The 72,089-nt window shown below is 34.0% G+C and overlaps 2 protein-coding genes across 2 annotated transcripts; both read right to left on the bottom strand.

Annotated features, from left to right (window-relative positions):
* Positions 1-43,737: 43,737 nt before the first annotated feature.
* LOC132799404 (receptor-like protein 9DC3) lies at positions 43,738-44,502 on the bottom strand. The gene has a single exon (XM_060811212.1). The coding sequence runs from the start codon at positions 44,500-44,502 to the stop codon at positions 43,738-43,740; it is 765 nt and encodes a 254-aa protein (XP_060667195.1).
* A 48-nt stretch (positions 44,503-44,550) lies between these two features.
* LOC132799403 (receptor-like protein 43) lies at positions 44,551-46,502 on the bottom strand. Its single transcript, XM_060811211.1, has 3 exons — positions 45,805-46,502; positions 45,469-45,710; positions 44,551-45,005 (listed from the first exon to the last, which is right to left on the bottom strand). The coding sequence occupies exons 1-3, from the start codon at positions 46,500-46,502 to the stop codon at positions 44,551-44,553; spliced, it is 1,395 nt and encodes a 464-aa protein (XP_060667194.1).
* Between the last annotated feature and the right edge of the window lie 25,587 nt (positions 46,503-72,089).

Raw genomic sequence — 72,089 nt, 5'->3', positions numbered from 1 at the left:
AAAGGTCACCATTAGCTTCATATGATCCAAATTAAGGGAAAGGGACCGAGAGAACACGGTCGGAAATGGCGGGAATCCGATGACCGGACGGGCTGTTGCCACCGACTTCCATGGCGGTTTCCCGGCGCGTCAATGGCTTCCCCAGTGACCAGAGCACACTTCGACGAAGCTCACATGATGGGCTGTCAGTTGGTGTGGTCGGTGCAGCTTGGGTGCGGCGGAACATGGCGGATTCGGTCGGAGAGAGAGAGACGGCTGCTGCCGCTTCCATCGCCCGATCTGGGCGCTTCGCCACCTGACCGGCCACCAAATTTGGCAACCAAGCTCGCCGGCGACTGGGCTATGTCTATGGCCGGCGCGTCTAAGCAATGGGTGGCCGGAAATGGTGAGGTCGATGTACTCGAGAGAGAGAAGAAAGAAAAGAGAAGAAAGAAGAAGAAGGAAGAAGAAGAAGGTTCGGGGGGGTCTCCCTTTTTCCCCACGTGGGGAGAAGAGAAAAAGAAAAAAGAAAAAGAAATAAAAAGAAACAAAATAAAATAATTAAATAATATCAAAATAATATTATTGTACAGAATAATAATAAAATAATATGGTATTTAACCATAGTTGACATGTGGCATCTCACAGTTGTGACACATGGCACCTTTTATTAAGTCACACGTGGCATACTGTTCACATATTTAAAAATAATATTAAAATAGTATTGTATTTGAAAAACTCTACAAGTCCATAACTTTCAAACCATATGTCCAAATCAGAGGTGCCGCTAGTCTATGAACTTGTATCGATGAGTACTTCACAACCATGCATGAGTCAAAGCTCAACTTTGCATGAACAAAAAGTCAACTCCAATACCCCTTGGACAGTTTGGACCTCAAATTGTTTTGCTCATAACTTTCAAACCGTAGCTTCGTTTTCAACGTGCTACTAGTCTATGAACTCATGACAATGTGTACTTTTTAACGGTACCTTGGTCAATATAAAATTTCATTAGGAGAAAAAAGTTAACATTTGACCCCTTCTCGGTCAATAACGGTCAAACCCAGTCAACCTTGATCAAATTTGAGAAATTTCCGGTGTACTTCGAGACGGGGTGTTACAATCTTTCCCCCTTACAAAAATTTTGTCCTCAAAATTTTATATGTCACAGAAACGCATAAGAATATTGATTGCGGATTTGTGCCTCGAGCTTCCATGTCGCTTTCTCGATTAGATTAAATCATCACAAGACTTTTGACTCGAGAAAATAGTCTTATTGACCCATACGCATTCTTCATGATTCAAACTCTGCACTAGTCGCTCCTTACATAACAGGTCTTCGATGTCCTTTTGTAGCTCCGACGTGCTAAATACATCACATACCTGTGTTAACTCTTCCAAAAATGCTAACTCGTACGTTACAACACCAATTCTTTCGCTAACCTCATAGAAACCAAGATAATGAGAACTTAGCTCTCTCTGCCAACCAAAGCGTATGACTCTCTTCTACGGAGATGATTTCAAAAAAACTCAATCTCGGACTTCAAGTTCAAGGTCTCCTTCCATGCACATCAGCTTAACTAATTGGTCGATCTTGAGCAGCTTTCAACTTCCTTGGATGGCCTTTTCGTTATTCATAGTCATCCGTAGGTGTTTGCATCCAATTCATGTTGGTCATCATATGGTGCTTCTCCCCACTTGCTTCACTCCAATATAGTGGGGTTCAACACTGCCTTCCATATAGAATCTCACATGAAGACACCTCGATGCTCGCTTGGTAGCTAATATTACAACGAACCTCGTCAACAACAATTGCTTATTCCTACTTCATTCCGACATTACATAATGCACGGTCTCACCATAACTTCCAATGTATGAACTTTTGCACTCTGCTTGTCCATTGGCATGGGGTGGAAGACAATGCAGTAGTCGAGCCTCGCTCCAGTTTATTTGTTAACTCTGGTGAGAACCACTCTCACATAGATATGAAGTACTCTGACTTAGTTGGTTGATTATTATCCAAATGTCATTATACCTTTTCGTTGTGGGGAAAAGCTTGTATACGAAATCCATATTGGGTCGCTCCCACTTCCACACACGGGGATAGACAAGGGTTGAAGCTACCCTGAAAGTTTCTACTTCCCGTTTTCACTTGTTGGCAACTTAAACTTGAGCACCTTGATTCAAATTCTGTACTTCCTTTATCGTGCCAAACCACCAATATTACTTAGTGAGCGTCCGATACATCCTCACACTTTCAGGGTGTACCGCATACATTGAATCTCGTGCTTCCTTTAAGATCTCCCTTTCAAACTCAACGATATCTGACCCTTAAATTCTTGATTGACAAAACTTGGACCTTAAGTCGATCTTAAAAATACCTTAACACCTTGGGGTTGATCGACACACATCCACACTCAGCAACAAATATCAATTACGGGTGCTCACCTTGTTAAGTCATCGGTAGCTGATGTCCAAAGCTAGCTTGATGGCGAAATCGGTAACTTCTTTGGAAACATCTTCAAACGATTCCCACTATAAGCATGTCTTCCAACACTCACCATCCACTCGGACATTAACCACAGGGGCTAGATACCCTTAACAACCACTCTTCGAGAGCTCCCTAGCCACGAGGGTAAAAAGTAACCTCGGTAAGGACCTCCTAATTCCTTCATGAAGCAACACTTCAAGTACGTCGAATCGCCTAAACGTTACTTCCTCATGGTAGCCATCCATAATTATAAGATCCGCGGCTACCCAATTCGCAACTAGGATTACTTAAAAGCCCAAACGATCCAACTTAATCAGGTTTGCTTCTCTCACTTGATCTTCAAAGAGTATGATTACTTAAATTCAGACAACTAATTTGTTTCGAGACATGAAAAATAACGTTCCAAGATGGTTAAAACAAAGGAATAGACGCGGATGGGACAAACAACAATGCACAGTCCCTTAGGAATACTAGAACCTAGAGCTCTGATACCAACTGTCAGGACCCGTCTAAAATTCCTCACCGGAACCCTAGATAAGCCCTGATCCCAGGGGAAACCCTACCGGACTTTCCAATGGAAAATCCGGCAGAACCTCCCCTAAGGGTTGGACTTACCACAAATTTCCTGCACTGAAAACATACTTCTATATACATCCCCTTATTCCTCCTACATTACTCCAATTTAATTCCACAAATGGTAGCACTTCCAAAACAAATTATATAAAGGCATATAATGGAATTAATTTAGTAAATACCCAATTAAAATATACCATCATAGATTCTCATCCGTCCACACCACCCACTTAGTGCTACACATGTCAAATACATTTTAAATATCGTTTTACAAATATGCCAATGCGTAACATAGAAAGAAAGGTAAACAACATCACATTAACAATAAAAAAAACTATAACAAACGTTTCAATGATGATGGTATTGATGTAACTTGCCTGAAGGGTATTATATTCCCACACATGTATTAATGTAACTTGCCTGAGGGCTATCTCACATACCTAGAGGCTACCACTTGGCAGCCAAGCTCGCTGGCGGCTAGGTTATGTCTATGGCCGGCGCGTCTGAGCAATGGGTGGCTGGAAATGGTGAAGGCCGATGGACCCGGGAGAGAGAAGAAAGAAAAGAGAAGAAAGAAGAAGAAGGAAGAAGAAGAAGGTTCGCGGCGGGGGGGGGGGGGGGTCTCCCTTTTTCCCCATGTGGGGAGAAGAAAAAAAGAAAAAAGAAATAAAATAAAATAATTAAATAATATTAAAATAATATTATTGTATAGAATAATAATAAAATAATATGGTATTTAACCATAGTTGACATGTGGCATCTCACCGTTGTGACACATGGCACCTTTTATTAAGTCACACGTGGCACACTGTTCACATATTTAAAAATAATATTAAAATAGTACCGTAGTTGAAAAAATCTATAGGTCCATAACTTTCAAACCACATATCCAAATCAGACGTGCCGCTAGTCTATGAACTCATATCGACGAGTACTTCACAACCATGCATGAGTCAAAGCTCAACTTTACATGAACAAAAAGTCAACTCCGACACCCCTTGGACAGTTTGGACCTCAAATTGTTTTGCTCATAACTTTCAAACCGTAGCTCCGTTTTCAACGTGCTACTAGTTTATAAACTCGTGACAATGTGTACTTTTTAACGGTACCTTTATCATGTAAAATTTCATCAGGAGTAAAAAGTCAACATTTGATCCCTTCTCGGTCAACGACGGTCAAACCCAGTCAACCTTGGTCAAATTTGAGAAATTTCCGGTGGACTTCGGGAGGGGGTGTTACATATATATACATATATATCATTTTTTTATTATATGTATTTAATTTTTCATTAATTTATAGTTGGCCTTTTAGAGTTACATTTTTCCACTCCTTATATGATTAACAATTACTCTATATTATCAGTCAATTATCTTTTCATTAATTAATTTTAAACTTTATTGATATTTTACAATATATGTTATTAATTCTTTAATGTGAGTTTTAAGCAAATAAATTCATGTATATACATAAATAAAATAACTATTAGGACTTGGGATTTTGTATTAACTAAAAAATTAAATTCTACAATTTTAACATAATATTTTCAACTGTAAATATCCATAAATCTCACATTATCATAATAATAAAACTACTAATTTTTATATGTTACTAACATAGTTAAGCCACACGTTTAGATCTTTTTGATACTGTTTAAGAGAAAAGGTAACAACAAAAATAAACAATAAAAAGGAAAATAAATAAATACAATGGGAGATAAGGGGAACAAAATGGAGATAAGGAAGGAAAGAAAAAAGGAATAACTTATACAAAAACAATGAAAAAGAAAAGGGAAAAATTGAAAAATTAGAGAAAAAAATATCTAATAGAAATGGAAAATAAGAAAAAAATAATGGAATAAAGGAAAAATGGAAAATTAGGAAAAAAAAAAACAAAATAAAAAAGAGAAAGAGAGAGAGAGAGAGAGAATATTTGATAAGGTAAAAAGAACAAAATAGCAAAATAAATAATAGATATAAGAAATCTTTGCCAAAAAAAAAAATGATCAAAAAGGAAAGCTAAAAAATAAAAAAATATAAAATAAAATAAAAAACTAGTAAGAATATAACAAAAGAAAGGAAAATAAAAAATAATAAAAAAAAATAATTGATGTAACTCGTAAAAGATTGAAAAAAAAAAAGAATAGCTATTTTTTTAAATTGTTCTATTTAAAAAAAATTAAAAAGAGGAAAAAAAAAAAGAGAATAATAAAATTTAATTGGATATATTCAATAAGACATAACTTTTTTTTCTTTTGGTGGTATTGACTTTTTAATTATTTTATCTAAATTTCGCAAAAAGAAAACAATTTTCTATGGAAAAAAGTAACAACTTTTACTTTTATCTTTTCACAAAGTCTCATTAACCTTTTTTTTTTTTTGGTAAAGATTCTCATTAACACTTTAATTAGAAAATTACATCTATAATATATATATATATATATATGTATATAATTACATCAAGAAAATAAAATAAAAAAAATCATAAATTTACATTTCCTAAATTAAAAATAGATGATTTCTCATTAAAAATAAATTGGAATTACAAATTTTTTAAATTTTTTTTTTTTTTTTTGGTTTTTGGATCATGGAATTACGTACTTCAACAGGGTCATTTTTAAGTTATATCATATACATGGTTTTGATATTAGGGAGACATATACAAAGTTTGTTTACACCAAAAATGGAATTAGATTGTTTAATAACATTTTCAGTAGAACCCTTAGGCATACACTCTGTGTAATACTTCAATTGGTCTATTGGACTGAAGGATCTATTCTTTCTAGAAGCCCAATTAACTTATTCCATGTTTTATTATTATTATATTATTATTTATTATACATATTATATTATTATTACTATTATTATTATTTTTTAATTATTTTGTATATATATAGATAAAATTTAAGGAATAAGTCACTAGTGAAATATACGAAACATAAATTAAGATTAGAGTTTTGATGCATCTATTATGCCTATTAGGTGAAAATATGAAGGAGACAAATTATAGAGCAGTGTATCCATTAGATATTTTTGTCATTCACGTGTTTTATTTTGCAAGTAGATTTAAAAGATCTGATAAATCAATAGCTGCGTTTAAAAAATTAATATATCATATTCTAAATACAATTCTATAATTATATATAGATTATGGATTTATAGTGCTGGAATTATATATATATATATATATATATATATATATTTAATTATTCATATTTGGTAGCACTAACAGTTGCAACATGCAGATAAGATCCCAAAAAAAGAAAAAAAAAAAAAATCCCGACCAGCTTTTGGACAATGACAACTTCTCTGGGCCTTGGCCCCTCGGATCCGAGTATGGTTCGTCCATTAGTTTATTATATATATATATATATATAAATGCATGCGCCCCATGAATGTTAAAAAGTATGGGGCAAAAAAATTAAGGAAACAAAATGCAAAAAAAAAAACAAGTTAGCGATAAAAAGAAAATTTAGGGATCCAAAATAATAATAATAATAGAAAGCAGAAGGACTCATGAAAACCAAAATATCTATAAAAGAAAAATAAACAAAAAGGAAACACTGACCTAATTTCCTTTTTTCGGTGAAAAGAAGAATCTGAGGCGAGCTATTTGTGATAAAAAAGAAGCAGCCTGCCTTTTTTGATTTCCATGTCTCGCTGATATAAATAGAGAAAGAAAAGAGAGACTGCTCCAGTACAAAAACAAAGAGACTAGAGAGAGAGATAGGAGACCAGACCAGGGCATGGAGAGCCAGACTGGTGTTGGTGGGCATAATACCCAAAAATATAAGGAAAAGAAGACTAGGGTTTGGCAGCTCGCAAAAGACTTCACGTCTCGATATTACTATAGCTGGGGGCTTGGAGTGGCGGCGGTCTCCGGAGGGCTCTTCAACCATGGTTTGGTCAACACCCCCAGCGATACTGTTACTAAGATCGTCGGTGGCGGCATTGAGGTCGTGAGAAAGGGCGCACCTAGTTTGGCTAAACATGCCGTGAAATGCATCTGGTTTGACAACATGGCCGATTCTTTCATACGCACCCTGGATCAGACTCGCGGAGTGAAGGATGATTGGAACATCGCCGGAGCCATCGCAGCCGCGACTGTCGTCCAAAATTGCCATAAGGGCCTCCGAACATCTCTTTCGTCGGGTTTATGTTATGGTGCTGCTGCGGCCGTGTTCCTAAGCTTATATCCGACCCCCCGCTGTTGTCGAAAATTGCCATAAGGGCTTCCGAGCATCTCTTTTGTCGGGTTTATCTCATGGTGCTGCAGCCGCCGTGTTCCTAAGTTTATTCTCATGATTATTTGTTTTAGTTTTATTTGTTTTAGTTTTAGTTGTTAGGTTCGTTGTTAGGACTATTAGGACCTACTTATTAGGTATATAGTTGTTTTTAAATTCTTTAGGCTTTTTATCATATATGGGCTTTATTAGTTTATTTTTCTTTCTTTTTCAATTTGAAAGACATATATATATATATATATATATATTTTTTTTTGTTTTTTTTGGATCTTTTCTAATTTTCCAATTTTACTGGGTGTTCCCATGCATTTTATTTTTTCACCATATTGTTTGTATAAGCTTATCTTTTATTATTCTACTTGAATAATTAGTAATAATGCTACATAATTTCTAATATTTGTTACGTTGACACTTTTTTTTTAAAAAAAAAAATTGTTTTTTTAATTTTTTGCTCAAATATATTGTAATTTGTTGAAAAATTAAATTTGCGAAAACATAAAAAATAAATAAAAGTTGAGGATTTTGAAATTAATTCCAAAAAAGAAATTTCAAAATAGAGGTGGTGAACAATTCTGGCAATTAAACTGTCTCACTCTTTAAACCCAAAGTATACAATGTACACGTGTCTAACATTGATTATGAGAATTAGGGGTAATCAGATCAAAAAGGTCCTTCGCTTTTCCTCTAAGGAAATAAACAAACAATCTTGCCCACTTTTGCGGTCGGGGAAAATATATAATTACTGTTATAGTCTCCTTTCTTTGGGACCAAGTAAAATAAAAACAAAGGAACCAAGTAAAATAAAAACTTAAAAAAGGATTATAACCCTTTTTTTGAGACCAAGCAAAAAAATAAAAAATAAAAAAAAGGGGCACAAACGTGAGCCATTGCCACCTTGGACCAATAAATGTTCATAATATGGTTCTATTGAGTTAGTCATACCGTTGAAAAGCCTTCACTTCTCAATAAAGTGGAAAAAATGAGGATGTTATGTTTGCGTGCAATTCATGAAACATGTCTACTCATCTTATATTCTTTCTTTTTCAAACTTTGATTCAGCTTTTCATAATTACATATAAGAAAATAGTATTATTATTATTATTTTGCGAAGTTGTTGCTTAATTAAATTTTCTTATAAAAACGATAAAAATATTGGGATTTTGGTACCAATATCCTTTATTATATTAACATTTTAACATTTTGATCTTCTTTAAAATAGAATTAGCATTAGCATTCTTTTGAAGTACGCAAAAGGTTAAAAAAATGCATGTTTACACGGTATGTGAGGGATTCCCCTTCTCTAATAAAAGATATAGTCAAGATGAAAATTTTGTTTTGATTATTACAATTTAGAAGTTAAAAGTCAATGTGTAAAGGTTTTATACTATGATGCACTGTTATAAATCTTATAAAGGATGTTGGTGTCAGTTTAATACTACATGGATAAATTGCAAAAATATATAACTCCATAGAACATTGGTAACAAAAGCCCAAAAGTTAAAGTTATTTATATTTCATATATATAATTGTATATCTAAGGGTAATTTTTTTTATTCAGTAAAAAAAGAATAGTAATAAACGTAGTATTATCACGTGAAATGTTTGGAAAATTTGATCCTTTTTACCTTCCCAATATTTTTTTTATACCTTTTAGACCTTTTTTTATTACCAGACAAAAAATGAAATTGCATGCGAACTGTCAAGTTTAATTATCCTTTAGTTTGTAGAGGATAATTTAATGGTAAGTCATTTTTTTAGATAATAATTTTAATTCTTACACTAAATATATATATATATATATATGTATACAAAAGGTTTGACTCTCTCATCTTTAGTATATAAAAAAAAAATCAAATCTATAATTAGTTAGATAATTAGTGAGATAATAGTATTTTCATTGTTGTATATGCAATATGGAAATACACTAAAAGTACTAAAAGCCATAAACAATCATAGCATTTTTTAGAACAAAATAGACATAAGAGATCCAAAAGTTTTTTTTTTTTTTTTAAGATATTATATATCCAAAAGTTTAAGAAATTAAGACACACACGCGATGTATATATATAGGTAATACCAAATATATATAACAATTAAGGCCCATCTCCTGGCAAAACCTGACCTGAGCACTCAAACCAACTTGGGCCGTAAATGCACGGCTACCCTTGTTGGGCCAAAGGAAACCCAAAAATTCCTTAAAATCCTTCCAGGACTGTCTATTAGGGATTCATCTGATATTCCATAGGCTATTAAACCCAATCCTCTTAAGTTTTCTTATAAACCAGGTATCACTGATATTGGTTCATCCCAGGCCCTGACTTCATCTTCTACCCGACACTCAAAGTCAACCAAATTCAATTTGAAAGAACATGCAAGAAAGCGGCAAAGGGGTGAGACTCTTTCTTCAAAGGTTAGTATCATCCAAACTGAAAGCTCTTCTGTAGATTCATTGGCCGAGGAGGCGGGCTTTATCAAGTCCCTTCCTCCCCAGTGAAGCTTTTGTCAAGGAACTACAGAGGGCTAGGAAGACGCTCTACAGTGAGAAGCCTTCGTGGCTTGGTTAACAGATCTTCCCCACAAGGTCTCTTTCTTATAGAGACCAAAGCCAACCTAGGAAGACTGGAAAGCATAGCTAGGACTCTTAAGTTTCAACACACGTTTATTGTGGAAGCTTGTAACAATGGTAGGGGACTGGCACTTCTGTGGAAAGATGATTGTGGTTGGGATGTTATTTTTAGTTTCAGATGGATAATCGGTGTTCATGTTCTTTCACAACAAGGTTTTTGTTGGAACATCTGGTTCTGTTATTGCCATGCTGAATGGGTTCTTAGGGAAAGCTTTTGGAGTGAATTGGCCATGTGCTTACAGTTGGGTCTGAAAGCTTGGGTGTGCACTAAGGATTTCAATGACGTAAATGATCAGGAGGAAAAAAGGGGAGGAAGACGAGTTTCGAAGAAGTCTAATTTTTTCTTAATGCTGTAGGGGCCATTGATTTGGGTTTCATTGGGCACCCCTTCACATGGTGTAACAAGAGTGGGGGGCAAGCCAACATCAAGGAACATTTGGATCCCGCATTGGTAAGCCTAGAATAGCGTTGTTTCTTTGGTCGTGCAGGCCTAATTCACCTCACAGCTACACGGTTAGATCACGTTCCTATTCTATTATGCCTGGTGTTAGATCATGAAAAAGCCCCTCGACCTTTCAGGTTTTTGGAAGCCTGGATTCATGACCCCACTTGTGAACAAGTCATTAATACCGCTTGGATGTTCGATGCATGGACTAGAAGACGGATCTTTCTTGCCGCAAAAATTCAGCATACAACTAATGCTTTTAAAGTGTGGAATAAGGAAAATTTTGGTTTTTACCGGTTTAAAATTCAAGACCTTGAGAAACATTCAGCTTACCTTCAGAGCTTGGACCCTTTGGAAACAAACTTTCTTCTTGAAGCCGAAGTTCAAAAGGAGTTTTCTGAGTGGCAATTGAGACTGGAACTTTTATGGCGACAAAAATTAAGAGAGCTGTGGTTAAAAGCTGGTGATAGAAACTCTAAGTTTTCTCATGCCTCTGCCTTGTTGAATAGACGAAGGACCTTTATAGCGACTTTGAAGAATGATGAAGGTACCTAGCTCGACAACAGAAAAGCCATGGGAGGCTACCTATTGCAGAAGTTCTCTAAACTTTACAAGGATGAAGGGGTGGTTCACTATCCGTGCTTAGAAGAGTTTATCCAACCCTCGATTTCAAGTTTTGAAATAATAGTTTAGTTGCTCTACCTTCAGACCTCAAAATCCTTGCAGTTATCAAGAGCATGAACCCCACGCAAACCTCTGGTCCAGATGGTATGCCAATGATCTTCTTTTAGCGTTATTGGGATATTGTGGGGACTGATGTGGTTAGAACAATACAAAATGCATCTATCTCTGGTATTGTCCCCTCAGCTTTGAATTGGACCCTTATAACTCTTATCCCCAAGATCAATCCCATCTTTCAATTTAATCACATTCTCCCAATTAGCCTCTGCAACACGGTGTACAAGGTGATACCAAAGCTTCTTGCCAACCGCATTCGACTGCTGCTGCACAAATTAGCTTTGCCTGATCAAACAGCCTTTATCCCCCGACGATGGATTGGCAAAAAATCAATCCTAATAAATGAGATTGTTCACTCCATGAAGAAGAAAAAAGGTGTTAATGGACTCCTCGGAATAAAAGTAGATCTGAATAAGGCTTATGATCGCATCAATTGGGAGACTTTCAATGAGATCCTTATCAGTTTCAGGTTCTCGCTAGAGTAATGGGGCTATTGGGTCAATTCTACTTTACAGAAAGTGCCTCAATTTTATTAAATGGGAGTATCTATGGTTAAGTCAAAATGGAATGAGATTTACGTCAAGGAGACCCAATCTCCCCCTATTTATTCATCTTGTTCATCGAGCTGCTCTCTCGAATGCTCAACAAGCTCAAGGGGAAATTCATGGTTTTAAATTGGGAGGAAGCGGCCCTTCTATTTCTCACATTTTCTTTGTGGATGATTTACTCATTCTCTACAAAGCCACCAAAACCAAAGCCTTAGCAGTGTCTAAGTGCCTGCATCAGTTTCGCAGTTGGACAGGACAATCAATAAAATTTTCTAGAAATGTTGTAGGGACGACCAAAGATGTTGTGAAAGGTGTTCTCAATCTTAAAGAGTTGCCAAAGGATGCTAAGTATCTAGGGAATCCTTTATCTCTGGGAATCAACAAGTCTAAGAATTATGAAGATTTGAAAAAAAGGGTTGAATCAAAACTGTAAGGATGGAAAGCCAACCTTCTTTCTCAATCAGGCAGATGCGTTTTGGTTAAGTCGGTGATCACCACTGCCCCTGTTTATGCTCTTTCTAGATGCAAACTCCTTCTAACCTTGTGCAGGGACATTGATAAATTAGCAAGAAGTTTCCTTTGGAGGGGCAAGGCACAGAATCCTAACAATTTCATCCCAATAGCTTGGAATACGATTTGTAAATCTAAGCTAAGTGGTGGTCTAGGCATCCGTAAGATGGAAGAAGTCAATTTAGCCTTGTTGTGCAAGCTGGGATGGTCCATGGAGAATGTCCGGGATCAGCTTTGGGTAAAATCTCTCAAAACTAAGTATTTCCCTTCCACTTCTTCCATGAAAAGCACTCGAAAAAAGACTTTCTCTTGGCAGTGGAAAGGATTATTGAGTATTAGACCCATCTTAGCTAAGGATATTTTTTTTTGGGTTGGTAAAGGAAACAATATAAATTTTTGGGAGGATCCTTAGATCCCCAACAATCCCAACTTTAAGCCCACCCTTAACCCGAATGCAAATCTTCATTCTTTTGGAATGGTAGACTTGCTGCATTTAGAGAATGGCAACTGGAATGTTCAATGGTTAAACCTCCTCTTCGATTGTAACACAATGAGTAATATTCAGAACTAATATGGCTTGGACGCTCTTCGAGCAACTTCCAAGTGAAGACAGTATACAAGTTTCTTCATCCAGAAGAAACTCAGCAAGGGAATTGATGGCACCATCTATGGAAGAGTGGAATCCATGAAATACTCAAATTCTTCATGTGGAAACTTTCCTCTCGAAGCTTACCAGTTAGATCAAATCTACTGAAATGGAATTGGGAGATCGAAAATTCTAATTGCCCTCACGGTTGTGAGTCCGAGGAGGACGAATTACACTTGTTTTTCCAGTGTTCTGTTGCAACAGCATTATAGCTAGGAACCCCATGGAGCATCAGATGGGAAGGCTTCCAATTGACAAGCTTAGAGGCTCACTTCGACTGGCTAGCTAAGCCTAGAGGGAACCTGCCCATTCACCCTGATGATGGTAAAAAAATTTTCCTTTTTGCAGTGCTAGTTCTTAAAGCTTTACGGAATTTTCGGAATAGATTTTTGTTTGAAGGGAAAAGGACTTTGCTAGATGTAGAAGTCAAATCTATTTATGTAGATTTAACAATTTCCACAGTGCTATGATTGAGCAAAACACCTTCTCGAGCCCCTCCTTGACCACCCCAAGATTTTGGCCCCCTCCTCCGATTGGTGTCGTCAAACTTAATTCTGATGCTTCTATGGGAAATGGTTTTGCTAGTCTAGGGGTGGTGGCCAGAAATAAGGATGGTAATATTGTCAAAATCGACGTTACCAGGGAACTTATTGACTCCCCTGAAGAAGCTAAAGTCACTGCAATTCATCGTGCACTGTTGTCGGCCTTAGAAGATGGTTTGTCAATCGTCTGCTATGAAAGTAACATTGAAATCCCATAAGAGGAAAGGGGCAAAAAAGTTAGAAAATTAAGCTGCCACATGCATTATTCAAGAAGGTCATGCCACCAAATGCCCAAAGACTAGGTAATATTTTTAAGTTTTTAACCATGGGTGAAATTATCAAAAGAATTAAATAAATAAAACCATGGTGTGCAAGGCAATAAGCAAGAAAAAGTTTGCAAATGCATTAGAAATAAATAAGAATAAAGCTTGCAGGTTTAGATGTGAGAAATCAAATCATATAAGAAGCTGAAGTAAAATATTATGGGAAATATAGAAAAACACCCAGAGGGTGAACAATGGAGAAAACCGGTAGTGAGAGAATTCAAGAGCCTGCTTGGTCATATTTTCTATTTTCTGTTTTCGATACATTGCTTTTAAAATAGAGAATAAAAAATTATTTTCTGCTGTTTAATGAAAACAATGATCGTTTGACCATTAATACTTGAAAATAATTTTCAAATTTTTTTTTTAAAAAAGTTTTCATTTTTTTCTACCCTTTTTTTTTTTTTTTTACATAAAAGGAACTTTTTTTTTCACTTCTTTTATGACTAACAGTTGTTCCACATTATCAGTCAATTATCTTTTCATTAATTAATTTTTAAAACTTATTGATTTTCAAGCAAATAAATTTATGTGTATACATAAATAAAATAACTATTAGGACTTGGGATTTTGTATTAATTAAAAAATTAAATTCTACAAGTCTAATATAATATTTCCAACTATAAACATCCATAAAATCTCATACTAGCATAATAATAAAACTACTAACTTTTATATGTTACCAACATAGTCAAGCTACATGTTTAGATCTTTTTGACATTGTTGTAGAGGAAAGATAAAAACAAAAATAAACAATAAAAAGGAAAAACATAAATAGAATGGGAGATAAGGGGGAAAAAATGGAGATAAGGAAAAAAAAAAAAAGGACTAACTTATAGAAAAACGGAAAAACAATGAAAAGGAAAAAGTAAAAATTTTAAAATTAAAAAAAAATCTAATAGAAATGGAAAATAAGAAAAAAAATAATGGAATAAAGGAAAAATGGAAAATTAGAAAAAAGAACAAAATAGAAAAGAGAGAGAGAGAGAGAGAGAGAGAGAGAGAGAGAGAGAGAGAGAAAGAGAATATTTGATAAGGAAAAAATGGAAAAATAAAGAAAAAGAACAAAATAGCAAAATAAATAATTGATATAAGAAATCTTTGACCCAAAAAAATCATAAAAGAAGTAAGATAAAAAAATAAAAAATAAAATAATAAACTAGTAGGTATATAACGAAGGAAAGGAAAATAAAAAAATAATAAAAAACTAATTGATGTAACTTACAAAGGATTGAAAAAAAAAAAAAAGGAATAGCTATTTTTTTAAGTTGTTCTTTTTGAAAAAAAAAATTTAAAAAGGAAGATAAAATAAGAGAATAGGAAAATTTAATTGAATACATATATCAAGGCATAATATTCTACCTTTCTCTCTCTATAACTTTCTCCCTCTAAAATATTCTAAAGAATTGAAGTAATGTTTTCTCTCTATAAGATAGAGAAACGCATATTAACGAAAAATGATGAAGAAAATAAATTAAGATAATATGTGTTTTATTATTTTCAAAACAAGTGAAAACATCATTTTATTGTTTTCCAAATTTTATTTTTTAGAATTGTTTTTGAAAGCTAATGGCCAAACAGGTAATATTTTATTTTGAAAACAAATTTCTTTTTTATAAAATAGAAAACTGTTTTAAAAATAGGTTGCCTAGGCGTGTCTAGCCATGTTTTCTGTTTTTTGTTTTTAAAATATTATTTTCAAAATAGAGAATGGAAAACTGTTTTCTGCTGTTTAATGAAAATAAAAAGCGTTTAACCATTTATGCTTGAAAATAATTTTCAAAACCAAAAAACAGAAAAAATGTTTGGCTAAACAATTTTCAATTTTTTTAAAATAGTTCTCATTTTTTTCTTTCTTTCTTTCTTTTTTTTTCTTACATAAAAGGAACCTTTTTTTTTTTTTTTTACATACAAGGAACCTTATATATAATATATATAGCCATAATATATATATATATAAAGTACCAGTAAAACCTATAACTAATAATTCAACAATTTCAGGTTGGGGAAGGTTTTAATTAGTGAAATAACTATTAGCAACCATGGACATGTGATGTAATTTGTTTAATATTTCTTGTTCTTTTAATCCATCTATATTCCATTTGCATAATTTATTAGAACTGACAGAGAATGGATTTTTAGGATTTGATTCTTGAAATTCTGGAGGTAAGGGTTTATTATTCCATTGTTTAAAGGTATTAAATCGAGGTTTTTGATTTTTAAGTCTATTAAGATGATTATCTAATTAAGATTGATTCGATTTTGTTTCAGATGAATTTTGATCTTTAATAGTAGCGAGATTGGAAGAGGAGGCTTCATTTTTGGAAGTTGATGTTTTTAATTGTAATTTTTTTAAGAGTTGACTGAGTTGATTTGTTTTATTTGGAAGGGTTGGAATTCTTGTAATATCTGCAAATTTATAAGTGGTTGTGGTTTAATTTCTTCTTTAGAGGAATTATCAATTTTGGTTTCTATTTTATCTAGTTGTTTGCCTACTGTAATAATACTTTGATTTGTGTAATTATTTTGTTCAATTACTTCTCTAATTTCAATAATTAAATCTTTGCTTTCATGAGTGAAAGTTTATAATGGTGAGGCTATGACTTGATTATTTAAATGGGAAATGATTATTTTTTTCAACTGGAAGGTGACTAGACAGAACTATTGATTGATCCGATTTAATCCATTTTTCTTTTGTTAAAGTTTTTTGATCTTTTAATGGATAATAATATTTTTCGAGAAAATCAAAAAATTGTATATCAAATTTAAGCTGTAACATTAACTGTTTCCAGCTTTGCCAAATATGTTCTTTTTGTTCTTTAGTGTGTGACTGTCTATAGTTTATTAATTTTTCATGATTTTTATCTGATATCATTTCATGATTTAATTGTTTCCAATGGGGTTTGAAGGGTGTACTTAGTGTGTTTAATTGGGGATCTATGAAATCTGAAACTATTGGGCGATTGAATTGATTGTTGGCAGGTTTCATGATCTTTGTTGATTGTATAAACTTGTTCAACGGTTTTAATATGTGATTCACTTTTAAATGAAGATAAAGACCAAATTTTATGATGATAAATTTCACTAGATGAAACTAGAGGAATATTCCAGTCGGGATTGATTGATTCATTAGAAGAAAAACTATAATGTTCTTCGTTGATTATGTCTGGTATTTGGTTTCCATTAGGTGATGATCTAGAACTAGTACTTAATCTAGAACTAATAGAAGAATCAGATCTAAATAATCTATCCATTTTCAAAATTTAATTTCTAAAGCTTTAAACACTTAAATTTACTTTTACTGATATTTTTCCATCCTATTCCTAGACCTCTCAGACCGACATCCTCTCATGCCTCTCCTGGGACGTATTGTTCACACTCAGAACGATTATTGTTCAGCAAGGTTTAGAAAGGAACAATATAACAAAAGTAAATCGAAGGGAGTAAAGGTAAAGAAAGTAAACAAGAAATTGAATTGATTAAGCAGATATAACACTCTATGATTGTTGGTAGGTTTCATGATCTTTGTTGATTGTATAAACTTGTTCAACTGTTTTAACATGTGATTCACTTTTAAATACAGCTAAAGACCAAGTTTTATGATGATAAATTTCATTAGGTTAGAGAGCAATGTATCTATTAGGTACTTCGATCATTCGCTTGTTTTATTTTGCAAGTAGAAATAAAGGATCTGATAAATCAATAGCTGCGTTTAAAAAATTAATACATCATATTCTAAATACATTCTATAATTACATATAGATTATGGATTTATAGTGCTGGAATTATATATATATATATATATATATTTTAATTATTCATATTTGGTAGCACTAACAGTTGCAACATGCACATAAGATCCAGAAAAAAGAAGAAAAAAAAAATCCCGACCAGCTTTTGGACAATCACAACTTCTCTGGGCCTTGGCCTCTCAGACCCGAGTATGGTTCGTCCATTAGTTTATTATATATATATATATATATATATATAAATGCATGTGCCTTATGAATGTTAAAAAGTATGGGGCAAAAAAATTAAGGAAACAAAATGCAAAAAAAAAAAAAAAAAAAAAAAAACAAGTTAGCGATAAAAAGGAAATTTAGGGATCCAAAATAATAATAATAATAGAAAGCAGAAGGACTCATGAAAACCAAAATATCTATAAGAGCAAAATAAACAAAAAGGAAACACTGACCTAATTTCCTTTTTTCGATGAAAAGAAGAATCTGAGGTGAGCTATTTGTGATAAAAAAGAAGCAGCCTGCCTTTTTTGATTTCCATGTCTCGCTGATATAAATAGAGAAAGAAAAGAGAGACTACTCCAGTACAAAAACAAAGAGACTAGAGAGAGAGAGAGAGGAGACCAGACCAGGGCATGAAGAGCCAGACTGGTGTTGGTGGGCATAATACCCAAAAAAATAAGGAAAAGAAGACTAGGGTTTGGCAGCTCCCAAAAGACTTCACGTCTCGATATTACTATAGCTGGGGCTTGGAGTGGCGGTGGTCTCCGGAGGGCTCTTCAACCATGGTTTGGTCAACACCCCCGGCGATACTGTTACTAAGATCGTCGGTGGCGGCATTGAGGCCGTGAGAAAGGGCGCACCTAGTTTGGCTAAACATGCCGTGAAATGCATCTGGTTTGACAATATGGCCGATTCTTTCATACGCACCCTGGATCAGACTCGCGGAGTGAAGGATGATTGGAACATCGCCGGAGCCATCGCAGCCGCCACTATAGTCCAAAAATGCCATAAGGGCCTCCGAACATCTCTTTCGTCGGGTTTATGTTATGGTGCTGCTGCGGCCGTGTTCCTAAGTTTATATCCAACCCCCCGATGTCGTCGAAAATTGCCATAAGGGCCTCCGAGCATCTCTTTTGTCGGGTTTATGTCATGGTGCTGCAGCCGCCGTGTTCCTAAGTTTATTCTCATGATTATTTGTTTTAGTTTTATTTGTTTTAGTTTTAGTTGTTAAGTTCGTTGTTAGGACTATTAGGACCTACTTATTAGGTATATAGTTGTTTTTAAATTCTTTAGGCTTTTTATCATATATGGGCTTTATTAGTTTATTTTTCTTTCTTTTTCAATTTAAAAGACATATTTCTAGATATATATATATATATATATATATTTTTTTTTTTTTGGATCTTTTCTAATTTTCCAATTTTACTGGGTGTTCTCATGCATTTAATTTTTTTACCATATTGTTTGTATAAACTTATCTTTTATTATTCTACTTGAATAATTAGTAATAATGCTACATAATTTCTAATATTTGTTACGTTGACACTTTTTTTTAAAAAAAATTGTTTTTTTATTTTTTGTTTTAATATATTGTAATCTGTTGAAAAATTAAATTTGCAAAAAAATAAAAAATAAATAAAAGTTGAGGATTTTGAAATTAATTCCAAAAAAGAAATTTCAAAATAGAGGTGGTGAACAATTCTGGCAATTAAACAGTCTCACTCTTTAAACCCATAAGTATACAATGTACACGTGTCTAACATTGATTATGAGAATTAGGGGTAACCAGATCAAAAAGGTCCTTCGCTTTTCCTCTAAGGAAATAAACAAACAATCTTGCCCACTTTTGCGGTCAGGAACATATAAAATTACTATTATAGTCTCCTTTCTTTGGGACCAAGTAAAATAAAAACTAAAAAGAGGATTATGACCCTTTCTTTTGAGACCAAGTAAAATAAAAAAAAGAAAAAAAAGGGGCACAAACGTCAGCCATTGCCACCTTGGACCAATAAATGTACATAATATGGTTCTATTGAGTTAGTCATACCGTTCTTCACTTCTCAATAAAGTGGAAAAAATGAGGATGTTATGTTTGTGTGCAATTCATGAAACATGTCTACTCATCTTATATTCTTTCTTTTTCAAACTTTGATTCAGCTTTTCATAACTACATATAAGAAAATAGTATTATTATTATTATTATTATTATTATTATTATTTTGCGAAGTTCTTGCTTAATTAAATTTTCTTATAAAAACGATAAAAGGATTGGGATTTTGGTACCGATATCCTTTATTATATTAACATTTTAATATTTTTATCTTCTTTAAAATAGAATTAGCATTAGCATTCTTTTGAAGTTCGCAAAAGGTTAAAAAAATGCATGTTTACACGGTATGTGAGGGATTCCCCTTCTCTAATCAAAGATATAGAAAAGATGAAAATTTTGTTTTGATTATTACAATTTAGAAGTTAAAAGTTAATGGGTAACAGTTTTATACCACGATGCACGGTTCTAAATCTTATAAAGGATGTTGCTGTCAATTTAATACTACATGGATAAATTGCAAAAATATATAAACTACATAGAACACTGGTAACTGTAACACTCCGTCCCATAGTACAATGTAAATTTTCCAATTTTGACCGAGGCTGACCGTTGACCGTTGACCGTTGACCGAAGGGGTCAAAAGTTGACTTTTTGATTTGGATGGAATTCTAGGTTGACTGAGGTACTATTACGAAGTACACATTGGCACGAGTTCGTAGACTAGTAGCACGTCGAAAACGGAGCTACAGTTTGAAAGATATGAGCAAAACAAGTTGAGATCCAAACTGTCCAAGGGATGCCCGAGTGGACTTTTTATTCATGCAAAGTTGAGCTTTGACTCATGCATGGTTGTGAAGTACTCGTCGATACGAGTTCATAGATCAGCGGTACGTCCGATTTAGACATGTGGTTTGAAAGTTATGAACCTGTAGAGTTTTTCAAATACTGTATCATTTTAATATTATTTTTAAATGTGTAACAATGTGCCACGTGTGACTTAATAAATGTGACCATGTGTCACCATGTTGAGATGCCACATGTCAACCATGCTTAATACCATATTATTTTATTACTGTTATTTTATATAATAATATTATTTTTAATATTATTTAATTATTTTTAATTTATTTTCTTTTTATTTCTTTTTCTTTTCTTTTTTCCTTTTTTTTCTTTTCTCCCACATGAGAAACCACCCAGCCCCACCCGAAGCCTCCTTCTTCTTCCTTTCCTTTCCTTCTTCCTCTCGGGCCCTCGCTGTTTCTTCGTTTCCGACCACACGCGCCGGCCACCAGTGAAGCCCAGTTCCCGGCAACCCTGACCTCCAAGTTTCCCAGCCGGACGCCGCCGGACGCTCCCAGCCGGTGAAGTTGGCGGCAGCGGGTTGATTGCCCAGCTCGACCCATACCTCTATCCCACCATTTTCGACCCCACTGAGTCCATTTCCTGAGTTAGATTGCCCAAAATCCCCACCGTTTGAGAGATCCCTAAGGTTTAAACTCGGCCGAAGCTTTCCGGCCAAATTCCGGCCACCGCCGGTTGAATTGAGCTCAATGGAGGTCGGTAATGTGATCCTCATCTCACAAACTTTCCATAAACAAATAATTTGTCAATTTTGGTTAACGTTTGTGTTAGACCCCCCGAGTACCGGGTATTATTTACCCGAATAAAATATTATTTTATTTGACTGTGTGTGAATTGTTGTTCTAGGAGCACGTGTGCATCGTGGAATTGATCCCATGGAGGATCTTAGATTAATTGCGTGTTCCAGGTGAGTGACCCACCTTGAAAACTAGTTTGGGCATTTAATTATATTATGTTGTGTTAATTTGATATCTAGAATTTAATATAATTGGGAAAAAGGTATTATTTTATATATATACACCCATTGATGCTAAACCAAATTTTGGATTGTTAAGAAATTCCCGATTATTATTTTATTGTGAATTAATTTATTTATTACGCATGAGCAAGGTATTTTCAGTAATAAATCGTATCTGGATTTTAATATTATTTTTGGGCATAATTGGTTTAAATATTTTAAGGAAATTATTTGTTTAAATTGGTGGTTTTAAATTTGATAATTATGCCCGTGGAATATTATTTGTTGAACCTCGCGTTACGAGAAAAATTATTTGTATATTGTGATCGATGGTTTCGTACAGGAAATGTTAAAGGAAAATGTGGGATGGTGAGTTTGAAAATTGGTATAATTCCCACGGTGATTTTTGGAAAATCGGTACGGTAATAATTAATTAAATAATTGGTTTTAGACACACTCATACAGTATTGGTGTTCTGGTTGTATATGTGGATTAGCGCGCAAGTTATTATGTCTCCCGTGAGTTGCCATTGGATCGAGGGCAGGCAAGTTTGATATTGGCCATAGCCGCCCCCCTCCGTGGCCGGGATGACGGTTTCAGCAGCGGTACTGTCGGGACGCCGAAGTACCGTATGCAAGTTTCTCTCTTTAACCTCCCCGCCAGTCGGTGCTCAGGACGCTAGGTATCGGAGGGCATCACTGGTATATGGTGTGGTGCGTCAAGTATAAATTTTCGGATAGAAATTACAAAACCCCAAAGTGTTCAAAAATTATTTATTATGTTTTATTACATTTTATTTATATTGGGATTATCTAATTATTATTTATTAGATTAATTGATTCCTTGGTTTTCGAGAAATGCGAACAATCGGGTTTTGTGAAAATGTTTTAAAAGGGGAACATTTCCAACGGAGTGAATAGTGAGGGTTTTGAGAGAAAATATTACTTCCAAATGATTATTATTTAATTGTTTGGTATTGAGTAATTAAATTCCTTTTATTGTTATATTATTAATATTAAAAAGTATACAGTAGATAGGGTCACTCACTGAGATGATTAGCATCTCACGTTTTTAAATTCCGTTCCCCTAGGTCCAGGTTGGGAGACGTTGATCGTTCGGGACGAGCCCGACATCTCAGTTCATTACCGAAAGTCCAAGAAGTATTTCCTCCCTTTTTCCTCTCCATCTTGTATTGTTTCCTTATCTGACATTGTATTAATTCCACATTTATTTGTATAACGCTCTGTATACTATATTGTACATTTAGTTGTTAATTATGCACTGGATTGCTGTTATTCATTTGTAGTGCTGTAAATTTGTGGAATTATATTGTAGTAACGTGGGAGGAATAAGGGGATGTTTATAGAAGTGTGTTTTCAGTGCAGGAAATTTATGGTAAGTCCAACCCTTAGGGGAGGTTCTGCCGGATTTTCCATTGAAGAGTCCGGTAGGGTTTCCCTGGGATCAGGGCTTGTTTAGGGTTCCGGTGAGGAATTTTGGATGGGTCCTGATAGTAACAAAAGCCCAAAAGTTAAAGTTATTTATATCTCATATTTATAATTGTATATCTGAGGGTAATTTTTTTTATTCAGTAAAAAAAGAATAGTAATAAACAAAGTATTGTCAAAGCCGAGGAGGCGGGCCTTATCAAGCCCCTTCCTCCCCAATGAAGCTATTGTCGTGGAACTTCGGAGGGCTAGGAAGACCCTCTACAGTTAGAAGCCTTCGTGGCTTGGTTAACAGATCTTCTCCACAAGGTCTCTTTCTTATAGAGACCAAACACAACATAGGAAGAATGGAAAGCATAGCTAGGACTCTTAAGTTTCAACACAAGTTTATTGTGGAAGCTTGTAACGGTGGTGGGGGACTGGCACTTCTGTGGAAAGATGATTGTGATTGGGATGTTATTTTTAGTTCCAGATGGATAATCGGTGTTCGTGTTCTTTCACAACAAGGTTTTTGTTGGAACATCTAGTTCTGTTATTGCCATGCTGAATGGGTTATTAGGCAAAACTTTTGAGTGAATTGGACATGTGCTTACAGTTAGGACTGATAGCTTGGGTGTCCATTGGGGATTTCAATGACATAATTGATCAGAACGAAAAAAGGGGAGGAAGACGAGTTTCGAAGAAGTCCAATTTTTTCTTAATGCTGTAGGGCCCATTGACTTGGGTTTCATTGGGGACCCCTTCACATCGTGTAACAAGAGAGGGGGGCAAGCCAACATCAAGGAACATTTGGATCTCGCATTGGTAAGCCCAGAATGGCATTGTTTCTTTGATCTTGCAGGCCTAATTCACCTCACAGCTATACGGTCGGATCACGTTCCTATTCTATTATGCCTGGTATTAGATCATGAAAAAGCCCCCCGACCTTTCAGGTTTTTGGAAGCCTGGATTCATGACCCCACTTGTGAACAAGTCATTAATACTGCTTGGATGTTCCATGTAGGGACTAGAAGACGGATCTCTTTTACTGTAAAAATTCAGCATACAGTTAATGCTTTTAAAGTCTGGAATAAGAAAATTTTTGGTTCTTTCCGGTTTAAAATTCAAGACGTTAAGAAACATTTTGCTTACCTTTAGAGCTTGGACCCTTCGGAAACAAACCTTCTTCTTGAAGCCGAAGTTCAAAAGGAGCTTTTTGAGTGGCAATTGACATGGGAACTTTTATGGCAACAGAAATCAAGAGAGCTGTGGTTAAGAGCTAGGGATAGAAACTCTAAGTTTTTTCATGCCTTTGCCTTGTTGAATAGACGAAAGACCTTTATAGCGACTTTGAAGAACGATGAAGGTACCTGACTCGACAACAGAAAAGCCATAGGAGGCTACCTATTGCAGAAGTTCTCTTAACTCTACAAGGATGAAGGGGTGGCTCACTGTCCGTGCTTAGAAGAGTTTATCCAACCCTCAATTTCAAGTTTTGAAAATAATAGTTTAGTTGCTCTACCTTTAGAACTCGACATCCTTTCAGTTCTCAAGAGCATGAATCCCACAAAAGCCCCTGGTCCAGATGGTATGCCAGCGGTATTCTTTTAGTATTATTGGGATATTGTGGGGACTGATGTGGTTAGAACAATACAAAATGTGTTTATCTCTGGTATTGTCCCCTCAGCTTTGATTCGGACTCTTATAACCCTTATCCCCAAGATCAATCCCATCTCTCAGTTTAATCACATTCGCCAATTAACCTCTGCAATATGGTGTACAAGGTGATACCAAAGCTTCTTGCCAACTGCATTTGACCTCTGCTGCACAAATTAATTTCACCTAATCAAACAGCCTTCATCTCCGGACGATGGATTAGCGAAAACTCAATCCTAGTAAATGAGATTGTTCACTCCATGAAGAAGAAAAAAGGGGTTAATGGATTCCTCGAAATAAAAGTTGACCTGAATAAGGCTTGTGATCGTATCAATTGGGAGACTCTCAATGAGATCCTTATCAGTTTCGGGTTCTCGCTAGAGTAGTGGGGCTGTTGGGTCGATGCTACTCTACAGAAAGTGCCTCAATTTTATTGAATGGGAGTCTCTACGGTTAAGTCAAAATGGAATGAAATTTACGCCAAGGAGACCCAATCTCCACTTATTTGTTCATCTTGTTCATCGAACTACTCTCTCGAGTGCTCAACAAGCTGGATTTCCAAGGGGAAATTCATGGTTTTAAATTGGGAAGAAGCGGCCCTTCTATTTCTCACCTTTTCTTTATGGATAATTTACTCATTCTCCTCAAAGCCACCAAGACCGAAGCCTTAGCAGCGTCTAAGTGCCTGCATCAGTTTTGCAGTTGGACAGGACAATCAGTAAACTTTTCTAAATCGAGCTGTTTCTTTTCTAGAAATGTTGTGGGGAGGACCAAAGCTGTTGTGAAAGGTGTTCTTAATCTTAAAGGGTTGCCAACGGATGCTAAGTATCGAGGGAATCCTTTATTCCTGGGAATTAACAAGTCTAAGGATTATGAAGATTTTAAAAAAAAGGTTGAATCAAAGCTATAGGGATGGAAAGCCAATCTTCTTTCTCAATTAGGGAGATGTGTTTTGGTTAAGTCGGTGATCACCGTTGCCCCACTTTATGCTCTTTCTACATGCAAACTCCCTCTAACCTGGTGTAGAGACATTGATAAATTAGCAAGAACTTTCCTTTGGAGGGGCAACGCACAGAATCCTAACAATTTCATCTCAGCAGCTTGGAATACGATTTGTAAATCTAAGCTAAGTGGTGGTCTAGGCATCCGTAAGATGGAAGAAGTCAATTCAGCCTTGCTTCGCAAGCTGGGATGGTCCTTAGAGAATGTCCGGGATCAGCTCGGGGTCAAATCTCTCAAAGCTAAGTATTTCCCTTCCACTTCCTTCATGAAAAGCACCCGAAAGAAGACTTTCTCTTCGCAGTGGAAAGGATTATTGAGTATTAGACCCATCTTAGCTAAGGGTATTTGTTTTCGGGTTGGTAAAGGAAACAATATAAATTTTTGGGAGGATCTTTCGATCACCAACAATCCCAACTTTAAGCCCACCCCTAACCCGAATGTAAATCTTCACTCTTTTGGAATGGTAGACTTGCTGTGTTTAGAGAATGGCGACTGGAACGTTCAATGGTTAAACCTCTTCTTGGGTAGTAACACAGTGAGTAATATTCAAAAGATTTTATGGGCGAAGAGCTCCTTGAAGGATGAACTAATGTGGCTTGGAAGCTCTTCGGGCAACTTCCAAGTGAAGACAGTATACAAGTTTCTTCATCCAGAAGAAACTCAGCAATGGAATTGGTGGCACCATCTCTGGAAGAGTGGAATCCACGAATGACTCAAATTCTTCATGTGGAAACTTTCCTCTCGAAGTTTACCAGTTAGATCAAATCTACTGAAACGGAATTGGGAGATTAAAAATTCTAATTGCCCTTGCGGTTGTGAGTCCGAGGAGGACGAATTACACTTGTTTTTCTAGTTACACAAGCATTATGGCTACGAACCCCATGGAGCATCAGATGGGAAAGCTTCCAATTGACAAGCATAGAGGCTCACTTGGACTGGCTAGCTAAGCCTAGAGGAAACCTGCCCATTCACCCTAATGATGGTAAAACAATTTCCTTTTTGCAGTACTGGTTCTTGAAGCTTTATGGAATTTCCGGAATAGATTTTTGTTTGAAGGGAAAAGGACTTTGCTGGATGTAGAAGTGAAATCTATTTTATGTAGATTCAACGATTTCCACAGTGCTATGATTGAGCAAGACACCTTTCCGAGCCCCTCCTTGACCACCCCAAGATTTTGGACCCCTCCTCCGACTGGTATCATCAAACTTAATTCTGATGCTTCTATGGGAAATGGTTTTGCTAGTCTAGGGGTTGTGGCCAAAAATCAAGATGGTAATATTGTCAAAATCGACGTTACCAAGGAACTTATTAACTCCCCTAAAGCAGCTGAAGTCACTGCAATTCATCGTCCACTGTTGATGGCCTTAGAAGATGGTTTGTTAATCATCTACTATGAAAGTAAGATTGAAATCCCACAAGAGGAAAGGAAAGAAAGAGAAACAAAGGGCGAAAAAAGTTAAAAAATTAAGCTGCCACATGCAGTATTCAAGAAGGTCATGCCACCAAATGCCCAAATACTAGGTAATATTTTTAAGTTTTTAACCATGGGTGAAATTATCAAAAGAATTAAATAAATAAAACCATGGTGTGCAGGGCAGTAAGCAGGAAAAAGTTTCCAAATGCATTAGAAATAAATAAGAATAAAGCTTGCAAGTTTAGATGTGAGAAATCGAATCATATAAGAAACTGAAGTAAAATATTGTGGGAAATAGAGGAAAACACCCAAAGGGTGAACAATGGAGAAAATCGCTAGTGAGAGAATTCAAGAGTCTGTTTGGTCATGTTTTCTATTTTTTATTTTCGAAATATTGTCTTTAAAATAGAAAATAAAAAACCGATTTCTGCTGTTTAATGAAAACAATGATCGTTTGACCATTAATACCTGAAAATAATTTTCAAATTTTTTTTTTAAAGAAGTTTTCATTTTTTTCTACTTTTTTTTTTTAACATAAAAAAAACTTTTTTTTTCCACTTCTTGTATGACTAATAGTTGTCCCACATTATCAGTCAATTATCTTTTCATTAATTAATTTTTAAACCTTATTGATTTTCAAGCAAATAAATTCATGTGTATACATAAATAAAATAACTATTGGGACTTGGGATTTTGTATTAATTAAAAAATTAAATTCTACAATTCTAACATAGTATTTCCAACTATAAACATCCACAAAATCTCATACTAGCATAATAATAAAACTACTAACTTTTATATGTTACCAACATAGTCAAGCCACATGTTTAGATCTTCTTGACATTGTTGCAGAAGAAAGGTAAAAACAAAAATAAACAATAAAAAGGAAAAATATAAATACAATGGGAGATAAGGGGAAAAAAATGGATATAAGGAAAAAAAAAAAGAAATAACTTATAAAAAAACAATGAAATGGAAAAAGTAAAAATTTAAAAATTTTAAAAAAATGGAATAAAGGAAAAATGGAAAATTAGAAAAAAGAACAAAATAGAAAAGAGAAGGAAAGAGAGAGAGAGAGAGAGAGAGAGAGAGAGAGTATTTGATAAGGAAAAATGGAAAAATAAGGAAAAAGAACAAAATAGCAAAATAAATAATTGATATAAGAAATCTTTAACCAAAAAAGATCATAAAAGAAGTAAGATAAAAAAAATAAAAAATAAAATAAAAAACTAGTAGGTATATAATGAAGGAAAGGAAAAAAAAATGATGTAACTTACAAAGGATTGAAAAAAAAAAAAAAGGAATAGCTATTTTTTTAAGTTGTTCTATTTGAAAAAAAATTTAGAAAAAAAAAAAGGCAGATAAAATAAGAGAATAGAAAATTTTAATTGAATACATATATCAAGGTATAATATTCTATTTTTCTCTCTCTATAACTTTCTCTCTCTAAGATATTCTAAAGAAGTGAAGTAATGTTTTCTCTCTATAAGATAGAGAAACGCATACCAAAGAAAAACGACGAAGAAAACAAGTTAAAATAATATGTATTTTATTATTTTCAAAACAAGTGAAAATATCATTTTATTGTTTTCCAAAATTTGTTTTTTTTTCATTTGTTTTTTAGAACTGTTTTTTAAAAATGATGGCCAAACATATAATCTTTTATTTTGAAAATAGTTTTCTTTTTTACAAAACAGAAAACTGTTTTAAAAATAGGTTGCCAAGGCCTGTTTGGCCATATTTTCCGTTTTTTGTTCTCAAAATATTGTTTTCAAAATAGAGAATAGAAAACTGTTTTCTGCTGTTTAATGAGAATAAAAAGCATTTGACCATTTATTCTTGAAAATAATTTTCAAAACCAAAAAACAGAAAATATGTTTGACTAAATAATTTTCAATTTTTTTTAAAAAGTTCTCATTTTTTTTCTTTCTTTAGTTTTTTACATAAAAGGAACTTTTTTTTTTTTTTTACATAAAAGGAACTTTTTTTTTTTTTACATACAAGGAACATTATATATAATATTAATGAATTATATAGATAAAATATATATCAAAATATAATATAACATTTATTTTCGGTTGATTTTTTTTTAAATTATTGTTAATTCATTAACATTATATATAATATTTATAGCTATCTATATTTTTTAGGAATATTTCATCTAAAGTCCCAAATTTGCATTAATTTCAATTTAGCCTCTTAGATTTTGAAAATTACAAATGGAACTATTATAGGGGGTGTAGATGAAATTATTTTGAAGGGTATGAATAAAATAATAGGAAATAAAAATAAAAACTATTTGAAACCTGAGAAGAGGTAATGACATTTTTAAAACCTTAGGGATTAAATTAAAATTAATGCAAATCTCAAGAGGTTTATATGAAATTTTCCCCTAATTTTTTTGTCGATTGTATGTATTTCAATAATATTTTTGTTGATGAGATAGAATTGTTAGATGATGCAGTGCGTTTCTTCAAATGGCTTGTTTATTTATCAAGGATATAAAAAGGATCATTATGAGTAGCATTAACATGTGGACTTTTAGCCTCCAATTCCATCTCATCATTTGTATTAGGTGGGTCACTAATGGATGCATGACAAAACACTCTAGTGGTAGTCAACTTGTTAAATATAATTTCTAATAGCTCGTAATGCTCACATCCTTTCTTTGAGAATGAAGTTGCTTTAGGTGTGCTTAAATAAATAAATAATATATTTATGAATAATAATAATAATAATAATAATAATAATAATAATCATAATAGTATATTGTATATCCTCAAATGACAATACATATACTCATATATAGTTTTGTCACATTTCCTCTGTAGCACTCATAGTATTAGTTTGATTCGTTATTATTAATTCATTCACATTATAATATATATATATATACACACATATCATTTTTTTATTATATGTATTTAATTATTCATTAATTTATAGTTGGCCTTTTAGAGTTACGTTTTTCCACTCCTTATATGACTAACAATTATTCTATATTATGAATCAATTATCTTTTCATTAATTAATTTTAAACCTTATTGATACTTTACAATATATGTTATTAATTTTTTAATGTGAGTTTTAAGCAAAGAAATTCATGTATATACATAAATAAAATAAATATTAGGACTTGGGATTTTGTATTAACTAAAAAATTAAATTCTACAATTTTAACATAATATTTTCAACTATAAACATCCATAAAATCTTACATTATCATAATAATAAAACTACTAATTTTTATATATTACTAACATAGTCAACCCACATGTTTAGACCTTCTTAACACTGTTTAAGAGGAAAGTAACAACAAAAATAAACAATAAAAAGGAAAATAAATAAATAAAATGGGAGATAAGGGAAAATAAAAAAAAATGGAGAGAAGAAAGGGGGAAAAAAATAACTTATAGAAATACAATGAAAAAGAAAAAGTAAAAATTGAAAAATTAGAGAAAAAAAATGTCTGATGGAAATGGAAAATAAGAAAAAAATAATGGAATAAAAGAAAAATAGAAAATTAGGAAAAAGAACAAAATAAAAGAGAGAGAGAGAGAGAGAAGAGAGAGATAGAGAGAATATTTGATAAGGTAAAAAGAATAAAATAGCAAAATAAATAATTGATATAAGAAATCTTTGCCAAAAAAAAATGATCAAAAAAGAAAGATAAAAAAAAAAGAAATAAAATAAAAAACTAGTAGGAATATAACAAAAGAAAGGAAAATAAGAAATAATAATAATAAAAAATTGATGTAACTTATAAAGGATTTAAAAAAAAAAGGAATAGTTATTTTTTTAAATTGTTCGATTTAAAAACAAAAATTTAAAAAGAAGAAGATAAAAGAAGAGAATAATAAAATTTAATTGGATATATTCAATAAGACATAACTTTTTTTTTTTTTTAGTGGTATTGACTTTTTTATTATTTTAACTAAATTCGCAAAAAGAAAACAATTTTCTATGGAAAAAAGTAACAATTTTTAATTTTATCTTTTCACAAAGTCTTATTAACCTTTTTTTATTTTGGCAAAGATTCTCATTAACACTTTAACTATAAAACTACATCTATAATATATATATATATATATGTATATAATTACATCAAGAAAAAAAAAATCATAAATTTACATTTCCTAAATTAAAAATAGATGATTTCTAATTAAAAATAAATTGGAATTACATTTTTTTTTTTTTTGGGTTTTTGGATCATGGAATTACATACTTCAACAGGGTCATTTTTAAGTTATATCATATACATAGTTTTGATATTAGGGAGACATATATCAAGTTTCTTTACACCAGTAATGGGATTACCTTATTTATTAACATTTTTAGTAGAATCCTTGGGCATACACTCTTTGTAATACTTCAGTTGACCCATTGGACTGAATGACCTTTTTTTTCTGGAAGCCCAATTAACTTATTCCATGTTTTATTATTATATTATTATTATTTTTATACATATTATATTATTAACACTATTATTATTATTTTTTAATTATTTTGTATATATATAGATAAAATTTAAGGAATAAGTCACTAGTGAAATATACGAAACATAAATTGAGATTAGAGTTTTGATACGTCTATTATACCTATTAGGTTAAAATCTGAAAGAGACAGGTTAGAACAGTGTAACCATCATATACTTCTGTTATTCCCGTGTTTTATTTTGTAGGTAAATTTAAAGAATCTGATAAATCATTAGATGCTTTTAAAAAATTAATACATTATATTCTAAAAACAATTCTATAATTATATATAAATTACGGATTTATAGTGCTGGAATTATATATATATATATATATATATTTTTAAGTATTCATATTTGGTAGCACTAACAGTTGCAACATGCAGATAAGATCCAGAAAAAAGTAAAAAAAAAAAAAAAAAAATCCCCACCAACTTTTGGACAATGACAACTTCTCTGGGCCTTGGCCCCTCAGACCCGAGTATGGTTCGTCCATTAGTTTATTATATATATATATATATATATATGCATGTGCCTCATGAATGTTAAAAAGTATGGGGCAAAAAAATTAAGGAAACAAAATGCAAAAAAAAAAAAACAAGTTAGCGTTAAAAAGAAAATTTAGGGATCCAAAATAATAATAATAATAATACAAAGCAGAAGGACTCATGAAAACCAAAATATCTATAAAAGAAAAATAAACTAAAAGGCAACACTGAGCTAATTTCCTTTTTTCGGTGAAAAGAAGAATCTGAGGCGAGCTATTTGTGATAAAAAAGAAGCAGCCTGCCTTTTTTGATTTCCATGTCTCGCTGATATAAAGAGAGAAAGAAAAGAGAGACTGCTCCAGTACAAAAACAAAGAGACTAGAGAGAGAGAGAGAGGAGACCAGACCAGGGCATGGAAAGCCAGACTGGTGTTGGTGGGCATAATACCCAAAAAAATAAGGAAAAGAAGACTAGGGTTTGGCAGTTGCCAAAAGACGTCACGTCTCGATATTACTATTGCTGGGGGCTTGCAGTGGCGGCGGTCTCCGGAGGGCTCTTCATCCATGGTTTGGTCAACACCCCCGGCGATAGTGTTACTGAGATCGTCGGTGGCGGCATTGAGTCCGTGAGAAAGGGCGCACCTAGTTTCGTTAAACATGCCGCTAAATGCATCTGGTTTGACGCCATGGCCAATTCTTTCATACGCACCCTGGATGAGGCTCGCGGAGTGAAGGATGGTTGGAACTTCGCCGGAGGCATCGCAGCCACCGCTTTCGTCCAAAATTGCCATAAGGACCTCCGAACATCTCTTTCGTCGGGTTTATGTTATGGTGCTGCTACCGCCGTGTTCCTAAGTTTATATCCGAGCCCCCGCTGCTGTCGAAAATTGCCATAAGGGCTTCCGAGCATCTCTTTTGTCGGGTTTATGTCATGGTGCTGCAGCCGCCGTGTTCCTAAGTTTATTCTCATGATTATTTGTTTTAGTTTTATTTGTTTTAGTTTTAGTTGTTAAGTTCGTTGTTAGGACTATTAGAACCTACTTATTAGGTATATAGTTGTTTTTAAATTCTTTAGGCTTTTTATCATATATGGGCTTTATTAGTTTATTTTTCTTTTTTTTTCAATTTGAAAGACATATATATATATATATATATATATATATTGTTTTTTTTTGGATCTTTTCTAGTTTTCCAATTTTACTGGGTGTTCCCATGCATTTAATTTTTTTACCATATTGTTTGTATAAACTTATCTTTTCTTATTCTAATTGACTAATTAGTAATAACGCTACATAATTTCTAATATTTGTTACGTTGACACTTTTTTTTTAATTTTTTATTTATTTTTTGTTCTAATATATTTTAATTTGTTGAAAAATAAATTTGCAAAAAAATAACAAATAAATAAAAGTTGAGGATTTTGAAATTAATTCCAAAAAAGAAATTTCAAAATAGAGGTGGTGAACAATTCTGGCAATTAAACAGTCTCACTCTTTAAACCCATAAGTATACAATGTACACGTGTCTAACATTGATTATGAGAATTAGGGGTAATCAGATCAAAAAGGTCCTTCGCTTTTCCTCTAAGGAAATAAACAAACAATCTCGCCCACTTTTGCGGTCAGGGAACATATAAAATTACTATTATAGTCTCCTTTCTTTGGGACCAAGTAAAATAAAAACTAAAAAGAGGATTATAACCCTTTCTTTGAGACCAAGTAAAATAAAAAAAAGAAAAAAAAGGGGCACAAACGTCAGCCATTGCCACCTTGGACCAATAAATGTACATAATGTGGTTCTATTGAGTTAGTCATACCGTTCTTCACTTCTCAATAAAGTGGAAAACATGAGGATGTTATGTTTGTGTGCAATTCATGAAACATGTCTACTCATCTTATATTCTTTCTTTTTCAAACTTTGATTCAGCTTTTCATAATTACATATAAGAAAATAGTATTATTATTATTATTATTTTTTTGCGAAGTTCTTGCTTAATTAATTTTTCTTATAAAAACGATAAAAAGATTGGGATTTTGGTACCAATATCCTTTATTATATTAACATTTTAATATTTTTATCTTCTTTAAAATAGAATTAGCATTAGCATTCTTTTGAAGTTCGTAAAAGGGTAAAAAAATGCATGTTTACACGGTATGTGAGAGATTCCCCTTCTCTAATCAAAGATATAGAAAATATGAAAATTTGGTTTTGATTATTACAATATAGAAGTTAAAAGTCAATGTGTAAAGCTTTTATACCATGATGCACTGTTATAAATCTTATAAAGGATGTTGGTGTCAGTTAAATACTACATGGATAAATTGCAAAAAGATATAAACTACATAGAACATTGGTAACAAAAGCCCAAAAGTTAAAATTATTTATATTTCATATATATAATTGTATATCTAAGGATAATTTTTTTTATTCAGTAAAAAAAGAATAGTAATAAACGTAGTATTATCAAGTGAAATGTTTGGAAAATTTGATCCTTTTTACCTTCCCAATCTTTTTTTTATACCTTTTAGACCTTTTTTTATTACCAGACAAAAAATGAAATTGCATGCGAGATAATTTAATGGTAAGTCATTTTTTTAGATAATAATTTTAATTCTTAGACTAAATATAATATATATATATATATGTGTGTGTATACAAAAGGTTTGAATCTCTCATCTTTAGTATATAAAAAAAAAAAATCAAATATATAATTAGTAAGATAATTAGTGAGATAATAGTATTTTCATTGTTGTATATGCAAAATGGAAATACACTAAAAGTACTAAAAGCCATAAACAATCATAGCATTTTTTAGAACAAAGTAGACATTATAGATCCAAAAGTTTTTTTTTTTTTTTTAAAGATATTATATATCCAAAAGTTTAAGAAATTAAGACACACACACGATGTATATATATATATATATATATAGGTAATACCAAATATATATAACAATTAAGGCCCATCTCCTAGCAAAACCTGACCTGAGCACTCAAACCCACTTGGGCCGTAAATGCACGGCTACCCTTGTTAGGCCAAAGGAAACCCAAAAATTGCCTAAAAGCCTTCCAGGCTTGTCTATTAGGGATTCATCTGATATTCCAAAGGCTATTGAACCCGATCCTCTTAAGTTTTCTTATAAACCAGGTATCACCGATCTTGGTTCACCCAGGCCCTGACTTCATCTTCTATCCAACACTCAAAGTCAACCAGATTCAATTTGAAAGAACAGGCAAGAAAGCAGCAAAGGGGCGAGATTCTTTCTTCAAAGGTTAGTATCATCCAAACTGAAAGCTCTTCTGTAGATTCATTGGCCGAGGAGGCAAGCCTTATCAAGCCCCTTCCTCCCCAATGAAGCTATTGTCGTGGAACGGCAGAGGGCTAGGAAGACCCTTTGCAGTGAGAAGGCTTCGTGGCTTGGTTAACAGATCTTCTCCATAAGGTCTCTTTCTCATAGAGACCAAAGCCAACCTAGGAAGAATGGAAAGCATAGCTAGGACTCTTAAGTTTCAACACAAGTTTATTGTGGAAGCTTGTAACGGTGGTGAGGGACTGGCACTTATGTGGAAAGATGATTGTGGTTGGGATGTTATTTTTAGTTCCAGATGGATAATCGGTGTTCGTGTTCTTTCACAACAAGGTTTTTGTTGGAACATCTGGTTCTGTTATTGCCATGCTGAATGGGTTCTTAGGGAAAGCTTTTAAGTGAACTGGACATGTGCTTACAGTTGGGACTGATAGCTTGGGTGTGCATTGGGGATTTCAATGACATAATTGATCAGAACGAAAAAAGGGGAGGAAGACGAGTTTCGAAGAAGTCCAATTTTTTCTTAATGTTGTAGGGGCCATTGACTTGGGTTTCATTGGGCACCATTTCACATCGTATAACAAAAGAGGGGGGCAAGCCAACATTAAGGAACATTTGGATCCCGCATTGGTAAGCCCAAAATGGCATTGTTTCTTTGATTGTGCAGGCCTAACTCACCTCACAGCTACACGGTCGGATCACGTTCCTATTCTATTATGCCTGGTATTAGATCATGAAAAAGCCCCTCAACCTTTCAAGTTTTTGGAAGCCTAGATTCATGACCCCACTTATGAACAAGTCATTAATACCGCTTGGATGTTCAATGTAGGGACTAGAAGACGGATCTCTCTTACTGCAAAAATTCAGCATACAGTTAATGCTTTTAAAGTACGGAATAAGAAAAATTTTGGTTTTTGCCGGTTTAAAATTCAAGACCTTGAGAAACATTTAGCTTACCGTTAGAGGTTGGACCTTTCGAAAACAAACCTTCTTCTTGAAGCCGAAGTTCAAAAGGAGCTTTCTGAGTGGCAATTGACACTGGAACTTTTATCGCAACAGAAATCAAGAGAGCTGTGGTTAAGAGCTGGGGATAGAAACTCTAAGTTTTTTTATGCCTTTGCCTTGTTGAATAAACAAAGGACCTTTATAGCGACTTTGAAGAACGATGAAGGTACCTGACTCGACAACAGAAAAGCCATAGCAGGCTACCTATTGCAGAGTTCTCTTAACTCTACAAGGATGAAGGGTTGGCTCACTGTCCGTGCTTAGAAGAGTTTATCCAACCCTCGATTTCAAGTTTTGAAAATAATAGTTTAGTTACTCTACCTTCAAAACTTGAAATCCTTGCAGTTACCAAGAGCATGAACCCCACGAAAGCCCCTGGTCCAGATGGTATTCCAGCGGTCTTCTTTTAGCATTATTGGGATATTGTGGGGACTGATGTGGTTAGAACAGTACAAAATGTGTTTATCTCTGGTATTGTCCCTCAGCTTTGAATCGGATCCTTATAACTCTTATCCCCAAGATCAATCCCATCTCTCAGTTTAATCACATTCGCCTAATTAACCTCTGCAATACGGTGTACAAGGTGATACCAAAGCTTCTTGCCAACTGCATTTGACCGCTGCTCCACAAATTAATTTCACTTAATCAAACAGCCTTCATCTCCGGACGATGGATTGGCGAAAACTCAATCCTAATAAATGAGATTGTTCACTCCATGAAGAAGAAAAAAAGGTGTTAATGGACTCCTCAGAATAAAAGTTGACCTGAATAAGGCTTATGATCGTATCAATTGGGAGACTCTCAATGAGATCCTTATCAGTTTCGGGTTCTCGCCTGAGTAGTGGGGCTGTTGGGTCAATGCTACTCTACAGAAAGTGCCTCAATTTTATTGAATGGGAGTATCTATGGTCAAGTCAAAATGGAATTAGATTTACGCCAAGGAGACCCAATCTCCCCCTATTTGTTCATCTTGTTCATCAAGCTTCTCTCTCGAATGCTCAACAAGTTGGATTTTCAAGGGGAAATTCATGGTTTTAAATTGGGAAGAAGCGGCCCTTCTATTTCTCACCTTTTTTTTACGGATAATTTACTCATTCTCTACAAAGCCACCAAAACCGAAGCCTTAGCAGCGTCTAAGTGCCTACATCAATTTTGCAGTTGGACAGGACAATCAGTAAACTTTTCTAAATCGGGCTGTTTCTTTTCTAGAAATGTTGTGGGGAGGACCAAAGCTGTTGTGAAAGGTGTTCTCAATCTTAAAGAGTTGCCAAAGGATGCTAAGTATCTAGGGAATCCTTTATTCCTGGGAATCAAAAAGTCTAAGGATTATGAAGATTTGAAAAAAAGGGTTGAATCAAAGCTGCAGGGATGGAAAGCCAATCTTCTTTCTCAATCAGGGAGATGCATTTTGGTTAAGTCGGTGATCACCGCTGCCCTAGTTTATGCTCTTTCTACATGCAAACTCCCTCTAACCTGGTGTAAGGACATTGATAAACTATCAAGAACTTTTCTTTGGAGGGGCAACGCACAGAATCCTAACAATTTCATCCCAGCAGCTTGGAATACAATTTGTAAATCTAAGCTAAGTGGTGGTCTAGGCATCCGCAAGATATAAGAAGTCAATTCAGCCTTGCTGTGCAAGCTGGGATGGTCCTTGGAGAATGTTCGGGATCAGCTGTGGGTCAAATCTCTCAAAGCTAAGTATTTCCCTTCCACTTCTTTCATGAAAAGCACCCGAAAGAAGATTTTCTCTTGGCAGTGGAAAGGATTATTGAGTATTAGACCCATCTTAGCTAAGGGTATTTGTTTTTGGGTTGGTAAAGAAAACAATATAAATTTTTGGGAGGATGCTTGGATCCCCAACAATCCCAACTTTATGCCCACCCCTAACCCGAATGCAAATCTTCACTCTTTTGGAATGGTAGACTTGCTACGTTTAGAGAATGGCAATTGGAACGTTCAATGGTTAAACCTCCTCTTCGATGGTAACATAGTGAGTAATATTCAGAAGATTTTCTGGGCAAAGAACTCCTTGGAGGATGAACTAATATGGCTTGGAAGCTCTTCGGGCAACTTCCAAGTGAAGACAGTATACAAGTTTCTTCATCCAGAAGAAACTCAGCAATGGAATTGGTGGCACCATCTCTGGAGGAGTGGAATCCACGAAAGACTCAAATTCTTCATGTGGAAACCTTCCTCTCGAAGCTTACCAGTTAGATCAAATATACTCAAATGGAATTGGGAGATTGAAAATTCTAATTGCCCTCACAGTTGTGAGTCCACGGAGGACGAGTTACACTTGTTTTTTCAGTGTTCTGTTGCACAAGCATTATGGCTAGGAATCCCATTGTAATAGCCCAGTACCACCCGCATCAAGATATTGTCCTCTTTAGCCCAGGGTTCACTCCCTCTCTCCCCTCTGGCCTCAAGGTTTTGTCAAAAAGCGTCTTGAAGGGAGAGGTGTGCCCCTCTCCAACCGATGTGGGATGTTACAATCCTCCCCCTTTGGTGCTTAGCGTCCTCGCTGGCACACCGATCCGGGTCCGGCTCTGATACCACTGTAACATCCCAGTACCACCCGCATCAAGATATTGTCCTCTTTGGCCCAGCGTTCACTCCCTCTCTCCCCCCTGGACTCAAGGTTTTGTCAAAACGCGTCTTGAAGGGAGAGGTGTGCCCCTCTCCAACCGATGTGGGATGTTACAATCCTCCCCCTTTAGGGCCCAGCGTCCTCGTTGACACACCGATCCGGATCCGGCTCTGATACCACTGTAACAGCCTAGTACCACCCGCATCAAGATATTGTCCTCTTTGGCCCAGGGTTCACTCCCTCTCTCCCCCCGGCCTGAAGGTTTTGTCAAAACGCGTCTTGAAGGGAGAGGTGTGCCCCTCTCCAACCGATGTGGGATGTTACAATCCTCCCCCTTTGGGGCCCAGCGTCCTCGCTGGCACACCGATCAGGGTCCGGCTCTGATACCACTGTAACAGCCCAGTACCACCCGCATCAGGATATTGTCCTCTTTGGCCCAGGGTTCACTCCCTCTCTCCCCCCGGCCTCAAGGTTTTGTCAAAATGCGTCTTGAAGGGAGAGGTGTGCCCCTCTCCAACCGATGTGGGATGTTACAATCCTCCCCCTTTGGGGCCCAGTGTCCTCGCTGGCACACCGATCCGGGTCCGGCTCTGATACCACTGTAACAGCCCAGTACCACCAGCATCAAGATATTGTCCTCTTTGGCCCAGGGTTCACTCCCTCTCTCCCCCCTGGCCTCAAGGTTTTGTCAAAACGCGTCTTGAAGGGAGAGGTGTGCCCTTCTCCAACCGATGTGGGATGTTACAATCCTCCCCCTTTGGGGCCCAGCGTCCTCGCTGGCACACCGATCCGGGTCCGGCTCTGATACCACTGTAACAGCCTAGTACCACCCGCACCAAGATATTGTCCTCTTTGGCCCAGGGTTCACTCCCTCTCTCCCCCCTGGCCTCAAGGTTTTGTCAAAATGCGTCTTGAAGGGAGAGGTGTGCCCCTCTGCAACCGATGTGTGATGTTATAATCCTCCCCCTTTGGGGCCCAGCGTCCTCGCTGGCACACCGATCCGGGTTCGGCTCTAATACCACTGTAACAGCCCAGTACCACCCGCATCAAGATATTGTCCTCTTTGGCCCAGGGTTTACTCCCTCTCTCCCCACGGCCTCAAGGTTTTGTCAAAACGCGTCTTGAAGGGAGAGGTGTGCCCCTCTCCAACCGATGTGGGATGTTACACCCATGGAGCATCAGATGGGGAGGCTTCTAATTGACAAGCTTAGAGGCTCACTTGGACTGGCTAGCTAAGCCTAGGGGAAACCTGCCCATTCACCCTTATGATGGTCAAAAAAATTTCCTTTTTGCAGTGTTGGTTCTTAAAGCTTCATGGAATATCCAGAATAGATTTGTGTTTGAAGGAAAAAGGACGTTGCTGGATGTAGAAGTGAAATCTATTTTATGTAGATTTAACGATTTCCACAGTGCTATGATTGAGCAAAACACCTTCCCGAGCCCTTCCTTGAACACCCCAAGATTTTGGCCCTCTCCTTCGAACTGGTGTCGTTAAATTTAATTCTGATGCTTCTATGGGAAATGGTTTTGCTAGTCTAAGGGTGGTGGCCAGAAATCAAGATGGTAATATTGTCAAAATCGACGTTACCAAGGAACTTATTAACTCCCCTACATCAGCTGAAGTCGCTGCAATTCATCGTGCACTGTTGCTGGCCTTAGAAGATGGTTTGTCGATCGTCTGCTATGAAAGCTAAACAACCTTTACCCTAAGTTCCAATTTATTTCTTTTGCTTGGACCCCACGAAACTGTAATCAGCTTGCTCATATGGTTTCTAAATGGGGTACTACTAATAACTGTCATCTTCCTATCTCCTTTTTGTTAAACTCGAAGGATTTTGTAAACATTTTGTCTCAGGACTGCGGCTCCCTTTCTACAGCCTGATCTGGCCGGCAGCTTTCTTTGTTTGCTATGTTTGCTGGCCTTTGTATGGCTTTTGCCTGCATTTTGGTTAATATAACACATCTTTTATTGAAAATAAAAACGATTAAGGCCCATTTTCTTTGTATCGCAAAAATTAATATATGGACAAGTTTAGAGTAGTACAAAAAAGTTACACTTCGTTTTTCTTTTTTTCTTTTTTCTTTTGGGAAAAGAAAAAATTACTTTTGCTATGCAAGTTTGACTAAAATATTATGTTATGAAGACCAGTGATTAGTAATTAATACTTATCCAATTATTAGATATTGATACATTGGATTACAAAATCTGAATCTTCTTTTAAAAGGAAAAAGGAAAAAAAATATAAAAAAAAAGCCAAAGCAAAGATATTTTGATAATTTGCTAAAACCCAAAATCCTTATAACAATATCTGCTAACCGGCATAGATTGGAGAGAATTGAGAGAGGCTATTGCAGTCTTTGAGGGTAACAGAAAAAATTAAACGTAAAATATCTTTTATTATTTCTTATTTAATTCTCAGTAAATTTGTTTTAATTTTTTATAAAAAAACTAATAATTTATAAATATTTAATATTTATAAATAAAAAATAAAATTATAATTATAATATCTCCACCACGTGCCACATGGCAAAATACTATGCCAAAAAAACTCGTCCAAGGGACAAATGCTCAATTCTCATTGCAGTGCCGGACACAGTGAGCCCCACCATCAGAATCGAGCGTGTTACACGCACACCATGAAGAAATGTCATCTTCATAATAGTTCAATCAAAAAATAAAAACATTTTGTTTTTTTTTTTAAGAAATTCAATGTCAAAAGACTACCGCAATATGGTGCTTTTGTGTCTCTTCCTTGCTCACTTTTTTTTTTTTTTTTTTTGGGGCTTTTTGGGTAAATGTGTCTTGTTTGCCTTCTTTTTGTTTTTATAAGATATATAATTTCTTATTTTAAGTAATATGGGAAATCCCCAACCATAGGGCGCATGTCTCTCCGCTAATATAATTCCTATTCTTTTGAGTGTTTGGACTCTCAGCCCCTCCTATGAACAACCAAACAGTTGTTGATTTTGATTATTAACAAAACGAGACAAACGATATTCAATTTATATAATAAAGCATAAAATACTCGAAACTATATGCGTTGATAAAGATAAAACAGATAAGGGGACAAGGAAAAACACATGATATGACTCAGTTCCTCTCCTGAACAATCATGAACCAGAGAAATTGAATTAATTAGACAGAGTAGTAGAAAATACCTAAAGCCGAAAACAGTTGCAGCCATGTCACAAAAGAGAAGTGTCTTGGAATCCTTAAACTTGATTTCTTGGTACTTTCATTGTCCATGTACAGTGTCATACTTGAACATATCCTTATGTCTGAAATATATATATATATATATATATATATATATAACATAAAATATGATCATGAGAGAAATTCATTCCTCTTCTGAATGTGGTAATGATGCTTCATGGTTATAACTTCTTTTAATGAGCCTAGTCACTCTCGACTTTTATTTTTATTTTCATTTATTTATTTATTTTTTTTGTTTCTTTTGTATTTTAAAATATTTATTTACTGGAAGCAAGAAAAATAACCCAGATCAATTACCAATGCACAGAACAACTCAGATAGTGTTCTTGCTTGCGATGGTCATTCACTATGTCGACTATCATTTAGGTGCTAAAATAATTTGTTCATTACCTTTAGAATATTTTACAAAACTTAAAAAAATAAATAAATAAGGGAAAATTGATAATTCACGAACGATCATATAGAATTCCATATTACAATAACCTAATTGGAAGATTTCGGAAATAATGTAGAATTTGCATCAGCCTTCGCTTCGCTTAATGTTTCCTTACACCCTCCAAGTTGCCTGCACTTTGAAAGTTGGGAAGTCTCCTGTTGTTGGCCTTGCTGCACATTAGACGACCTATAACAAGCTTCAACAATGGGGATTTCAACTTCAAGTGGAGAATCTTTGAAGAGAGATCTGAATTGTTGAAGGAAAAAAAAAAGAAAAAAAAAAACTTTCTGATATGCCACTAGCGAGAGATCTGAAAGGACTGCACATAAAGAATTGAGATTGTGCACTAGACCCCAGGTTCAGATGACAAGCAGAGGAATTTCTTTTATTATAGATCGTTCTTAATTAGCATTTCTTCTTCTTTTTTTTTTTCTTTTTTCTTTTTTCTTTTTTTTTTTTTTTGAAAATCTAATTTGCATTTTCTCTGAACAAATTGAAATGGTAAGTTTACCATACGAACCGCAATATTTTGAATTATTCAAAATAAACATTTTAGTTGATTAATAAAATACACTTGCAAAAAAAGAAAAAAAAAAAAGTTGAGCAAGAAAATACAACATGGTTTCATCCAAGAGTCATAAAAATATTAAAGATAATGGTACAAAATAATCTATAACCAAAATATTAAAATCCACACCACCGTTCTATAATGAAATCACGACGCGACACTTCAAATGTGGTTCAATGAAAAAACTACATTAATAAATCTTCATAGCAAGAGTTTCAATTTATTCATACAAAAAAGGGGGCGTCAAAGTCCAAAGTTCAAACCCATTGAAAATTAAGTTTTCTACCATTGAAAGGTCATGTATAAAGTAAGAGTAGTAAATTCAAGCTCTATCACTTTTGAATATAAGCTGTGGAAGTGGTTGAAGAACCGACCCAGACACAAGTTCCAGCCATGGTGAGAAAATCTTTATCACCCATCCAAACCAGACAATCGTTCGGAAAAAGTCTTATGGAGAAGACAAAACACAATGCAAGCCTAAAACGGTCCAGCCCAGAAAACCCATTGCACATCCCAAGCTCAAGCCCATCAAATCCAACCTTACAATCTTAGTCCGTCCAATTCTAGGCCAATGAACAGCCTCATAACTCGGGCGAAATATGATTTCTGTTCTTTGTTAAAAAAAATATCTATGTTTTAAGTTTCTGAATGAAAACGGAAAAATTATAAATTATTAGCTATCAATACATAAGCTTTAAATTAGTAACTCTAGGGGAAGGAAAACACAAAAAAAAAAAAAAAAAAAAAAAAAAAAAAAAAAACACTAATGCGAAAAAGTGGTTTTGAAAAGGTTCTTACTAGATTGGAGATTCATTCCATTCCCAAAAGTTCCATATCCACATGACATGTGGCACATACTTGAGCATTATCCATTAATCTTTTCACCATCTGATTCTTTGAATCCATCGATCACCTCCAAGCTTTCCCAAAAACATAGCAATTCTTCTATCTGAAAGCACCATGTATCCAATTGATATTCCAATCACCACTCCACATCCATAGCCCATCACTACGATCTTCCAGAGGTCAAACTCATTTGTTTGCTCATGCACATCACCTTCTTGATGTGCCTCATCAATATTGCTGCATGTTTCGTTCAATGGAAATCCACATAAACCCGGGTTTCCACTGTACGAGGTACTGTCGAATGTCTCAAAGTGGTTCCCTCGAGGAATTGGTCCAACCAATCTATTTGTAGAGAGGTTTAACACTGCAAGCGATGTTATATCTGCCAATTGTTGAGGAATCCCACCAACAAACTGATTTGAGGAGAGGTCTAACCATTCAAGTCCGCTTAGGTTTCCAAACGATGGAGGAATAGAACCGGTCAATTTATTATGAGAAAAGTTAAGGCCTTTGAGTGATCTGAGGTTCCCAAGCAATTTCGGAATCTCTCCCTCAAAATTATTTCTGAAGAGATCAATGGTAGTGAAAATAGTTTGAATTTTCACTAGTTCAATAAAGATGCCTTTCATCTCCACAGATACAGAATCTCGGTAATAGTTTTCTCCCATATATTCCAATTTAGTGGTATTTGCTTTCATCATTGCTATCAAACTTCCAAAATATTTTGCTGGCAATTTACCACTGAACTCATTATTGGCGAGGTCCAAAATCCGCAACTCTCTGAAAGGAAATCGAGCCATGGGATTAGCAATGGAGCTATAAAATTTGTTGGATCTCAAAATAAGAACTTACAGCATTTGAAGAGACTCCAACCAGTGGGGAAACATACCATTTATATGGTTGTTTCCAATGTCCAAAACCTCCAACTTCTTACAGTTGAGCAAAGATCGCGGCAATGAACCTTCAAATTCATTTCCATTCAAGTTCAGATTCCTTAATATGTTTTCCTTTGCAAACAATTGTCTAGGAATCGTTCCATGAAACTTATTCATTCGTATATCCAAAACTGAGAGACTGCCACTTAAATTTCCAATACATGGAGGAAGTTTCCCACTCATACCATTATTAGCCAAATCAAGAACTTCAAGGGAACTAAGGTTGCAAATCAGTAAAGGTACCTCCCCAATCAGTTGATTGTGTGATATAGAAAAGACTTCAACGGATGGTGGTGGAATTGGAAGATGTCCATGAAGGATGTTGGAGTGTAGATCGAGAAATTGCAGGTTTTTCCATGGAATTCTCTCTATATTTGTCAGAAAATTGTGAGAAAGATTAAGATAATATAGAGAATATAAATTAGGCAAAATGCTACGGTTTGCCGAGTGTTTGGAATAGATAGAACTGAAATGACGAAAGTGTATTTAATGAAAGATCTAAGTTAGTGAGACTCACCTGCTGAATGATTGATATTGGAATGCAACCATTTAGTTTGTTGTTATTTAAATAAAGCTCAATCAAAGAAGTTGTCTGGAATTCCCGGATGTGACCAGTGAATTCGTTATTTCCAAGGTATAAATACTTCAAAGATGGAAGAGCAAATAACCAATTTGGAATTGTTCCATTTAGCAAGTTATCAGATAAGTCAAGCCGTTCTAAATTCCATGGAATAGGACCGAGTGATTTGTTTTTTGAAGAATGAGGTGAGAGAGAAATTTGGGTAGAATTATAACTATCAATTTTAGGAAGCTCACCTATAAAATTGTTACCTGCAAGACTTAAGTAAGTGAGACGCTTTGGATTAAAAGACGACCATGGGATCTGGCCACTGATATTATTATTGGAGAGGCCTACGGAAGCAAGCTGTGTAAGGTTACCAAACAAAACAGGATATGATCCTATTAACCTGCAGTTGCTAAGGTACAATCCGTCCAATGACTTCAAATTTCTAGTTGGATCAAGTATATCTATTGAGAAATTTGTTCCAGAAAGGTCCAATATCCTGAGTGAACTGTTCCAGTTATATTTAGGTAGAGAATTTAAGTAAAGGATTTCGAGTTTTGGTAGGGGGAAAATGGTATTGGGTGAATTCCCTCGCAGCCCACAGTAAAAGAGGCAAAGGGATATCAAAGAAGATGACAAATTCATCAAAGAAGCAAAGATCAATACGAGACATATCAACATCAGCCAGAGTGAGGTTTTGGAGGTTGGTTAGGTTTGTGACAATTCTTTTAAAGGTAGATGTGTTTAGTCTCAGTTGTTGATTTCCACTATAAACTTCAAGTGTTTGAAGCTTAGATAGGTAGGATATTTCGAGTGGTATATCCCCTGCAAAATTAGCAGACCAGATTTCAAGGTGCAACAAATCTGTAAACGTACCAAATTCAGGGGGAATGGTGGAGCCTCTGAAATCATTGTCCAATGAGAGGATTAGTGTCTGGAGATGGCGAAGGAGGAAAAGGCTGCTGTTGGAATGAATAATTCCCCAAAGCATGCAGCAAGTAAGATCGAGGCCGATCACATGACCTGTTATGTTATTACAGGTGAGTCCGATCCATCCACAACAATCTGTGCCACTCTCCCAAAAGATTGTTGGAGGAGGGAAATCAGCACCACAAGATAGGGTATGATCAATGGAAAATGAGTTCTTGAATTGGAGCAAAGCTTTGCTGTCGTCAATGTGACACGATGGAAAGGAAGGAAACGGAGGAGGGGCAGAGGATAGAGGTATTGATGAAGAAGAGACAGAGGAAGAAATAAAAAAGAGGAGGATCATATAATAAAGCCATGAAAACCAACCCATGATCATTATTTTTTCATTTTTTATTTTTTATTTTTGGTTGTTGTTGTTGCTAGCTATACATATATATATATATATATATGAATAATTTTTGGATAGTAAATATGGAAAGAAAAGATTAAAAGATTATAAAAATAAACTAAGAAAACATGGAAAATAAAATAATAAAATGTATTTGTTTGTATATAAGTTAGAAAGTGTTTTTTTGCTGAAAAAATTTACAAGGGTCGACTAATACTTTAAAACATTTTCGGATAACATATGGGAATGAAGTGCAATAAAAACTGAAATGTATAAGGAGGATAAATTATAGTATCCACATATAAAATGACTGATCTGAAAAAAATTAAAATAGAGGAGACTATTTTGTAATTTACCTTATATTTCTTGTTTCTACGTGTCTTAAAAAGATGGAGATCAATATAAGATAACTATTTATACTGAATTAATGGAGTATCATAGTAGGCTTGCACCAATTTTACTCTGGTAGGCTTACATGAATATATTATGGTAAAACTAGACTTTGTCTATATAGCTATATTCACCTATAACAATTATAACTGAGTGACGTTGATGTTTATATTTTGTTCATATAAACAGAGTATTATTCCATTTTTCTGTATCTCAGTTATTAGATGGTTCAAAATCCAATAACAGGATAAGAAATCAATTGCAATTTGGAAGGTGACTATAAAGACCTACGAATCAATTCGGGTTTTATACATATACTAGGTTTGGCCCACGTGTTTTGCACGTGTATTGATATGTAATAATGTTAGTGTTATTAATCATAGATTGTTTTGTACTAATTATTATAATTATTATTTTCAAAATAGATCATTTATAATAAAAATCCATAATATTTGCAAATAGATATCAAAATAAATAAATAACTAAATGTGATAATTTATCTGAAAATAATCATATCTTATCCCTTTTTTTCATTTGTCCACTGCTAACTCTTTTTCTCTTCTTAGATCTTCAATTTGTTCTTGTTTTGGCAGCAAGAACTAAAAATAAAAAAATAAAAAATAAAAAATAAATTTTTAGCGATGAATTTTGGAATTTAGTCTTTGAAAAAGGAAAAAATCTGACTTTTTTTATGTAAAAACATCGGCTATTATGTATAGGTTTTTAACGATGTTTTTTTAAAAAAATATCGCTAAAAATGTTTACAATAACTAATATCTTTTTAAAAAAATATCCCTAAAAGTGTTTATAATAGCTAACGCTTTTATTAAAAAGAGTTGGTTTTTTTCTTTTTGGCAATGATTTTTCAGAAAACATCGAAAACCTATTTTTTATTTTGTTATTTTTTGTTCGTACTGCCAAAAGTGCTTCAAAATATTTATTTATTTATTTTTTGCTTAAAATATATTGCATTTAATTTTTAAAATTACATTGCTAATATTATAGAGGAATAAATCAAAATTAAAAAGCATTTTTTTTAATTTACCAAAACAAAAGATCATTTCAATTAATACAATTTTAGAAGAGAAATACCAATTTTATGAGAAAATAATGAAAGCATATGTAATACCAAAATTTAAATATTTTTTTATTAATTTTTTTTTTTTGTTCTTGCTGCCAAAACTGCTTCAAAATATATATATATATATATATATATATATATATATTTTACTTAACATATATTGTATTTAATTTTTAAAATTACATTGCTAATATTATAGAGGAATAAATCAAAATTAAAAAGCATTTTTTTAATTTACCAAAAACAAAAGTTTATTCCAATTAACACAATTTTAATAGAGAAATATCAATTTTATGAAAAAATAATGAAAGCATATTGTAATACCAAAATTTAAATAAATAAATAAATATATATATATAATTTATTAGTTCATGTTAAAAAAAAAAAAGAAGAAAAAAAGCAGCTTTTAGTTGCTGTCTTGTGTGATGTGTGCTACTGAGATGCCATAAGTTTAAGTATATGAGAAGCTATGCCATGTCAGTGTAATTTCAAAGTCATCGATTAGAAACTTTGTATTTAATAGAAATGAAATATCTATTTTATCCTTGGCATACTATTGTAGAATGAAACAAAAAAAGGATAGATTTGGATAAATGAAATTGTAAAAAAAAAAAAGTAAAAAACAAGGAAAAGAAAAGCCAAAACGCACGAAAAGTAGTCGTTTTGGAACCATTTTGAACAGTAAAACATGACCAAAACTTAGGAGCCCTTCTCGCTTATAGTATAGACTAAAGGATATATATATATATATATATATCTTTGGTCTTCGCAAAGTCCATTTCCGTGTGTCCTAATCAGTATGTTTCTGTTTGTTACCTTTAATTGACCAACTGCTATAGTGAAAGTTGTCCCAGCTTGACGGGGTTGCTGGACTTCATAATCAACTAACAACGTTGCCTAGTTTTTGTTATCGTTTGAATGACGTTAATCCCCCCCCCCCCTCCGAATTAGGTTGTTACCTTTGTTGAATAGGATATGTTTATGTTTCATATGATATAGTTAGGTTTTTCTTCTCACAACGAAGTTTTAAAAAAAAAAATTACTAAACTGAAAACCATTTCAAACAATTTATAAATTAAGGCTTATTAATTATGACAAACATTTTTTTTTGTCATAATAGTATTATGTATTTATGTATGTTTAATCTCTTGAATAAAAAAGAAAAACAGATTACCTACAATACCAAACAAAGGGTTATACAACCAAGTTTTTGGATTAGGAGTTACTAATATATGGCTTAACTTCACTCCATAAGATTAAGATTGATTTCACTTTACCCAATTAACCATCCCACGTCCTTAGCAATATTGGAGCAATTAGTGAGCTATATATAGATCCAACTTCCAATATGGTTGCGAAATTGGTAAATATACACTGTATAGGCTTAAAACTTGAATGATAATATTGTTCGAATAGGGTTGAGCTAACTGAAATAACATTCAATTCAATTGAGGTTGAGCTACTTACAACACCCTTGGTTTCACGTTTCAAAAAGTAAACATTACTCAATTATAGAGGCCCATGGAAAAAATTTTGATAAATTAAGTAAAAGCTATACAACAAATTAAAGTCCATGGTTTTGAGTTAGAAACAGGGCTACTCATGCTTTTTTGAAGCATGGTTTGAGTTGTAGTGATCACTTACAAATTTGAGCTCATGTCTTTCGAATCAAAAAATAAATAATAAAATAAAAAAAGAAATTGTATGCTTAATTTCGGGTTGCTCTTATCTAAGCATGCTTAATTTCGAAGTTCTTACAAACCCTGAACCAACCGCTCTAAATAGTGTCCTCGCTGGCACACTTTCAACCAGGTACAGGCCTTGATAACATTTGTAACACCCCTCTCCACTAGTGGACTTGTCACTCTTTGTCAATATTGTTCTCAATTTATCCACCCCACTCGGTATGAAATTTTTGTTCAAAGATTCCAAGGAGATCACCCATCCTAGGATTGCTGTCGCCTGAGCACATTTAAATTCGAAGTTTTTTTTTTTAAACCCTGAAGTCGACCCCTTAAAAATGTCTCAGCATTATAGAGTAACTATTATTATATTGAAATCATCCCCTAATCTACACCTGAACAATATAGGATTGGACACTAGATAACCTATCAGTACCTCGCATTCACCCACACTGGTCATCACATATTGTGCTTGAAAGATTTTTTTTTCTTTTTTTTTCTTTTTTTTCTTTTTTTTTTGGCTTGGTTCCTTTACACATGGAAAGTGGAAACCATATATGCTTAATGTTTGTGTTCCGTTGGGTGGGTCTTTTATTCAGTTTTTGTCTACAATTTTATGAATGGGGTTGGGGATCTTTGGTTGATCTTGAAGCCAATTGTAAACATGAGTCATTTGTTTTATAATGATGGAATTCTGATTAATAATCTTGCCATCATTATAAATATTAGTAATTTTGCTTTACTCTATTTAGTTTGCCTGATAATCTGTGTAGTTTGTCTGATTCTTAGGTAATAAGGTGGCCAGTTTTCCCTTTTAAATTGATTTTCCCAAAAGTTGATGAAGCTTAGCATTGTTTAATTACTAGTTAAGTTACTTGTTTATAATGCTGATAAATTTTTGTTTTCTTGTGAGCATATGTAAGACTGTGAATGCGAAAGATAATCAAAGGGTATGTTCATTTTGGTTGATCTCCGATTAGGTGCAATTTGCCTGATTCTTATGTAACAGAAATATATCAAGATATTACATTTATGTGTTTTAGTCCTTGTCCTGTGACAAAGTGTTGGATTTGTATGACCATGAACTTGTAAACTCTGTGCAGGTATAAATATAGATATAATAATAATAATAATAATAATAATAATAATAATAATAAACAAAAAAAAAAACATAAAGAATCTGATACCATGTGATTCGTTGTTGTTGCAGCATTCATTGCCTTCTTGGTCAATCACAAAGATTCATGAGCCAAGTTTGTTTTCCGAAATCAAGCTAGTACATCGATGGCAAAGTTCTTTTTTGAAAGGGGTTTAGCCTTTGAGTACAGTCCAACAAAGTTCCATCTTTGGGTTAAAGCAGGAGTGCATTTTCAATTTCATTATGATAAAAGAATATGTTGAGCATATTGTGTTATATTGCTTCAATTTAGGGGTTCAGAAAAGATATGTCCAGGTTTAATAAAGTGTTAAGACAGAAGGGGGCCAGCCATCAAACAACAGAATTCAACCGTGTCTCTTGGATATATACAATTGAGGAAACAGTAATTGATTTCTTCTCGAATACTGTGAGATGCATTACATATATTATGATTTTAATTGAGTAATTGTTTGCATTTTCCAAATGCAAGGGAGTGACTCAACTTGATGTTGTGGCAAAAACATCTTCCCCACCAAACACCTCAAGCTCTTGTGCAATTGAGGAAGGAAGAACTTATTAGCTAGAGGTGAGATGGAATTAGAGAAAGGAAGCAATTGGATAGTGTGAAGAATTAATCCTCAAGAGTTGAGGAATTGTGAAGTTTTATTATACTTCAAACATTCGAACATGTGCTCAAAGTCAATGAAAGAAAAGAGAGAAATGATAGCGTTTTTCGAGCTTAAGCAACTTAAATGGAATGATAGCGTTTTGACATGCTTGAGTGGCTTAAGTAGGATGGTGATGTTTTGGTGTTAGGCAAGTTTACAGCTTAACAAAATCACATGCATAACATGTAAGGTTGTTATGTTGGTTCTAAGAAAAGTCGAAGGCTATTGGTCCACGCCAACAATTCTCTCCATGTCAGCTCAAAAACAGTTATATAAACTATCTTCTTCTTCATCTTTGTAGAACAAGATTGCAGAGTTACGAAGATATACAAAAGCTGGTTTTTCAGGGTTAGAGAGAAAAAAGTTCAGATCTTTCTTTACTGTTTCAATTCTTCGAGAGTTTCTGTAAAGTAAATTGATGTTTCTTTATGAAAACATTGTGAGTGAGCTGTGTGAAGGCGTAAAAGGGCTTACGGGTTAGTTTGGGTGTTCTCTGTGTGATTCACCATTGTAGAATCTGTTAAGCTTGTGAATTCCTCATTTCATAGTAAAAGCAGAAGCTTAGGACCTGAGCATGAGGACGTAGGCAATTCTTTGGCCAAACCTCGCTAAAATTGTTTATGTGTTTGATATTTTTCATTCTTGCTTTCTCTGATTTCCACAACAAGTGGTATCAAAGCCTGTTTTTCTTGGTTCCTTTGAGTGTTCTTAGAAAGATTCTACTGTCGGAATCTTAGGCTTCTTGGATAGTCATCAATGGTTTCGAAGATAGAGGTGGAGATCTTCAATGGCAAAGGAGATTTCCTATTGTGGAGGAAGAAGATGAGGGCAGTTCTTGTTCAAATGAAGGTTGCTAGAGCCATAGACGGATCGTTTCCAGCAAATCTTCTAGAGGACAAGAAGGTGGAAATTGATGAGATTGCTTTTAGTACCATTATTCTCCATCTCTCTAATAGTGTTCTCAAGAAGGTAGATGAGGTAACAACAACCTCTTAAATGTGGGACAAACTAGAGCAACTTTATCTGGTAAGGTCTCTTCCAGATCGTATTTTGTTACTTGAACAGTTTTTTGATTTTAAAATGGACACTTCTAAAGACTTAGACACTAATTTTGACATGTTTAATCGAATAATACTGGATCTTGCTAATTGTAAAGTTACTTTTAGTGATGAGCATAATGCAGTAATTCTGTTGAATTCTTTATCTGAATCATATAGAGATGTCAAGAATGCCATAAAGTATGGTCGTGATTCTCTGTCCTTGGATATGGTAGTTAGTTCTTTAAGGTCTAGGGACATAGAGATGAAGTCTGAGTCAAAGGGTGAAGGGCTTAGTGCCCATGGTAGAAGTCAAACCAGAACCCTAGGAAATGCTGACACTAAAGGCAAGAGTCGTGACCATTCTAGATCTAAGTCTAGAACTAAAGGTTAGAAATGTTATTATTGTAAGAAAGAAGGTCACATAATGAGAGTTTGTTATAAGAAAAAGAAAGATGACAAAAGTAAGAACCATGAAAGTGGTGATCTTGCTCTTGTTTCATCTAATGAAGAATCTGGTGAGGTTCTTGTTGCTGATATTGAACAAAACAAGACTGAATGAGTTCTACACTCGGGATATTCATTCCATATGTGTCCAATCCTTGATGTTTTTGTCTTATAAAGATTATGAGGGAGGATAAGTTCTTTTAGGAGATGATCACTCTTGCAAAGTAGTTGGAATTGGTAATGTACAATTCAAATTGTATGATGGCACTATTAGAACCTTAAATTCTATAAGATATGTTCCTGGTTTAAGGGGAAATTTAATTTCTCTTGGTATGCTTGATAATGCTGATTCTACTTCTAAAACTGAGAATGGAAAAATGAAAATATCAAAAGGTTCTTTTGTTGCATTAAAAGGTGTTAAGAAAAATGGTTTATATGTTTTACTTGGTGAAGCTATTTTTAATTCTTGCAATGCTTCTGTTCATACTCCTGTTGATAATACCATGTTATGGCATAATAGATTGGGGCATATAAGTGAAAGGGGCTTGTACTATTTGCATAAGCAGAATGTGTTTGGTAAGGACCAGATAAACAAACTAGATTTCTATTAAAATTGCATTTTAGGTAAACAACACAAACTTAGTTTTAAATTAAGCACAAATAGAGCTAAGTCTGTGCTTGACTATGTCCATGTTGATCTCTGGGGTCCTACAAAAGTTTCCACTCATAGTGGAAATAGATACTTTATGTCCATAATCGATGATAATTCTAGGAAAGTGTGGTTACTATTACTGAAGTCAAAAGATGAGGCTCTCAGTAAGTTTAAGGAGTGGAAGTTGTTGGTTGAGAATCAAGCCAACAGGTCTGTGAAGGCTTTAAGAACTGACAATGGACTTGAGTTTTGTAATATGGAATTTGATAACTTTTGCAAAACTCAAGGTATTTAAGACATAGAACAGTGAAACATACTCCTCAGCAAAATGGGGTTGCTGAGAGAATGAATAGAACTTTGTTAGACAAGGCTTACCAAAGTTGTTTTGGGGTGAACCAATGCTGACTGCTATGCACCTTGTCAATTTGTCTCCCTCTGCTATTTTGAACTTTGAGACACTTGAGTTTATTTGGTCAGGGAAGTTACCTAACTATGGTAACTTGAAAGTTTTAGGCTATGCAGCATATGCACACCAGTAAAAAGGGAAACTTAGTTTAAAGTGTGTTTTCTTAGGGTATCCTCAAGATGTCAAGGGTTACAAACTTTGGGTGAGAGAGACCAAAGGTTTTAAAGTTATTATAAGCAGGGATGTTGTTTTTAATGAGAATGTTATGCCTTGCAAGATTACTAACATTACAGGTGTTGATGGTGAGCAACAAATGGGGACAAGACAGGTAGAGTTACGTGCACCTGGAGTAGATACATCAGATCATCAAGAAGAAGGTGCCTTAAAGGAGAAAGAACCTGAAGTTCAACATGAAGGAATATTAGTACATACAAAGTCAAATTTAGATGATGAAAATGAAAAGCAACAGACTATTTCACCATAAAAAACAATTGCTTCTTTTGGATATCTGTTGACTCGAGATAAAGCTAAAAGGAAAGTGATACCAAGTAGAAAATACAACTATGCTGATTTTATTGCCTATGCTTTGGTTTGTTTTCAAAGTTTTTCAGATAATGAACCTAAATATTATAAAGAAGCTATGAAATCTACAATGGCAAGGAAATGGAAATAGGCCATGGATGAAGAAATGAAGGCATTGCATGACAATCATACTTAGGATTTGGTTTTAGCTCCTTCAAATCAAAGAATTGAGGATTGCAAATGGATCTACAAAGTAAAGGAAGGCTGACAAAGACTGATCCAGTGAGGTTTAAGCCAAGGTTGGTAACAAAGGGGTTCACACAGGTTGAGGGTGTAGATTACAATGAAATTTTCTCACCTGTGGTTAAGTATACTACCATTCGAATCATGCTTTCTCTTGTTACACATTATGATTGGGAATTAGATCAGTTAGATGTTAAAACTACTTTCCTTCATGGAGATTTGGAAGAAACCATTTGTATGAAGCAGCCACAGGGATATGAAGCCACTAGAAAGGATGGAGAGCTTGTATGCTTCTTAAGGAAGTCACTCTATGGTTTGAAACAATCCTCAAGGCATTGGTGTAGAAGGTTTGACACTTTTGTGTTAAAAGCTGGTTTTGCCTGTAATGAGTGCACATGTTGTACATCTACTTTTCTCTATGTAGATGACATGCTATTAGCAGGACCAAATGGGAAGGTCATTGATTCTGTGAAACAATTGCTCAGTTCTAAGTTTGATATGAAAGAATTGGGGCAGGCTAAGAAGATTTTAGGAGTAACTATTGTGAGAGACAGAAGGAATAAGAAAATGAAGCTTCAGCAGACTTCATATATTCAGAAAGTGATATCCAAGTTTAATATGAGTGAAGCAAGGCTTGCTAGTGTTCCCTTAGGTGGACATTACAAATTACCCATAGATCAATGTCCAAGCACTGAAAAGGAAAAAGAAGATATGAATAATGTACCTTATTCAAGTGCTATAGGGTCTATTATGTATTTAATGATTAGCACAAAACCAGATTTAGCACATGCTATAAGTGTGCTCAGTAGGTTTATGTCAAATCCTGGAAGAAGCCATTGGGATGCTGTGAAGTGGCTCATAAGATACTTAAAGAATACTATGTATGAAGGATTGTTGTTTAAAAGTAGTCAAAATGGAGTTGAGCTGCTTGGTTATATAGATGCAAACTATGCTGGGGATCAAGACAAGAGAAAATCAATTTCTGCTTATGCATTTACTGTTTGTGGCAACTGTGTAAGCTGGAAGTCACATTTACAAGCAGTGGTGGCTTTATCAACTACTGAATCTAAATAAATGATTGTGACAGATTCTACACAGGAGGCTATTTGGATCAAAGGGCTACTCGTGGAACTGGGGGTATTAGATAAGACAATTGTGATCTATTCTGACAGCCAAAGAGCTATACATCTCTGCAAAAATCCTATGTTCCATGAGAGGTCTAAACATATTCAGATTAAGTATCACTTTATTCGTGATATGGTGGAGAGGAAAGAATTTATGTTAGAAAAAATACCAACTGAGCTTAATCCCATAGATATAGGCACTAAAGTCCTACCTTTGAACAGGTTTAATTCATGTAAAACCTTGCTCGGAGTTGGGGTAGGTTAATGTTGCACAAGGTAGAGAATGCACGGAAGGTTGTTAGTGTTTCTGCTATATATAGGCTGAGGAATTGTGAAGTTTTGTTATACTTCAGCCATTTGAACATGTTATACTTCAGCCATTTGAACATGTGCTCAAAGTCAAGGAAAGAAAAGAGAGAAATGACAGCGTCTTTTGAGATTAAGCAACTTAAGTGGAACGATAGCGTTTTGACATGCTTGAGTGGCTTAAGTAGGACGGTGACGTTTTAGCATTAGGCAGGTTTACAGCTTAACAGAATCACATGCATAATGTGTAAGGTTGTTATGTTGGTTGTGAGAAAGGTTGAAGCCTATTGGTCCACACCAGCAATTCTCTCCACGTCAGCTCAAAAACAGTTATATAAATTGTCTTCATCTTCATCATCATCGAAAAAGATTGCAGAGTTACGAAGATATACAAAAGCTGGTTTTTCAGGGTTAGAGAGAAAAAAGTTCAAATCTTTCTTTATTGTTTCAATTCTTCGAGAGGTTCTGTAAAGTAAATTGATGTTTCTTTGTGAAAACATTGTGAGTGAGCTGTGTAACGGTGTATAAAGGCTTACGGGTGGTTTGGGTGTTCTCTATGTGATTCACCATTGTAGAATCTATTAAGCTTGTGAATTTCTTATTTTGTAGTAAAAGCAGGAGCTCAGGACCTGAGCACGAGGATGTAGGCAATTCTTTGGCCGAACCTTGCTAAAATTGTTTCTATGTTTGATATTTTTCATTCTTGCTTTCTCTGATTTCCACAACATATAGAAACCTATAACTATGATTGCTAAAAAAATTTGCATTTTACCACATACAATTCTTCACGTTTCTCTTAACATACTCCACATTCACCAGACACAGACAGATATTCTACTCTCAACCCAGATACTCTGCTTTCACTGCTGCAACTCTTCATGTTTCACTTAACATGCTTATCCTTTAAAAATAAAAATAAAAAAGAAAAACTTTATTATGTGTATGAACTTTTTTCCTCCATCCCTTAATTCTACAAGTATAATCCCTTGAACTTCTTCCTCAATCGAACATCTTCGTATAATATTTTATGTACATTTGGACATTTAAGCACAACAAGAATAGATTGACTATATTATCTCGACAATATTTTAAATATTTTCTTTGTGTTACACGTTTTTTCCAATACCATAACTTTATATGTTTTGTTTTTCCAAATATACCCTTTGACCATTAACTTTAATTTAAAATTATTAACAACATGGGCTGCAGATGAATTTCATAAAATCTAAGGGATTAAGCTAGAATAGACTAAACTTTAGGGGCTGCTTTAAAGCCCCAAAATTTTTTGAAAAATCTAGAAAAAAAAAAATTTACATATCCCCAAAAAGAAAAAAGAAATTCCAAAAAAAAAAAAAAAAGCTTCATAAAAATTTGAAAAGCTTCAAAAGTGAAAAAATTATGGAGGCTCTAAAATTATTCAATAAGCTTTATAAAATTTTTTTGAAATTCCATAAATACTTTTCGAAGTCTCAAAAAATATTTTAGAGATTCCATAAGAATTTTAAATGCTTAAAAAAATATTTTTCCAAAAAAATTCAAAACATCATTCAAAATTTTTAAGGACTCAAAAAAAAAAAAAAAAAAAAAAGAAAGAAAGAAAAAAAATTGCAGAACTTCCCAAGTTTTTATGAAGTTTGTAGAAAACACATAAGTAAGCATAAGTGGGCTTCTAGCAAAAAAAATATAAAAAAAATACCGAGGGGACAGTTCAAGCACAAGTCCAAATCCCCTCACCTCCGTACCGTGCGCAAAAAATAATAATAATAAATGAATGGGCCCAAATAAAGAAATAGGCCCAGATGGGCTCATTCCAGAAGCAGGCTGATCTACAATCAAGCCCACTTATATTGGGCCGAGCTCTTTTTGGGCATAAGGGCCAATCTCAACTGGACAAATCTTTAGTACCTAAGTGGGCTTTTTTATTATTTTAAATAAAATTCTATAAAATAATTTTTTGTTTTGTTCAATTTATTACATCAGGGCCTCTTATCTTTCATAATAACTCCTAAACATTTTTCTCTTTTCTGAAAAATAAAATTAAAAAAATATTTTTATTCCTGAATCTGACATGTTATCTTCCCCTGAAATACATCAAAAACACTTTAATTCCAACAAAAATTTTAAATTAAAAACGATGCACTTTGATTAAGACCTGTTTAGTGTGTCTCACCCAACAATCCACCAAAAAACCGTGAAAGGACAGAAGTCTCCAATTCCAGCTAAGTCAGAAAACAGTAGCCCACGGCCCACCCACAATGATATCCGTATCTAAAATCTGATTCTTCCTAAAATTTGTTATTATTGATAAATATTTATCAACAAAATCTGCATATCAAATAATAATTTAAATAATTATTATTAAAAATTTAATTTTTAAATAGATTTGATAATATATCTTGTTAAATCATATTTATGTCCAATCGAATTTATATGAATTTTAGTTAATTCGAATATGACTCATTAAATTATCATACAATGAATTATTCAACTTATTAATCCGTTAAAAATATATACAAATTTTAAAATTCAAATTATATATATATATATATATATATTTTTAAAATTTTACAAATACACTTTTTTTTATTTAAAAAAATTAATTAAAAAATACTCATACATGTTTATAATGATAAACTAAGGCTTTTTGATATTGTAAAAGCCTACCTAATTACAAAAGTACCGCTTCATAATGGGTTTATGTATTTATCGTGTTTCATCATTTAAAACCAGTTAATTTATTGAATTTTATTGGATAACACTATATAAATCCAATACGATATCGTCAATTCAAAATCTTAAATTATTGTACAGGTTCGTGTCGTGTGATATTTTATCAGATCTATTTTTAAGTTTTAGAATAAAAGATAATAAAATCAAATATTTCACTTAAAATTGATAGTATAAAATGGTGATTGTCACCAATAATATTAAATAACATACTTCTCTAATTTTTATGCATTTGACTGAGTTTAGGACCAACATTTGACTTTGACTCAAAACCAAGTTCTAATAACTACCAAAACAAAATTATTAGTTTGAAGTTTCCTATGTTTATTCTCAGCAAAAAAGAAAAGTGTGTTTTGTTGACTTATTTATCAATGCACTGGTGATTCTAATATGTTCCGACAGCGTATGTGTTTATATACAATGCACACGTGCATGATCAAAAGATAATGCAGACAAATGAGCTATTTCTCTTTGCGTTACATTATTTTAGGGGGTTTGCTTCGATTTATGGTTTCTTCTTTAGGTAAATTAAATAGAATCTTTAATGAAAATATTATTGGACTGGTTCATGGACTTTCCCCATTGGTCATCATAATCATAATATATATATAGTGATTATGTATATACTTAAGAGGGGAAAGTCTAGAGTAAGGACCGACCGCATGCATTCTTTATGGACCAAAAATGTGAGAGAATAAAGACCATTGGATTTTCATACCTGGCGTCAACGGTCCAGATGGAATTGCAACTCTCACGTGAGAATTTTGGCAAAATCTCCCTTCCCGCTCACAGCAGGTCGCATTCCCGCTCGCATGAGCTGGAACCACCTTTGCCAAAATTCCTCTTCTCCTCTGCTTCCACCCCTTCCTGCTCGCATCTCCCCGTTCGGAACCATCCCAACCAGCCACCGACCTGATTATTTCAAAAATCTCAAACCCAGCCCAACCAGCCACCCTTCAGAGCCAGAAAGAGTCGCTGCCATTAGTGCCTTGCTGTTGGAGAGTGGGTTCTTTGCCATTCCTTCCTTCCTTTCCTTCATTTTGATTTTTCTATACCTCTGTTTGTGTTTTTATGTTTTATATATATATATATATATATATATATATATTTTTTTTTCATTCTGGTTCAGTTCTGTTCTTTAAAAAAAAAATAATAATAATGTTTCTCTTTTTGTTTCATTGCTTTTAAAGTGTTTTTATTTTTATTTTTTTTGGGTAATCACTTAATGTATATAGTTATTCTTATTTACTTAGGCTTCTACAAATCATAATGTAATAAACTCTTTTGAATTATTTTGTTTATTCTATGGATCTCATTGTTTACTGGGAGCAAATATTCAAGAAATTGCTTTCTTTTTTAAGATTGTGGCTCCAATATCTAGAGTTGAGAAGCTTGTTAGATTTCTGTGGATGATGTGCTGAGGGAGACAAGCGGTTGTTAGTAGTGGAGTATATGCCTAATGATACTCTCTCCAAGCATCTCTTTCACTGTATATTTCTTTGGTCTTTATGGATGTAACCACTGTTGATTTTTGTGGACCTTCTAATTTCATACCATTTCAATGAATTATTTTATTTATGTATTTATTTTTATTTATTCTGGCGATTAAACCATAAGTTGGTCTTAATCAAGGATAGTTAGTGACAAGGAATCTACTAATAGAGAGATTCAAAATTAAAAATTCATATATAATAAAAGACGCAAAGAAAAATTAATCTTAAACTACAAGTTACTCAATAGTGAAACCAGTAGTACTGGATTTTACTCGTTCAAGTTTCTATGATATTGTTCCTTTGAGATGTTTTGTCCTTTAAATATATTAGCTCTATGGACTGTGGTTTTTTTTTTTTTTTTCTAATGTATTATTTCCTATCCTTTTTACAATATTTTTAGCAATTGATGTTTTATTCCAAGTGTGACTGTTCTTATTTTATTAAATTGTTGCTGGCCATGTATTCCTGGTCTCCCTTTTATCGTGCTTTTTCTCAATAAAAGGTTTTTGTTTTAGGGGAGAAACAGTCACTGCCATGGGATATGCGTGTGAGAGTTGCATACTACATTGCACAAGCACTTGATCATTGCAACACGGAAAACCAAAAAATATATCATGACTTGAATGCATACAGAGTCCTCTTTGATGAGGTAGTGTATACACATTTAAACACAATCTGCATCTTTACAAGACAATCAACTTGTGTGCACTTCATTTTTACATTTGATTTAACAAGAAAGTGCAGATGGGGCAAGCTATAGTGGAGAAATTTAAATTGTCCATATTCTAAATGCAGCTTCTTTATTCAAAGCTGGAGAGGTTTTTAAAAATGATTGGTGGAAATAAAGGCTAGAAATTGTTATAGTAGAGAGATGTTTGTCCTTGTTTACTAAAAATTTGTATAGCGTTTAAGATGTTGAATTGATATCCTTTTGCTTCTTTTTATTTTTCTTTATAAACTTTTCTCATCCTATTCATTATTTGCCTCATTCATCTCTAGAAGGAGCATAAATTGTGGCGTTATCTATGAACCAACTGGACTTTGGTTCAACTTAATTTTTTTTTTATTTTTTATAAATGATAGGATGGTGACCCACGGTTATCTAGTTTTGGCCTTATGAAGAATAGTCTAGATGGAAAAAGCTATAGCACTAACCTGGCTTATACTCCACCTGAGTTTCTGAGGACAGGTATGCCAGTTTTTCTTACATTGTTAATGCCATCTCTTTGATTTTTATTTGATAAAGGGATTTAAATGTAAACAGATATTCATTTCTAATATTGTATATAGACATTAATTAGAGTAAAAGTGAACTATTGGGAGAAATGGAGAAGAATGAAGAATTGTTATTGATACAGTGAAAGGTGAAGAGAGTTGTCAAGACAAATACAGGGAAGAAATAGTCAAGATCGTCCTATAATCCAACTTGAAAAATTTAGAAACCGGTCAATGAATATAATACAAAACTATAAAAGCTGTATTTGGATCAAGATGCAAATGTCAATGGATATAGTATAAGACTATAAAAACTGGATTTGGATCGAGATGCAAATTGCAATAGACCTTTATCACTTGTTTGAGGCCCTGTGGTTGTAAGATTGGTCCTTACCTCTGGATAAATGGTGTGCCAGTTTATGAAACTAATGGCTGACCCAAAATGTTGAGGGTTGACTGCAAAAGTAAACATCAATCTCCAGCTTGTGTTGCTGCCGAGCTACTGTTTACTTGTATTGTTTATGTGCACTGTTCATCTGTGTTTAAACATCTTTTTTTTTTTAGATTTTTTTTTATTTTTTTTTGTTTTGCTAAAATACCTTTGTATAAACATCAATCTCCAGATTGTGTTGCTGCCAAGATACTATTTACGTGCTGTTCACGTGCACTGTTCATCTGTGTTTAAACATCCTTTTTATTTTTATTTTTTTTGGGGCTAAAATACCTGTGTATAAACATCAATCTCCAGCTTGTGTTGCTGCCGAGCTATGTTGCTGCCGAGATACATCTAAAATTACGAACCGGCATCATTATAACTAACCAAAATAAAAATTCAATAAGCATTGTATATAGTGCAATGTTATTGACGTACGGATGCTAAACGTTCCATGAAGTGTATGAAAAACTTTTTCATCAATTACTTTTTGGTTAGATATGTGTATTACATATTTCTCTTTTCCATTTCTTTTTTCTTTTTCTTTTTTTTTTTCTTTCTGGTTGTAAATTATAAAATTTATTTCCTTACCTAAGTATTATTATTATTATTTGAAATAAACCTAAGTATTTATTAAAACGATGATCTCCCACTTTTCACATTTTCCGTCTATTTGTATTATAATGTTGAGTCATCATGATAGGGAGAAATATCTTAACAAATAATAATAATAATAATAATAAAGGTAACAGAGAGAGCAAATTTAAAAACGTTCTGCTATATAAATTGCAACGACATGTCAAAGAAACAAACATACCATGCACCCCAAACAAAAGGTTGGGATCTTAGAACAGATAAAATAAAAAACAAACATTAAAAACATAGATATTTAAAAGAAGAAGAAGAAGGGAGAGAGAAAAAAAAAGAAAAAAAAAGGCACAAGCAAATCAGCCCTAGAAATCATTTTTCGGTGGTGGTATCTCCTTGCTCCCACCTTCGCCATCATTGTTATCCTTGCCTTCGTGTATATCTCCGCCAAGGCTTTTCAAAATTGTGGTGGCGATATTAAAAAACTGGGTCCCTTTTTTGGCGAGGGTGGTCTGCCTCTTCAGCCTCGAGATCTCCTCCTTCGTCTTTTTTAACGTCTCCTCTTTGGCTTTTATCCTTTCTTCAGCAGATTTACCACTCTCCTGGTTACTCATGTTGTGCCCGTTATTAAGGAAATTTTGGAGTTCCTATTCAATATATAGCCTCTTCCGCCTAACACTTCACTTCCATTAATTTGCAATCCCTTCCGCTTAACACTTCGCTTCCATTAATTTGCAATCCCTTTCATGGTATAGAGAGAACATTGAGTTATTAATTTGCAATCCCTTTCATGGTATCCCTTTCATGGTATAGAGAGAGCATTGAGTTATTAATTTGCAATCCCTTTCATGGTATAGAGAGAGCATTGAGTTATGCTATGTAGTTAATCATGAAACACAATTACATCATGGTTTACGTGCTTTACACGATATTAGTATTGTAAAAAAACCCTTTCTTCATGATGATCTATAATGGTAATTTTACACCAAAATCCCTCCTTCATGATGATCTATAATGGTAATTTTATATTTTAATATTTAATGGAGACAGGTTTCAATATTTAATGTATGGATTTACTTTTTCCCAGTTTTTCTTTCTATATTCGTCCTCTTAAAAAAATGGAGGGACAAAGTTTTGCTTACGGGAATTGACCTTGCACACTGCAATACGTAAAAGCGATGGTTCAGTCTTTATTTCTTGAAAGAAGATATCCATAAAATAAGACGTTAACAGCTACAAAGAGTAGAAAAAGTTTCAATAGATCTTTTGGGTTTTGTGCAGAAATAATAAATTCAAAAAACCTAAGTTTTAAGGTTTTGGGGTTAGGTGAGAACATTTAGTGCTCTGTATATTTTTTGGCCGATATCATTAACTGGAAAAATTATTCCATACACATAGTGTATAAGTTGAGTGATAACAAACTACATGGGTCCATTCCAGTATCAATGTTCCAGCAGGTTAATCTCGTTTGGTTAAATCTTTCATGGAATTTATTGAGTGGTTTTGTACCAGGTATTGATCTTTCCTTAGCCAACCTTATAATTTTGCCTAGTTTAAATAGTATTGATCTTTCACACAACCAAATTCGAGGCAATGTCCCAAAATGGCTATGGCATGTGGGTAGTGATTCTGTGTATTATCTTCATCTTTGTAACAACTTTTTCACATCTGTAGATCAAATTCCAAACAAAAGGTTGCAAATTCCTGATCTTCGCTTCAACACCCTTTGAGGACATTTCCAATTCCACCACCTTCCATTGAAATGTTTTTTGGTATCAAACAATCAACTTACTGGAGAGGTACCAATATCCATTTGCAGCCTTAAATCTCTTCAGGCTCTTGGTTTGGCTCACAATAGTCTGAATGGCAATCTCCCTCCATGCATTGGAGATCTTAGTGGAAATCTTGTGATTTTGGATATGCGGATGAATAAGTTTGATGGAACGATTCTTACAACATTGTTTGCAAAGCAATGCTCATTGAAGCATCTAAACTTGAATGGAAATAAATTGGAGGGCTTCTTGCCACGTTCTATGCTCAATTGTAAGAAGTTGAAAATTTTAGACATTGGAAACAATAACAGGATAAATGGTATCTTCCCCTATTGGTTGGAATCTCTTCCATTGCTACAGGTTCTCATTTTGAGATCTAACAAATTTTATGGTTTCATTGCTAATCATGATCCATTGGTTAGATTTCCTTTCAGAATGTTGCGTTTCTTGGATATCTCACAGAATCAGTTCGATGGTAATTTGCCAGCAAAATATTTTGAAAGTTTTGTGATCCATTTAACGACAAAACAGAGAGAAAGAGGAGCTTGACAAGAAATATCACTAATTTTTAACTTTTTGGATAAAAATGAAAACATAAAACACTAAAAACACCCAGATCGTATTACAAAAAAAAAGAAAAAAAAAAAGGTAGGTTAACTAAACACGAAAAAGAAAAGATAACCATGCAGCGGAATGGAGGCTAAAAATCAGCCCGAAAATCCACAGAAATCTTCTGGTGCATCTGCGTTGCCATCGTCCGCATCGTCATCTCCTTTTTTCTTCCAGTAGGTTTTCACTGCGCCCGCGAAAACAGCAGCTTGAGTCACAAGTTTTTGAACATTACTATTCCTTTTGCTTCTGGCTCTCTCCTCTTTTTCTGCATATTTTATTTCCTTCTCTGCCAGTTTGATTTCTTTTTTCCTAGCTTTCTCTACCAGCTTGATTTCTTTTTTGCTCGCTTTCTCACTTTGATCACTCATGTTTGTTTATTTTTTTATTTTTTAATTATTTTTTGCAAGAGAGTGATCGTACGCACCAATATAACAGTCACACTCGCTCTATAAATACACACCAATTTGCCCAATTTTGCCTTTGGCAAAGTATAAAATTACCATTATAACCCCTTTCTTTGGGACCAAGTAAAACAAAAATGAATAGGGCTCAAAAGTGAGCCCAGAGCCACCTTGCCCGTGTACATCAGACATATCGCCGAGAAGCCTTCATTTGTCAATTAAAGTGGAAAAAATAAAGGTGTTACCTTAGATGTGTCCAGTTTATGAGACTGTCTATTCCATATTATATTCTTTCTTTTTCAAATTTTAATTCCTTGCTTTTTATAATTACGTATAAGATAAATAATATTATGTTTTTTCGCAAGGCTATTGCCTAATTAAATTTTCTCGTAGAAGCCATAAAAAATTCGATATTTTTGGAACCAATATCCTTTATTGTTTTAACATTATTATATTTTTTTAATCTTTTTTAGTATAAAATTAGCATTAACACTCCTATGTAAGGAGTTAAAATGCACGTGTACACAGCCTGTGAGGGATCCCTTCTCTAATCAAGAATATAATCAGGAAATTTTGTTTCAATTAAAATAATTTAAAAGTTAAAAAGTAATGTGTAAAAGTTCTATAAGATGATGGACCGTAATAAAATTGAAAGAAATTTTAATACTAATTGAATACTACATGGATAAATTCCAAAAATTAAAAAATTAAATAGAACATCGATGTCTATTCATTAAACGAAAAAAAAAAAGTTTATAATTAGTGAGACATCAATTTTTTCATTGGTACATATACAATATAGAAATACAACTAAAATCAATAAAAGTCAAAAACAATAGTAGCATTTTTCAGAATAAAATAGATATTACAGATCCAAACGTTTTGTTTTTTTTTTTTTTTTTCAAGAAATTGAGACGCACACCCAATACATATATATCTATACAGGGAAAGTCTAGAGTAAGGACCAACCACATGCATTCTTTACGGACCAAAAACGTGAGAGAATAAAGACCATTGGATTTTCATACTTGGCGTCAACGGTCCAGATGGAATTGCAACTTTCACGTGAGAATTTTGGCAAAATCTCCCTTCCTGCTCACAGCAAGTCACATTCCCGCTCGCATCAGTTGGAACCACCTTTGCCAAAATTCCTCTTCTCCTCTGCTTCCACCCCCTTCCCGCTCGCATCTCCCCATTCGGAACCAGCCCAACCAGCCACCGACCTGATTATTTCAAAAATCTCAAACCCAGCCCAACCAGCCACCCTTCGGAACCAGAAAGAGTCGCCGCCATTAGTGCCTTGCCGTTGGAGTGTGGGTTCTTTGCCATTCCTTCCTTCCTCTCCTTCATTTTGATTTTTCTATACCTCTGTTTGTGTTTTTATGTTTTATATATATATATATATTTTTTTTTCATTCTGGTTCAGTTCTGTTCTTTTAAAAAAAATAATAATAATGTTTCTCTTTTTGTTTCATTGCTTTTAAAGTGTTTTTATTTTTTATTTTTTTTGGGTAACCACTTAATGTATATAGTTATTCTTATTTACTTAGGCTTCTACAAATCATAATATAAGAAACTCTTTTGAATTATTTTGTTTATTCTATGGATCTCAATGTTTACTGGGAGCAAATATTCAAGAAATTGCTTTCTTTTTTAAGATTGTGGCTCCAATATCTAGAGTTGAGAAGCTTGTTAGATTTCTGTGGATGATGTGCTAAGGGAGACGAGCGGTTGTTAGTAGCAGAGTATATGCCTAATGATACTCTCTCCAAGCATCGCTTTCACTGTATATTTCTTTGGTCTTTATGGATATAACCACTGTTGATTTTTGTGGACCCTCTAATTTCATACCATTTCAATGAACTATTTTATATATGTATTTATTTTTATTTATTCTGGCGGTTAAACCATAAGTTGGTCTTAATCAAGGATAGTTAGTGACAAGGAATCTACTAATAGAGAGATTCAAAATTAAAAATTCATATATAATAAAAGACGCAAAGAGAAATTAATCTTAAACTACAAGTTACTCAATAGTGAAACCAGTAGTACTGGATTTTACTCATTCAAGTTTCTATGATATTGTTCCTTTGAGATGTTTTGTCCTTTAAATATATTAGCTCTATGGACTGTGTTTTTTTTTTTTTTAATGTATTATTTCCTATCCTTTTTACAATATTTTTAGCAATTGATGTTTTATTGCAAGTGTGACTGTTCTTATTTTATTAAATTTTTGCTGGCCATGTATTCTTGGTCTCCCTTTTACCGTGCTTTTTCTCAATATAAGTTTTTTGTTTTAAGGGAGAAACAGCCACTGCCATGGGAGATGCATGTGAGAGTTGCATACTACATTGCACAAGCACTTGATCATTGCAACACGGAAAACCGAAAAATATATCATGACTTGAATGCATACAGAGTCCTCTTTGACGAGGTAGTGTATACACATTTAAACACAATCTGCATCTTTACAAGACAATCAACTTGTGTGCACTTCATTTTTATATTTGATTTAAAAAGAAAGTGCAGATGGGGCAAGCTATAGTGGAGAAATTTAAATTGTCCATATTCTAAATGCACCTTTTTTATGCAAAGCTAGAGAGGTTTTTAAAAATGATTGTTGGAAATAAAGGCTAGAAATTGTTATAGTAGAGTGATGTTTGTCCTTGTTTACTGAAAATTTGTAAAGCGTTTACGATGTTGAATTGATATCCTTTTGCTTCTTTTTATTTTTCTTTATAAACTTTTCTCATCCTGTTCATTATTTGCCTCATTCATCTCTAGAAGGAGCATAAATTATGGCGTTATCTATGAACCAACTGGACTTTTGTTCAACTTAATTTTTTTTTTCTTTTATAAATGATAGGATGGTGACCCACGGTTATCTAGTTTTGGCCTTATGAAGAATAGTCTAGATGGAAAAAGCTGTAGCACTAACCTGGCTTATACTCCCCCTGAGTTTCTGAGGACAGGTATGTCAGTTTTTCTTACATTGTTAATGCCTTCTCTTTGATTTTTATTTGATAAAGGGATTTAAATGTAAACAGATATTCGTTTCTAATATTGTATATAGACATTAATTAGAGTAAAAGTGAACTATTGGGAGAAATGGAGAAGAATGAAGAATTATTATTGATATAGTGAAAAGTGAAGAGAGTTGTCAAGGCAAATACAAGGAAGAAATAGTCAAGATCCTCCGGTAATCCAACTTGAAAAATTTAGAAACCGGTCAATGACTATAATATAAAACTATGAAAACTGGATTTGGATCAAGATGCAAATTGCAATGAATATAGTACAAAACCATAAAAACTGGATTTGGATCGAGATGCAAATTGCAATAGACCTTTATCACTTGTTTGAGCCCCTGTGGTTGTAAGATTGGTCCTTACCTCTGGATAAATGGTGTGCCAGTTTATCAAACTAATGGCTGACCCAAAATGTTGAGGATTGACTGCCAAAGTAAACATTAATCTCCAGCTTTTGTTGCTGCCGAGCTATGTTGCTGCCGAGCTACTGTTTACGTGTATTGTTTATGTGCACTGTTCATCTGTGTTTAAACAACTTTTTTTTTTAGATTTTTATTTTATTTTTTTTTGTTTTGCTAAAATACCTTTGTATAAACATCAATCTCCAGCTTGTGTTGCTGCCGAGATACTGTTTACGTGCTGTTCACGTGCACGGTTGACGTGCACTGTTCATCTGTGTTTAAACATCCTTTTTTTTTAAAAAAAAATTTTTTTGGGGCTAAAATACCTGTGTATAAACATCAATCTCCAGCTTGTGTTGCTGCCGAGCAATGGTGCTGCCGAGATACATCTACAATTACCAACCGACATCATTATAACTAACCAAAAAAAAAATTCAATAAGCATTGTATATAGTGCAATGTTATTGACGTACGGATGCCAAACATTCCATGAAGTGTATGAAAAACTTTTTCATCAATTACTTTTTGGTTAGATACGTGTATTACATATTTCTCTTTTTCATTTCTTTTTTCTTTTTCTTTTTTTTTTCTTTCTGGTGTTAAATTCTAAAATTTATTTCCTTACCCAAGTATTATTATTATTATTTGAAATAAACCCAAGTATTTATTAAAACGATGATCTCCCACTTTTCACATTTTCCGTCTATTTGTATTATAATGTTGAGTCATCATGACAGGGAGAAATATCTTAACAAATAATAATAATAATAATAATAAAGGTAACAGAGAGAGCAAATTTAAAAACGTTCTGCTATATAAATTGCAACGACATGTCAAAGAAACAAACATACCATGCACCCCAAACAAAAGGTTGGGATCTTAGAACAGATAAAATAAAAAACAAACATTAAAAACATAGATATTTAAAAGAAGAAGAAGAAGGGAGAGAGAAAAAAAAAGAAAAAAAAAGGCACAAGCGAATCAGCCCTAGAAATCATTTTTCGGTGGTGGTATCTCCTCGCTCCCACCTTCGCCATCATTTTTATCCTTGCCTTCGTGTGTATCTCCGCCAAGGCTTTTCAAAACTATGGTGGTGATATTAAAAACTGAGTCCCTTTTTTGGCGAGGGTGGTCTGCCTTTTCAGCCTCGAGATCTACTCCTTCGTCTTTTTTAACGTCTCCTTTTTAGCTTTTATCCTTTCTTCAGCAGATTTACCACTCTCCTGGTTACTCATGTTGTGCCCGTTATTAAGGAAATTTTGGAGTTCCCATTCAATATATAGCCTCTTCCGCCTAACACTTCACTTCCATTAATTTGCAATCCCTTCTGCCTAACACTTCGCTTCCATTAATTTGTAATCCCTTTCATGGTATAGAGAGAGCATTGAGTTATTAATTTGCAATCCCTTTCATGGTATAGGGAGAGCATTGAGTTATTAATTTGCAATCCCTTTCATGGTATCCTTTTCATGGTATAGAGGGAGCATTGAGTTATGCTACGTAGTTAATCATGAAACACAGTTACATCATGGTTTACGTGCTTTACATGATATTAGTATTGTAAAAGAACCCCTTCTTCATGATGATCTATAATGGTAATTTTACACCAAAATCCCTCCTTCATGATGATCTATAATGGTAATTTTATATTTTAATATTTAATGGAGACAGGTTTCAATATTTAATGTATGGATTTACTTTTTCCCAGTTTTTCTTTCTATATTCGTCCTCTTAAAAAAATGGAGGGAAAAAGTTTTACTTACTCGAATTGACCTTGCACACTGCAATACGTAAAAGCGATGGTTCAGTCTTTATTTCTTGAAAGAAGATATCAATAAAATAAGACGTTAACAGCTACAAAGAGTAGAAAAAGTTTCAATAGATCTTTTGGGTTTTGTGTAGAAATAATAAATTCAAAAAACCTAAGTTTTAAGGTTTTGGAGTTGGGTGAGAACATTTGTTGCTCTGTATACTTTTTGGCTGATATCATTAAATGGAAAAATTATTCCATACACATAGTGTATAAGTTGAGTGATAACAAACTACATGGGTCCATTCCAGTATCAATGTTCCAGCAGGTTAATCTCGTTTGGTTAAATCTTTCGTGGAATTTATTGAGTGGTTTTGTACCTGGTATTGATCTTTCCTTAGCCAACCTTATAGTTTCGCCTAGTTTAAATAGTATTGATCTTTCACACAACCAAATTCGAGGCAATCTCCCAAAATGGCTGTGGCATGTGGGTAGTGATTCTGTGTATTATCTTCATCTTTGTAACAACTTTTTCACATCTATAGATCAAATTCCAAACAAAAGGTTGCAAATTCTTGATCTTCGCTTCAACACCCTCCGAGGACATGTTCCAATTCCACCACCTTCCATTGAAATTTTTTTTGGTATCAAACAATCAACTTACTAGAGAGGTACCAATATCCATTTGCAGCCTTAAATCCCTTCGGGCTCTTGGTTTGGCTCATGATAGTCTGAATGGCAATCTCCCTCCATGCATTGGAGATCTTAGTGGAAATCTTATGATTTTGGATATGCGGATGAATAAGTTTGATGGAACGATTCCTACAATATTGTTTGCAAAGCAATGCTCATTGACGCATCTAAACTTGAATGGAAATCAATTGGAAGGCTTCTTGCCACGGTCTTTGCTCAATTGTAAGAAGTTGGAAATTTTAGACATTGGAAACAATAACAGGATAAATGGCATCTTCCCCTACTGGTTGGAATCTCTTCCATTGCTACAGGTTCTCATTTTGAGATCTCACAAATTTTATGGTTTCATTGCTAATCATGATCAATTGGTTAGATTTCCTTACAAAATGTTGTGTTTCTTGGATATCTCACAGAATCAGTTCGATGGTAATTTGCCAGCAAAATATTTTGAAAGTTTTGTGATCCATTTAACGACAAAACAGAGAGAGAGAGGAGCTTGACAAGAAATAGCACTAATTTTTAACTTTTTGGATAAAAATGAAAACATAAAACACTAAAAACACCCAGATCGTATTACAAAAAAAAGAAAAAAAAAAAGGCAGGTTAACTAAACACAAAAAAGAAAAGATAACCATGCAGCGGAATGGAGGCTGAAAAATCAGCCCGAAAATCCACAGAAATCTTCTGGTGCATCTGCGTTGCCATCGTCCGCATCGTCATCTCCTTTTTTCTTCCAGTAGGTTTTCACTGCCCCCGCGA

The sequence above is a fragment of the Ziziphus jujuba genome, chromosome 9 (assembly GCF_031755915.1).
Source record: "Ziziphus jujuba cultivar Dongzao chromosome 9, ASM3175591v1".
Lineage (NCBI taxonomy): Eukaryota > Viridiplantae > Streptophyta > Magnoliopsida > Rosales > Rhamnaceae > Ziziphus > Ziziphus jujuba.
This window is presented reverse-complemented; position numbering and strand designations above follow the sequence as displayed.

Bases quoted from the DNA above. Each gene is read 5' to 3' on its own strand.
- LOC132799404 (XM_060811212.1), bottom strand. From the start codon at position 44,502: ATGGCTCGATTTCCTTTCAGAGAGTTGCGGATTTTGGACCTCGCCAAT.
- LOC132799403 (XM_060811211.1), bottom strand. From the start codon at position 46,502: ATGGGTTGGTTTTCATGGCTTTATTATATGATCCTCCTCTTTTTTATT. The intron at 45,711-45,804 runs GTGGGCTGCGAG...TAACTGGAACAG, and splicing joins ATCCCTTTGCCTCTTTTACT to TTCACTCAGGATATTGGACC. The intron at 45,006-45,468 runs GTAACAATTTTA...TGACAAATATAG, and splicing joins CACTTACTTAAGTCTTGCAG to AGAGAATTCCATGGAAAAAC.